The sequence below is a fragment of the Lolium rigidum genome, chromosome 2 (assembly GCF_022539505.1).
Source record: "Lolium rigidum isolate FL_2022 chromosome 2, APGP_CSIRO_Lrig_0.1, whole genome shotgun sequence".
Taxonomy (NCBI): domain Eukaryota; kingdom Viridiplantae; phylum Streptophyta; class Magnoliopsida; order Poales; family Poaceae; genus Lolium; species Lolium rigidum.
This window is the reverse complement of record NC_061509.1, coordinates 71,300,884-71,371,921: the sequence shown is the minus strand read 5'-3', so window position 1 is coordinate 71,371,921 and position 71,038 is coordinate 71,300,884. Positions and strand designations below refer to the sequence as shown.

The window sequence follows — 71,038 nt, the reverse complement described above, 5'->3', positions numbered from 1 at the left end:
TACTATCACAATTCACATCTCTCATCACAAGTAAGTACTCCTAATCAACAAATCAAATCTGGCATCCTTTAGTAATTTTTTAGCGACATTTTTATGTGTATACGAATCCAGCTCACTGTCCTATCCCTCCCGGGCTGCTCGCGCGGGCGGCTCCGGAGGGCACCCCCAAACCCTAAAAAGCCTTAGATCTCGAGCTTCGCTAGCCGCTACCACCGCCTGCGGCGGTGGTGGCGCCCGGCTGCCAAAGTCGGCGGGCAAGGTGGTCGGACTCCCCTCGTCCCCTCTTCGCGCGGAGAATCGGCATGGCGGAGGGTCGTGGTGAAGGCGGCAGGCGGCTGTCATTTCGCGTATGGTAAGGCAACGGCGTGCTGTGTGGTGCGGCGGAGGTGCCCGTGTGCTGGAGCTCCAAGGGCTCGCAACGGGTGTTGGAGGGCCCAACCTCGGCCGCCACTGTTGCTCTGCCTCACGGATGCTGCCGGCAGGAGGTCATCGCTGCCCCTTGCTTGTCCACGCGTGGATGTAGAAGTTCGGTCGCAACATATTGGGTTGTTGGGTGATGCTAGAGGCTGACCCCTACTCCCTCGCTCGCCCTACTAAGCGGCCGTCTCGGTGGCGTCCTATGATGGCTCTTGTTGGCTTCGTTCTGATTGTCACTGGGGTTGAAGATAGGGCTGGGAGAAATCATGTGCGGTTGAGGACAACGATGACGCCCGCGAGCATTGTCACCTTCTTGAAGGCGTCGTCGAGCCTCTATTCTTTCCACCCCGTCATGGGGACCAGGGGAAACCCTAGATCCATTTGTTGGATGAGGCAGTGGCAACATTTCAATGTCATCCCCTCGTCGGTGGCTCCCGAGGTTGTTCCGAAAATGCTAGGACGACAGCTAGAGTCAGAGGTGGGCACCACTTAGAGTGTGGGTCTTCGGAGCGCCATGTACACTTTGGTGTCGCCTGATCGTTGGTTCTTCCTCTAGGTCTAGTCAGGTCATGCCGCCTTCTCGCCTTCTTATGGGTGGGTTGTACGTCAAGGTGTACCTTCCTAGAGTTAGGGTCATGCTATGTAGTCCTGCAATGGATGTGACGTGATTTGAGACCTTGTGCCCTTACCTTGCGCCATTGTTTTGCCGATGGTTGGACAAGACATATGTTTGTTGTGTGCTTGCTTCGGCGTTCGTTCTAAACCGAAAGGCACCATGCTTTCAATTTTCGGTCTGGTTTCCCTTATAAACTGAACTAAAGATTTTTTTTTCTTTTGAGATTAATACGAAGATGCGCAATTCTCCCGGGGTTCTCGAAAAAAGAAGTAATTTTCGAGCAGTGCCTATGTAGTGTATTCACACAATTGGATAAGAAGCGGGGGACTGAAGTGATAAGTCTTGTGGCCTTTTTTGCCTGTCCATTTTCTGATTCTCACCACCTACCTCTACATATAATAACAGCACCACCATCCCTTTGATCTCGACATCCAAGTTCCAACGAACTGAGAAGAACATCAAACACTTTTTTTGCGGAAAAGATCTGGTGATATTAGAACAAGTCCCTTACAGAGAGAACCAGAACAAAGGCAAAAATACAAGAAGAACATCAAACACTTGCAGCAAAGATTCCATGGGAGCCAAGCTTTCCAGCTGTTTCAACCATCGAGGCAGCCTCACGCAGCAGGCGCACCAGCCGGCGCCGGTCAGGGTCATCGCCGCCGACGGCACGCTGAAGGAGCTCCCGGCCAGCCCCCGCGTCGCCGTCTCCGACCTTCTCGGCGCCGACGCCGCCTTCTTCTTCGTTTGCAACTCCGATGACCTCTACTTCAACGAGCCCCCACCGGCGCTGTCCCCCGGCGAGCTTCTCCGGTCGGGTGAGATATACTTCCTACTCCCGGCGGCACTGCTCGCGCGGCCGCTGTCAAGCGCGGACATGGCCTCGCTGGCCGTCCGCGCGAGCGCGGCGCTCGCGACCAAGAGCCCGCAACGGGTTGGCGGCAAGAATAATATGGTGCGCGTCATGCCGGTGCTCGAGGAGCTAGAAGACGGCAAGGACGTCTTGTTCAACGAGAAGCTTAACGAGCGGACGCTCGGAGAGTACGGGCTGTCGACAAGTCCGGCGAAGAAGAGCCAAGAGAAGCTCGCCGCACGGTCGCGGCTGAAGCGGGCTCTGAGCATCATTCAGGAGATGGCTGAGTGAAGCATCCCTGCGCGCACGACACATGGACAGTACTGTCGTTGACATTTTGCTTCTTTTCTAACCATTTTTTCTGAGGCTTAATAAGTCTACATATTTAATTGATTTTAGTAGATTTAGGAGAGAACAGAAAAGGAATTCTGGGAAATTAGGTTGTAAATACCAGTATACCACCCAGGGTGTATGAAACAGTAGGTACAAAATACTAAAGAACCGGAATGCAGAAAAGCGTTTCTTGAGTTGTTAATCTTTTGTGTATATTATCTTGTCGCTCCAGATAGAAACAATGTCCATGTCGTCATTTTTTTATAACACCAGTGTTTGGTGAAAAAATCTTCCGCACCCCCCAACCCTAACCTCTCCCGCACCCGCGCGGCGGCGCTGCGCCGCGCCGGGCGGCTGCCTCCCCCTTCCCTCGACGCCCCTACCTCGGCCTCCTCTCCCAGGACGTCGCCGGGCAAAGCCCCAGTGTGGCGCGGCAGCGGCGGTGGCTTTCCTCGGCCTCCTCTGTTGCGGATCGGGGAGGCTCGGCGGTGTCCGACCTCTTGTTCCACGCGAAGGCGCTGCGGGGTTGCGACCCTTGGTGAAGCTCCTGCGGCTGGCGACGAAGGCATGTGGCGGCGCTGGCCCCTTGGGTCCGGCAGGCCCTCCTTCTTCTCCGTCGATGGCGTGGAGTCTTCACCGGGTTACCTCTGCGACACTGAGGATGGCTGGGAGGTGGTGGTGTGCGTTGCCGGCGGCGGAGGGAGGGGTGGGGGTGGGCTGCAGGGGGAAACCCTACGTCCCCTTCTCCTTGCCTATCGGCGGCCGGCGGTGGAGGGCTGGCATTCGGCTACGGTGGTGCCCAGGCGTGTGCGGTGTCTTCGGATTACGGTGATCTGCTTGGTGTCTCCAGTGGCAGCTATGGCCAGCCCGGGATGGTTGCCGGCGTGGGGGTCCGACCTGAATAAAGGCGGCGGTCCTAGGGCCTCTCTTGGGTGAAGAGGAAGACCTACCGGAGGCCTGGACTCGCGATCTGGCCGGTGCGTTGAGTTCCGGAAGGCGTCGCCGGCAAGTGTAACAATGCTTTTATTGTCCGGAGTTTGCTGGATCGGTGGTATTCGATCGTGCTCACCCATGCTTTTATTCTGACCGTTTGGTATGGAGGGAGCAGCGCGAAGCTCTTTTCTGTGTTGACACCAAGTGATAGCTGATCCATGGTGAAGTCAGAAGAAGAGAATATCATGAAGACCGGATTGAAGAACTAGCTAATGGAGGTTCAAGTCTTTGCACTATTGAGGGGCTTGCTTGGTGTTCTGGACTTCGCAGCAGTGGTATGGAAGTGGGGGCGATAGCACATGTGAAGTTCGGAGTCTTACCTTTCAGGGTGAAACCAAGGTCTGGCCTTAACTGGTTATGCCTGCTAATGTCGTTGTTGATGGCATTGTTTTGAGAGCGAAGACTATCTTCAGGGTGAAAACCTAAGATCTTTGATAGGGCGACGACAGTGTTGGTGCATTGTTCCCTTCTTGAAAGCGTCACTTTTGAAGAGTCTGATTTTCAGGTGTTGTCTTGATGGTGGTTGTATTACTGTTCATAGGCTGTGATGCTGTAGCGGGACTTTTATTTCTTAGTTTTATTTTTTTTGGTTGTGTGCATCCGTAATGTTTTAGAGCATTGCGTTGTTTCAAAGGCTAGACGTAATTGGTATCCTTCGATATTAATATATTCCCTTTATACCAAAAAAACAAAGAAGCAACTCAATCGTGGAGGCTATCAAAAACAACAACCACTCCAAAGAGAGGTGTATATAAAGAGGGACAATACGAGTGTCTAAAGTTACTCCTAAATGGAAAGCATGTTGCTCGAACACTGAAATGCACCTCAATATGCTTTCATTGTCGAATTTGAGTTGAACACTACGAAGTAATAATCATAAAAACATTTTTTGTGTGAATGTGTGTGGACAACGATCAGCACGTGATGCCTTACTATATCCCAAATTAACCGTGTGTTTATCTCGAACTCGGTAATGGCAAGCCACATCCCTCCCCCCACCCTCGCGTCCCACCGGCCCTCTCTAGGGATCTCATTTCTCCTCCTTTAACTTTTGAGTGTCGCCTCCTCCCCTTGGCTCATCTCCCCTTCACCTCCTTGAGCTCGCCTGTCTGAGTGGGAACGGGAGAGTTAGTTGAGATGTCGTTGTCCGTTGTAGTACTATGTCTTGGCGACATCTATAGTTGTTATCTGCACTACCTCCTTGGAGGTGCGCGGATTTTTCGTTGACAAGGAGGATGCGGCGATGATGCGGATGGGATTTGGCCCGCATCGACCTCTCCGTGCGGGATATATACGGGCAGATGGGATTTTTGGGCTGCGTCCTAGATCCACTATCTAGGTCAGACCACGTATGTGGTGTCTGCCCATAAGAGCATCTCCACTCGCGTCCTCCAAAGCGTTCCCCAAACCGCGCCGGATTGAGCGTTTGGGGGACGTGTTTTGTTCCTGTCGCGTTTGGGGGGGCGTCGCTCCCCAGCCGCGTCCCCAAAACGCCCCCCCCCAAAACATTTTTTAAAACTTTTTTAACACACAATCATTTAACAAATGTAACGTAGGAATAAATATGTTTGCAGAGATAGTTTTCAAATTAAAATACAACAAACAATAAAAACAACTAAACAAATGTAATAAATAGGGCTAGATCAAGGTACCGCGGCATTTCCTTTGATCCTCCACAAATGCTCAACGGATCTCTGCGTGCATGGCGAGGAAATCAACAAAATCTGCAGGCAACTCATGATCAACCTCCGCAAGAGGACCCTCACACTCATAGGGACCAACATGTGTCATGTCATGATTCTTGCGGTCATCCTCGATAATCATGTTGTGCATGATCACACAAGCATGCATCACCTCCCACATTTGGTCGTGAGACCAGCTTAGAGTAGGGTACCGGACAATGGAAAATTGTGCTTGAAGCACACCAAATGCCCGCTCGACATCCTTCCTGCAAGCCTCATGTCGTGTAGCAAAATGAGAATTCTTCAGACCTAATGGATACGCGATTGTTTTGACAAAAGTGGCCCATTTTGGATATATACCATCGGCTACATAATAGCCTTCGGTATTGATACGCGTACAACACGCGTCCGTTGGGAACCCCAAGAGGAAGGTGTGATGCGTACAACGGCAAGTTTTCCCTCAGAAAGAAACCAAGGTTTATCGAACCAGTAGGAGCCAAGAAGCACGTTGAAGGTTGATGGTGGCGGAGTGTAGTGCGGCGCAACACCAGCGATTCCGGCGCCAACGTGGAACCTGCACAACACAACCAAATTACTTTGCCCCAACGTGACAGTGAGGTTGTCAATCCCACCGGCTTGCTGTAACAAAGGATTAGATGTATAGTGTGGATGATGATTGTTTGCAGAAAACAGTAGAACAAGTATTGTATTAGATTGTATTCGATTAAAAGAATGGACCGGGGTCCACAGTTCACTAGAGGCGTCTCTCCGATAAGAATAAGCATGTTGGGTGAACAAATTACAGTTGGGCAATTGACAAATAAAGAGGGCATGACCATGCACATAAATGATATGATGAGTAGTGTGAGATTTAATTGGGCATTACGACAAAGTACATAGACCGCTATCCAGCATGCATCTATGCCTAAAAAGTCCACCTTCAGGTTATCATCCGAACCCCTTTCAGTATTAAGTTGCAAACAACGAGACAATTGCATTAAGTATGGTGCGTAATGTAATCAACAACTACATCCTTAGACATAGCATCGATGTTTTATCCCTAGTGGCAACAAGCACATCCACAACCTTAGAACTTTCTCGTCACTGTCCCGCATTTAATGGAGGCATAAACCCACTATCGAGCATAAATACTCCCTCTTGGAGTTACAAGCAAAAACTTGGCCAGAGCCTCTACTAGTAACGGAGAGCATGCAAGATCATAAACAACACATAGATAATAGATTGATAATCAACATAGCATAGTATTCTCTATTCATCGGATCCCAACAAACACAACATATAGCATTACAGATAGATGATCTTGATCATGTTAGGCAGCTCACAAGATCCAACAATGAAGCACAATTAGGAGAAGACGATGCTGGCGTGTAGTTGACATGGGAGTTAGAAATCTTTGTGGTGTAACTTTTCTTCAGTTCCCCGGCAACGGCGCCAGAAAATCTGCTTGATACACGTTGATACGTGTACAGCACGCGTCCGTTGGGAACCCCAAGAGGAAGGTGTGATGTGTACAGCGGTAAGTTTTCCCTCAGTACGAAACCAAGGTTTATCGAACCAGTAGGAGCCAAGAAGCACGTTGAAGGTTGATGGCGGCGAGATGTAGAGCGGCGCAACACCAGGGATTCCGGCGCCAACGTGGAACCTGCACAACACAACCAAAGTACTTTGCCCCAACGAAACAGTGAGGTTGTCAATCTCACCGGCTTGCTCAGTAACAAAGGATTAGATGTATAGTGTGGATGGTGATTGTTTGCGAGAGAACGAGTAGAACAATTGCAGTAGATTGTATTTCAGATGTAAAGAATGGACCGGGGTCCACGAGTTCACTAGTGGTGTCTCTCCCATAAGATAAATAGCATGTTGGGTGAACAAATTACAGCTTGGGCAATTGACAAATAGAGAGGGCATGACCATGCACATACATGATATGATGAGTATAGTGAGATTTAATTGGGCATTACGACAAAGTACATAGACCGCTATCCAAAGCATGCATCTATGCCTAAAAAGTCCACCTTCGAGTTATCATCCGAACCCCTTCCAGTATTAAGTTGAAAACAACGGACAATTGCATTAAGTATGGTGCGTAATGTAATCAATAACTACATCCTCGGACATAGCATCAATGTTTTATCCCTAGTGGCAACAGTACATCCATAACCTTAGAGGTTTCTGTCACTCCCCGCATTCACGGAGACATGAACCCACTATCGAGCATAAATACCCCTCTTGGAGTTACTAGCAAAAACTTGGCCGAGCCTCTACTAATAACGGAGAGCATGCAAGATCATAAACAACACATAGATATAAATTGATAATCAACATAACATAGTATTCTCTATTCATCGGATCCCAACAAACACAACATATAGCATTACAGATAGATGATCTTGATCATGTTCGGCAGCTCACAAGATCCGACAATGAAGCACATAAGGAGAAGACAACCATCTAGCTACTGCTATGGACCCATAGTCCATGGGTAGACTACTGACTCATCACTCCGGAGGCGACCATGGCGGCGTAGAGTCCTCCGGGAGATGATTCCCCTCTCCGGCAGGGTGCCAGAGGCGATCTCCTGAATCCCCCGAGATGGGATTGGCGGCGGCGGCGTCTCTGGAAGGTTTTCCGTATCGTGGCTCTCGGTACTGGGGGTTTCGCGACGAAGGCTATTTGTAGGCGGAAGTGCAGGTCAAGGGGCGTCACGAGGGGCCCACACACTAGGTCGGCGCGGCCAGGGCTTGGGCCGCGCCGCCCTAGCGTGGCGCCGCCTCGTGGCCCCACTTCGTTAGCTCTCCGGTCTTCTGGAAGCTTCGTGTGAAAATAGGCCCCTGGGCGTTGATTTCGTCCAATTCCGAGAATATTTCCTTAATAGGATTTCTGAAACTAAAAACAGCAGAAAACAGCAACTGGCTCTTCGGCATCTCGTTAATAGGTTAGTGCCGGAAAATGCATAAATATGACATAAAGTATGCATAAAACATGTAGATATCATCAATAATGTGGCATGGAACATAAGAAATTATCGATACGTCGGAGACGTATCAGCATCCCCAAGCTTAGTTTCTGCTCGTCGCGAGCAGGTAAACGATAACAAAGATAATTTCTGGAGTGACATGTCATCATAATCTTGATCATACTATTGTAAGCATATGTAATGAATGCAGCGATCAAAGCAATGGTAAATGACATGAGTAAACAAATGAATCATAAAGCAAAGACTTTTCATGAATAGTACTTTCAAGACAAGCATCAATAAGTCTTGCATAAGAGTTAACTCATAAAGCAATAATTCAAAGTAGAGGTATCGAAGCAACACAAAAGAAGATTAAGTTTCAGCGGTTGCTTTCAACTTATAACATGTATATCTCATGGATATTGTCAATGTAAAGTAATATAACAAATGCAATATGCAAGTATGTAGGAATCAATGCACAGTTCACACAAGTGTTTGCTTCTTGAGGTGGAGAGAAATAGGTGAACTGACTCAACAATAAAAGTAAAAGAAAGGCCCTTCAAAGAGGAAAGCATCGATTGCTATATTTGTGCTAGAGCTTTGATTTTGAAAACAAGAGACAATTTTGTCAACGGTAGTAATAAAGCATATGTGTTATGTAAATTATATCTTACAAGTTGCAAGCCTCATGCATAGTATACTAATAGTGCCCGCACCTTGTCCTAATTAGCTCGGATTACCTGGATTATCATCGCAATGCACATGTTTTAACCAAGTGTCACAAAGGGGTACCTCTATGCCGCCTGCACAAAGGTCTAAGGAGAAAGCTCGCATCGGATTTCTCGCTATTGATCATTCTCAACTTAGACATCCATACCGGGACAACATAGACAACAGATAATGGACTCCTCTTTTATGCATAAGCATGTAGCAACAACTAATTTTCTCATATGAGATTGAGGATGTTTGTCCAAAACTAAAACTTCCACCATGGATCATGGCTTTAGTTAGCGGCCCAATGTTCTTCTCTAACATTATGCAATGCTCTAACCATTTTGGTGGTAAATCTCCCTTACTTCAGACAAGACGGACATGCATAGCAACTCACATGATATTCAACAAAGGGTAGTTGATGGCGTCCCCAGGAACATGGTTATCGCACAACAAGCAACTTAATAAGAGATAAAGTGCATAAGTACATATTCAATACCACAATAGTTTTTAGGCTATTTGTCCCATCAGCTATATATTGTAAAGGTAAAGGATAGAAATTTAAAGGTAGCACTCAAGCAATTTACTTTGGAATGGCGGAGAAATGCCATGTAGTAGGTAGGTATGGTGGACACAAATGGCATAGTGGTTGGCTCAAGGATTTTGGATGCATGAGAAGTATTCCCTCTCGATACAAGGTTTAGGCTAGCAAGGCTATTTGAAACAAACACAAGGATGAACCGGTGCAACAAAACTCACATAAAAGACATATTGTAAACATTATAAGACTCTACACCGTCTTCCTTGTCGTTCAAACTCAATACTAGAAATTACCTAGACCTTAGAGAGACCAAATATGCAAACCAAATTTTAGCATGCTCTATGTATTTCTTCATTAATAGGTGCAAAGTATATGATGCAAGAGCTTAAACATGAGCACAACAATTGCCAAGTATCACATTATCCAAGACATCATAGCAATTACTACATGTATCATTTTCCAATTCCAACCATATAACAATTTAACGAAGAAGAAACTTCGCCATGAATACTATGAGTAAAGCCTAAGGACATATTTGTCCATATGCAACAGCGGAGCGTGTCTCTCTCCCACACAATGAATGCTAGGATCCATTTTATTCAAACAAAAAAAAACAAACCGACGCTCCAAGCAAAGTACATAAGATGTGATGGAATAAAAATATAGTTTCGTGGGAGGAACCCGATAATGTTGTCGATGAAGAAGGGGATGCCTTGGGCATCCCCAAGCTTAGATGCTTGAGTCTTCTTGATATATGCAGGGGTGAACCACCGGGGCATCCCCAAGCTTAGAGCTTTCACTCTCCTTGATCATGTTGTATCATCTCCCTCTCTTGATCCTTAAAAACTTCCTCCACACCAAACTCAAAACAACTCATTAGAGGGTTAGTGCACAATGAAAATTTACATATTCAGAGGTGACATAATCATTCTTAACACTTCTGGACATTGCACAAAGCTACTGAAAGTTAATGGAATTAAAAATTCCATCAAGCATAGCAAAACAGACAATGTGAAATAAAAGGCAGAATCTGTCAAAACAGAAGAGTCCGTAAAGACGAATTTTATTGAGGCACCAGACTTGCTCAAATGAAAATTCTCAAATTGAATGAACGTTGCGTACATATCTGAGGATCACTCACGTAAATTGGCATAATTTTCTGAGTTACCTACAGAGAATTAGGCCCAGATTCGTGACAGCAAAGAAATCTGTTTTTGCGCAGTAATCCAAATCTAGTATGAACCTTACTATAAAAGACTTTACTTGGCACAACAATGCAACAAAACTAAGATAAGGAGAGGTTGCTACAGTAGTAACAACTTCCAAGACTCAAATATAAAATAAAGGTGCAGTAGTAAAATCATGGGTTGTCTCCCATAAGCGCTTTTCTTTAACGCCTTTCAGCTAGGCGCAGAAAGTGTGTATCAAGTATTATCAAGAGACGAGGCATCAACATCATAATTTGTTCTAATGATAGAATCAAAAGGTAACTTCATTCTCTTTCTAGGGAAGTGTTCCATACCTTTCTTGAGAGGAAATTGATATTTAATATTACCTTCCTTCATATCAATGATAGCACCAACAGTTCGAAGAAAAGGTCTTCCCAATATAATGGGACAAGATGCATTGCATTCAATATCCAAGACAACAAAATCAACGGGGACAAGATTATTGTTAACGGTAATGCAAACATTATCAACTCTCCCCAAAGGTTTATTTGTAGAATTATCAGCAAGATTAACATCCAAATAACAATTTTTCAATGGTGGCAAGTCAAGCATATTATAGATCTTTCTAGGCATAACGGAAATACTTGCACCAAGATCACATAAAGCATTACAATCAAAGTCATTGACCTTCATCTTAATGATGGGCTCCCAACCATCCTCTAACTTCCTAGGAATAGAAGTTTCGCGATTTAATTTCTCTTCTCTAGCTTTTATGAGAGCATTTGTAATATGTTTCGTGAAAGCCAAATTTATAGCACTAGCATTAGGACTCTTAGCAAGTTTTTGTAAGAACTTTATAACTTCAGAGATGTGACAATCATCAAAATCCAAACCATTATAATCTAAAGCAATGGGATCATTATCCCCAATGTTGGAAAAAAATTTAGCAGTTTTATCACAGGCAGTTTCAACAGTTTTAGCAGTTTCAGACAGTTTTTCACGCTTTGCATTAGAAGTGGAAACATTGCCAACACCAATTATTTTACCATTAATAGTAGGAGGTGCAGCAACATGTGTAGCATTAGCATTACTAGTGGTGGTAATAGTCCAAACTTTAGCCATATTATCTTCTTTAGCATTTTCTTCTTTCTCCCACCTAGCACGCAATTCGGCCATCAATCTTATATTCTCATTAATTCTAACTTGGATGGCATTTGCTGTAGTAACAATTTTATTATTATTATTTTCATTAGGCATAACTTTCGATTTCAAAAGATCAACATCAGTGAGCAAGACTATCGACTTTAGAAGCAAGTATATCAATTTTCCCAAGCTTTTCTTCAACAGATTTGTTAAAAGCAGTTTGTGTACTAATAAATTCTTTAAGCATAGCTTCAAGTCCAGGGGGTGTATTCCTATTATTGTTGTAAGAATTCCCATAATAATTACCATAGCCGTTGCCATTATTATAAGGATATGGCCTATAGTTGTTACTAGAATTGTTCCGGTAAGCATTGTTGTTAAAATTATTATTTTTAACGAAGTTTACATCAACATGTTCTTCCTGGGCAACCAATGAAGCTAACGGAACATTATTAGGATCAACATTTGTCCTACCATTCACAAGCATAGACATAATAGCATCAATCTTATCACTCAAGGAGGAGGTTTCTTCGACATAATTTACCTTCTTACCTTGTGGAGCTCTTTCCGTGTGCCATTCAGAGTAATTAATCATCATATTATCAAGAAGCTTTGTTGCGTCGCCAAGAGTGATGGACATAAAGGTACCTCCAGCAGCTGAATCCAATAGGTTCCGCGAAGACAAATTCAGTCCTGCATAAAAGGTTTGGATGATCATCCAAGTAGTCAGTCCATGGGTTGGGAAATTTTTAACCAAAGATTTCATTCTTTCCCATGCTTGTGCAACATGCTCATTATCCAATTGTTTAAAATTCATTATGCTACTTCTCAAAGATATAATTTTAGCAGGAGGATAATATCTACCAATAAAAGCATCCTTGCATTTAGTCCATGAATCAATACTATTCTTAGGCAGAGATAGCAACCAACCCTTAGCTCTTCCTCTTAATGAGAAAGGAAACAATTTTAATTTTATAATGTCACCATCTACATCCTTATACTTTTGCATATCACATAATTCAACAAAATTATTAAGATGGGCAGCAACATCATCAGAACTAACACACCAGAAAATTGCTCTCTCATAACAAGATTCAGTAAAGCAGGTTTAATTTCAAAGAATTCCGCTGTAGTAGCAGGTGGAGCAATAGGTGTGCATAAGAAATCATTATTATTTGTGGTTGTGAAGTCACACAACTTAGTATTTTCAGGAGTACCCATTTTAGCAACAGTAAATAAAGCAAACTAGATAAAGTAAATGCAAGTAACTAATTTTTTTGTGTTTTTAATATGGAGAATGCAAACAAGACAGTAAATAAAGTAAAGCTAGCAACTAATTTTTTTTGTATTTTGATATAATGCAGCAAACAAAGTAGTAAATAAAATAAAGCAAGACAAAAACAAAGTAAAGAGATTGGAGGTGGAGACTCCCCTTGCAGTGTGTCTTGATCTCCCCGGCAACGGCGCCAGAAAAAGAGCTTGATACGCGTACAACACGCGTCCGTTGGGAACCCCAAGAGGAAGGTGTGATGCGTACAGCGGCAAGTTTTCCCTCAGTAAGAAACCAAGGTTTATCGAACCAGTAGGAGCCAAGAAGCACGTTGAAGGTTGATGGCGGCGGAGTGTAGTGCCGCGCAACACCAGGGATTCCGGCGCCAACGTGGAACCTGCACAACACAACCAAATTACTTTGCCCCAACGCGACAGTGAGGTTGTCAATCTCACCGGCTTGCTGTAACAAAGGATTAGATGTATAGTGTGGATGATGATTGTTTGTGAGAAAACGATAGAACAAGTATTGCGATAGATTGTATTCGATTAAAAGAATGGACCGGGGTCCACAGTTCACTAGAGGCGTCTCTCCGATAAGAATAAGCATGTTGGGTGAATAAATTACAGTTGGGCAATTGACAAATAAAGAGGGCATGACCATGCACATACATGATATGATGAGTAGTGTGAGATTTAATTGGGCATTACGACAAAGTACATAGACCGCTATCCAGCATGCATCTATGCCTAAAAGTCCACCTTCGAGGTTATCATCCGAACCCCTTCCGGTATTAAGTTGCAAACAACGAGACAATTGCATTAAGTATGGTGCGTAATGTAATCAACAACTACATCCTTAGACATAGCATCGATATTTTATCCCTAGTGGCAACAAGCACATCCACAACCTTAGAACTTTCTATCATCGTCCCGGATTTAATGGAGGCATGAACCCACTATCGAGCATAAATACTCCCTCTTGGAGTTACAAGTAAAAACTTGGCCAGAGCCTCTACTAGTAACGGAGAGCATGCAAGATCATAAACAACACATAGATAATAGATTGATAATCAACATAGCATAGTATTCTCTATTCATCTGATCCCAACAAACACAGCATATAGCATTACAGATAGATGATCTTGATCATGTTAGGCAGCTCACAAGATCCAACAATGAAGCACAATTAGGAGAAGACGACCATCTAGCTACTGCTATGGACCCATAGTCCGGGGGTGAACTACTCACTCATCACTCCGGAGGCGACCATGGCGGTGAAGAGTCCTCCGGAAGATGATTCCCCTCTCCGGCGAGGTGCCGGAGGCGATCTCTGAATCCCCCGAGATGGGATTGGCGGCGGCGGCGTCTCTGGAAGGTTTTCCGTATCGTGGCTCTCGGTACTGGAGTTATTATCGACGAAGGCTTCTTATAGTCGGAGAGGTAGGTTTAGGGGCGACGCGAGGGGCCCACACACTAGGCCTCTAGGCCGGCGCGGCCAGGGCCTGGGCCGCGCCGCCCTAGCGTCTGGCCGCCTCGTCGCCCCACTTCGTATCTCCCACGGTGTTCTGGAAGCTTCGTGGAAAAATAAGATCCTGGGCGTTGATTTCGTCCAATTCCGAGAATATTTCCTTACTATGATTTCTGAAACCAAAAACAGAAGAAAACAACAGAATCGGCTCTTCGGCATCTCGTTAATAGGTTAGTGCTAGAAAATGCAAAAATATGACATAAAGTATGCATAAAACATGTAGATATCATCAATAAAGTAGCATGGAACATAAGAAATTATCGATACGTTGGAGACGTATCAGGTATATTGGTGGCCATTGACCTCATAGTTGCATGGTGGAGCATGCCCTTCCACTAGTCTGCTGAACACCGGAGACTGCTGCAACACGTTGGTGTCATTGTGTGATCCCGCCATGCCAAAGAAAGAATGCCAAATCCACAGGTCATAATCTACCACACCTTCAAGCACCACACTGCAATATCCATGGCGCCCTTTGTATATACCTTGTCAAGCAAACGGGCAGTTCTTCCATGACCAGTGCATGCAATCGATGCTTCCAAGCATTCCAGAAAATCCTCTGACAGTATTTTATGCCATGATCCTTGCAGTATCTTCCTCAGTTGGCCCTCTCAAGTAGTATTTGCAAAAATTTCCCACCACAGCTCGACAAAACTTGTACATGCACTGAATGGTAGTAGACTCACTCATGCGAAGGTAGTCGTCCTGTGTATCGGCAGGTGCTCCGTATGCAAGCATCCTCATGGCGGCGGTGCACTTCTGAATCGACGAGAACCCGACAACGCCTAGAACATCGAGCTTGAGCTTGAAGTAGGGGGTCAAACTCTCGAACGCCGTGGAGGATATTCATGAACAGACCCTTCCTCATCATGTACCGACGCCGAAAATTGTCTTCATGTGTTGCACCATCTGCAAAGTAGTCGTTGTGGAGCATGGTATGCCCCTCCATCCTCTGCCGGGGTTGGACTTCTTTCTCCCCGGCCTTGATCCTCCGCGGTGTGGCCTCTTCCTCTTCTCTGCCTCGGCGTCAACCATGTCCTGGAGGGACACGATGATCAGCAAATGCTCCCAGAGGTTGTCGTCAAAGGCTTGCTCGTCCTCCAGCAGTAGGGCAAGCATCTCATCGTCGCTATCCATGTCTAAAGCAAAATCAATGGTTAAAATTGCGCCGAGGCAGACGACGCAACGAACAGCGGCCAATCGCGCCTACCTGGCAAGTCGTCGAGCACCTTGTGTGCGCGGAGGTGGAGCGGATTTGATGCCGCGTACAGGGACTTGACGGGGAAGCGGCGGCGGAGGAACGACCGACGGGAGCGCTAGCCGCGACGACGGTGCCGACTCTCAGAAGATCAGACGCGAAACGGCCGGCAAATCCAGCGGCGGCGGAGGGGTGGGAGGCGCGGGAAGAAAGGAACGACGAGAAAAAAAGGCGTGAATCAATGGTTTATGCAAATACTCGCCGACATGTGGCAGCCCGCCTCGCTTTTCGTTGTGTTCGGCGTGCCCGGAGCGTCCCATGTGGGGCGGGGACGGACTCGGCGCGCCGAACACCGTATCGGACCGCTGGACAAAAAACGGGTTTAGGGAACGTGCTCGAAGCGTCTTTTTGTCCGGTGCGTCCCAAATAACTTTGGAGGACGCTTTGGACGACGCAGCGAAGATGCTCTAAAACAGCATAAACCTTCATATCAGCTCAAACTGCCATATATAGACTGATATGTGGTGTCTGCTGGAAGACGTAACATGGTTCACCGATGATGAGAAGACACCAGGACTCTCTTCTCCGCCGAGAAACCTTGCCTACTAAGGAATGTCGCCTTCGCCGGCCGAAGTTGCTGCCCACATCCCCAAGCTCCAAGTCATATCCTGTTTACTCCGCCGCCGCTTTCATGCCCGGAACATTCTTCCGTTGCGGCGGCGGAAGCGCGGGGAAGCCGCGACGCCGGCGCGTGCAGAGAATTCCGTGGCGGCTGTTCCGGGCATGCAAGGGCTCCCCAAGGCGCGTACGCACGGGTTGGAATATCCAATCCAGAATGTTGACTGTCGAGCCGGTCAGTGGTCACTAGCAGCTTTATGGGCGACCGGAGGAGTAGTCGTCGCTGTCTGGTTCCCATTCGGTGAAGTGAGTATCTGGAGTCAGTGCGCACAATGAGGCAACAGCGTGCGTCACCGCTCACGGTAGCGATTGGCCTTGCTACTTTCGCATTCCCAGCCCCGTGAGAAGGGAGTATTACGATTGACGATGATTAGTTTTTTTTTGGGAATTTCAGATTTATATAGAAGTTCACGAGAAGAGATTTGGTGAGGCATTTGCTGCACATGTGCACCAGTGCTCTCTTTCCTTTTAGATTTTTGAAAATTTTAAAACTTCACACTTCAATATTTCTAAAAATTATGACATTATAAATATAGATAGATATGAATAGGCGGAGCCTACGCAAAAGAAGTCCCAATAAAGAATACTTTGAATTCCTAGAAATACAAAAAAACAAATTTTAGACAATAAATTGTAGAAATCTATCTTTTTATATTTCTCAAAATACAACATATTTTAACGGCATTTTTTTTGCATACATCCCTACTATATGTATCTATCTATATATTTAACACTATTGTTTTTAGAGACATAGTTTTGTGTGGTGTTGAATTTTTCAAAAATCTGAAAGTGGACAGAGCATTGATGCCCATTCAGGAAGTCGGCCTAACGATGTTAATAGCATTCAGGAAGTCTTCGTGCACGTGTCCCTAAGGACCAACGCCTCACCGAACTCTTAGACTGAATGAGATCCACCACACCATTGTAGTAGTGACAAAACTATCCCCCCACCTCAACGCCACCGGCGAGATCACCACCAACGTGGTGGATGAATGTTTTTGTCCCGCACAACATCGCCACTGGTTGACCAATCTCTAACTTCAGAGAACCTTACTACAACTCCGAACGCATGTCCGAGGTCCCCATCAGCATGGAAGTTTTGTTGTTGTTGGCTGTAGTTGCTCATTACGGGATTTTACAATCGGAATGTCTGATATCCGTACTTCATGGAATATATGTTTCTCTGTTTTTAAAGATTTTGAGAACCCTCTTTTCACAAGTGTCACATCTGCTCACAAAACATACCTGAAATTCCTTCAGCAAATTTCAGTTAGTGCGTGTGCATTCACACAATTGGATAAGAAGCGGGGGGTTGAAGTGATAAGTCATGCCTCCTTTTTGTTTGTCTCTTTTTTGATTCTCACCACCTACCTCTATATATACACCACCACCCCTTTAATCTCCACATCCAAGTTCCAACGAACTGAAAAGAACATCAACACTTCCACTCACAGTATACAAAAGCAAAGATTCCATGGGAGCCAAGCTTTCCAGCTGTTTCAACCACCGAAGCAGCCTCTCGCAGCAGGCGCAACAGCCGGCGCCGGTCAGGGTCATCGCCGCCGACGGCTCGCTGAAGGAGCTCCCGGCCAGCCCCCACGTCGCCGTCTCCGACGTTCTCGGCGGCGACGCCGCCTCCTCTTTCTTCGTGTGCAACTCCGATGACCTCTACTTCAACGAGCCCCCACCGGCGCTTGCCGCCGGCGAGCTGCTCCAGCCGGGGCAGATATACTTCCTGCTCCCAGCGGCGGTGCTCGGACGACCACTGTCGAGCGCGGACATGGCCTCGCTGGCCGTGCGCGCGAGCGCGGCGCTCGCGACCAAGAGGCCGCAACGGCGTGGCGGCAAGAATCAGAAGGTGCGCGTCGTGCCGATGCAAGAGGGTGAGCTGGAAGCCGGCGAAGACGTCCTGTTCAACCAGAAGGTTAACGAACGGACGCTCGGGGAGTTGGTGCTGTCGATAAGTCCGGCGAAGAAGAGCGACGAGAAGCTCGCCGCACAGTCGCGGCTGAAGCGGGCTCTGAGCATCATTCAGGAGATGGCTGAGTGAAAGCATCCCTGCATGAGAGATAGCTAGATAGTATTGTTCATTTTTTTGGGTCCTTTTCTGAACCATTTTATATGAGGTTAATAAGCCTACATATTTAATTGGTTTTAGTAGATTTAGTAGACAAGAAAAATGAATGCCGGGAAATAGGTTGTAAATACTTCCCAGGGTGTGTATGATGCAGTAGGTACAAAACAACCGGAATGCAAAAAACTGTTTCTTGAGTTGTTAATCTATTTTGTATATTATCCTGTCTCTTCGAGATAGAAAAACTATTGATGGCAAATCTACATTTTTCCTGAAAATATGGGAACAAAGTATTATCATGTTTTTGTTGGCGTAAACTCAAAATGCAATTACAAGGATGCACTTTACTGCATATACAAGTAAGCAACTCAACCGAGGAGGCTACCAAAAACAAGCACTCTAAATAGAAGTGAAAATAAAGAGGGAAAAAACGTGTCCAAGGACTCATTTGATTCATAAGATAGGAAAAACATAGGAGTGGGAAGAGCTTAAGATTGAGATGGCGTGCCTACCTGGATCGTATAGGAAGATGATGTGTGCTTGATTGTAGCAAATGAATTTTTCATTAGGTATGACCTACTTTTTTCCGTATAAGATTTGCACTACAAGATTCATAGGATTAGTTCCAATGGGATATGTTCACATAAATCAAACAACTTGTATAGAAAAATTGTATACAAGTCCTGTACAAATCCTATGAATCAAATGAGCCCTAAAGTTACTCCCAAATGGAACAAGCTCTTGATTGTCGAATTTGAGTTGAACAGTAAGGTTTGTTAGTCTTCATCAAGCCAACCTAATCTGGCTATATGGTTGCACTCTTTGTCAATGCCCTAGGTTTCCTCAAAGGATGGAGAAGAGTGACTAGAGAACGAGAAGATCCAAGAGTATCGAACATAAGGTCTCCCCAACTTGGCTTGAAACTAGAGAGTGAGGTACTTTTGCAAACAAGCATTGGAAAGGATGACTTTCACTTGAATCTACACCACTTTTTTTTTTGCATGAAGCCGAATATAGGAAGGCGGCAGAGACTATACATTGTGGCATGACAGCAGTAAGAGAAGCAACTAATGAGGCCACATGGGGTATCAAAATTTACCATGGAAGAGCTCAACAACAAAACAAGAGATATCGGGTTGTCGTCTGTGTCAGCACGAGACATGGGGGAGACGATTACATTGGTGCGACAACGGGCGGACATGAAAATGCATGCGAGCACGAAAATGAGAGGAGGAAGCAAAGACGAAAGAGGATATACCAGCAGAAGGGTGGCTAGTGACAAGGAGGGTTGAGGGGTAGCATGCTAGAAAGTGATGGCGGGGATCCCGCGTAAGGTACTGGTCTCATCGTTCCTACTAAGATAGAAGGGGCGTGATATGGGAGCATGTATTACAAATCATTCTTAGAGCCAAGTTGACACCAACGGTTCCTGGATCCAGAGTCGTGGCATAAAACAATCTTGTGCGACAACAAAACGTGAGACCCCTTCTTGCTTATGTCCAAGACATCAACAAAGATCCCCTCCATTGCTATGATCTCGATAGATCAGAGCTCGAAAGCGAGCGTATCCAGACCATCAACAAGGCATGGACCTTGACGTGCGAAATCCTAATAGAAGGCAGCACACCACACTGGCAACCACAAAGGAGAGAGAAGCCGAGGGAGCATAGGTTAGAGACTAGAGGGAAAGATAGGGGAAGGTTCTTTTCTCAGAGGCTCCATCGCTACCCAGCCGGCCTAGAGCTAGCGACAATTAAGACGAGAGGGGCAAGGTGAAGGGAGAGGTCGGTTTCGCAGCAACACGGGTGTAGCTAGGGTTTGATCGCCTTAAAGAATTGAGAACCAACTATAACTATCTAGTTCTAAATTCCCTTTTTACTCAAGTGCAGCTACACTTGTTAGAAGAAAATCTCAGTCAACTTAGAAAATGCAAAATGAAATGTAAAATATAGAGCTATATATAGTGAACATCAGACCCATCAAAATAACCATTCTATTGTCGTGACTTTATCAAATCTGTTGTGCTCCAAGTTACTCCACTCGCATTATTCTTATGCTCTTGTCTATTTTCACAATTGATCTTTTTCAACCTATTTTCACATTTATGTTTAATCTATTTAAAAAAATATAAACATTCTTTTTATTTGTTTGAGAGTAGCTTATCACGTGTACCACGCGATAAATATAAACATTCTACTACCACTACTACTACTTACTACTTAAAAATAGGAGGAGGTTACCCATAAAAGAAGGAAATAAAAATAACAAACACTCGGCCGGCCGAAGTACACCGGTTTCCCGGTTACCTGCTGCGAGAATGAGACCCCGTCGAAGCGACCCAACGTGCCAGACCGGTAATTTGGCTCCGTTGATCGATCCAGAAGGCAACGAAGCGACTACGCGACTCCCGTCTCCGACGAGAAATCTTTACCTGCGACGGACGGTTACTGCCCGCCGGCCGCATCCGATGAGCTCCAAGTCATACCTGTTCTTGAAACAGTCACTGTTTCCTCCTCTGCCGTTTTTCACACCTGGGACATTCTCCTGTTGCGGCTGCCCATCGAAGCACGGGCGAAGCTACGTACGCTTGACGCAGAAAAAGCCGTGGCGATTGTTTGGGGCGCAAGGTCCCAGCCCCAAGTGCGAACGTGCGTGCTGAGGCGAGCAAAGAATGACGGGGACACGCGCGCGGTGCCCTTGCCCACGGGTGTGCATCTCCAGAACGTTGACTCTCGAGTCACTCTCAGTGGTCACTTCCAGAAGAGGAATAGTCGTCGCTGTCTGGTTCCTATACGGTGGGGTGGATATCTGGATTCAGATTTCAGGGCGCAGAATTCGGCAAGAGCGTGCGTCACCGCTCACGGCAGCTTTCTCCTCCTTGTCTTGTTATTGCTTTTGCGTTCCGAGCCCTGTGAGAATCGATTTTCGCATCTGAGGAAGATTACTTTATCCTTTTGGACAGTAAGGATCAAGATTAGTAGCGTATGTATTGTGTTGCGATGAATCAACAAGATTAGTTTACCAAGCTATGTTATTTTGGCATCTGCCCTCGAGTGTGCACGAACACTGTTTTAGTTGTTGTTGTAAGGATGCAGGATCTACATGCACCTGACTTTTTTGAAATGTGAGGTTTATAAGGAAATACAGTGTCACAACCATAGTGTTTGACAATGTACATGCTTTGTACCATGGAATTAACATATCTAAGGTTAACCTGTCACCTACACACAAAGAACATTGAGCAACATTTGCTTGCCCTTTTCTTCACTTATGTTGGTATGACATCGACTTCCATTACCAAGCCTCATTTCTCCTCCTTCGGTAGAGAAAAAGAAGTCGAACTAGTGACGACAGTTCGCCGCAGAACTAACACAATTGTACTACTAAACTAATGCTAGTATAAAAAAATATTGAAAATAATTTATTCTTCATATACTTTCCGAGTCCTATTGCTACCATGGGTCTTATGCAACTGATGTTACTACTGTTTTAAGCATGTAAGAAATTTGCAATCATAGCATGTGCGTTTACACAATAAGACAATAAGCAAGGGGTTGAAGTGATAAGTCATTTATCCATTTCTTTATCACCTTTGATCCTCACCACCCACCTGTATATATATGCGCAACTATCCTCTGAACCTCTACATCCAAGTTCCAACGAACCCAAAGAAGAATCTCAACACTTCCACTCGCGCACACACCGCGAGAACGCAAAGATTTCATGGGAGCCAAGCTTTCCAGCTGTTTCAACCAGCGAGGCAGCCTCTCGCAGCAGGCGCCGGTCAGGGTCATATCTGCCGACGGCTCGCTGAAGGAGCTCCCGGCCAGCCCCCGCGTCACCGTCTCCGACGTTCTCGGCGGTGAAGCTGCCTCCTTCTTCGTCTGCAACTCCGACGAGCTCTACTTCAACGAGCCCCCACCGGCGCTGGCCGCCAGCGAGCTGCTCCTGCCGGGGCAGATATACTTCCTGCTCCCGGCGACAGTGCTCGGGCGGCCGCTCTCGAGCGCCGACATGGCGGCGCTCGCCGTGCGCGCGAGCACGGCGCTCGCGGCCAAGAGGCCACAGCGGCGTGGCGGCAAGATTAAGAAGGTGCGCGTCGTACCGGTGCAACAGGAGCTAGAAGACGGAAAGGACTTCTTGTTCAACCAGAAGCTTAACGAGCGGACTCTCGGGGAGTACGGGCTGCCGATAAGTCCGGCGAAGAAGAGCGACGAGAAGCTCGCCGCTAGGTCGCGGGCCTCGCGGCTGAAGCGGGCTCTGAGCATCATTCAGGAGATGGCTGAGTGAACCATCCATGGAAGCGATAGATAGCTCCGTTGATTTTTTTGGTCCTTTTCTGAACATTTTTTTGTGAGGCTTATTATGCCTACATACTTAATTGGTTTCAGTAGATTTAGGAGAGAAAAAATGAATTATTCTGGAAAATAGGCTGTAAATACATCCGAGGTTGAGTAGATACAAAACAACAGGAATGCAGAAAACTGTTTCTTGAGCTGTTAATCTTTTGTGTATATTATCATATCTCTATAAAGAAGTACTTTTGCGATGGCCAATCAACTATTGGAGGTGAAAATCTCATTGTTTGTTTGCATATAGCTAACAATGCAATTATACAAGGGTGCACATTTGCAGAAACATAGAAAGAACTCAATCACGGAGGTAAAAAAAAAACTACAATTAATGGCTGGCCTAGGATTTGGGTATAACAACGGCTAATTCGTACGATCCAAAAACTACGAAAAAATAAATATTTTCACCTCCTTCGGTTAACATAGTATATGAGTCAACGCGTTCACGCTTTGCTCAAACATAAACTCATTTTTTAACAAAAAAAAAAAGCACAAAAAATTGTACGGTGGCATAATTGCATCTTCAGTACTCAAAAAAGTATGTTAAAAATAAGATTTACTCTGATCCTAGTCTATCACTTCATCATCAATCATAGGAGGAGAATCTGAACCTGCAATGACAAGAAAATTTAATCAAAAGGCAGTATTTCACAACCAATCCTCTTCAACCTATTTTCACCAATACATTTTCATCTACTCTCTCGGTTTTAAAATAATTGAAGTTCTTAGTTTGTCCTAAGTTAAATTACTCTTAAGTTTGATCTAAGTTAAATTACTCTAAGTTTGACCGTCTTTGTAGAAAATATGTCAACATCTAAGGCACCAATTTAGTTTTATTGAATTCATCACATAATATATAGATGTGACGTTGTAGATATTGACACATTTTTTACAAATTTGGTCAAACTTAGGGGAATTTAACCTAAAGAACTTCAATTATTTTAAAAGTAGGGAGTATGTTGGAAATAGAAGTTATACTTACAAATAGGTAGTTATTACCCGACAAATAAAGAAATCTAAATAGCGCGTGCTTTAGTACACCTCCTGGCAAGGGGTAACCTTATCAATGCCCATAATGATGAACTTAAGTTTTGAGTAAGGAGAATGCTGATGAATTTAAAGACCAATCAGCCAAACTAGATAACCGACGAAAGTAAGATCAAGGACGAGATTGTATTATCAAGACTAGGGTTACAGGTGTATCGCGGGTTGTGAATCTAGTTTCCCCTCGGTGGCTCCTCCTAGCCCTTATATAGTGGGTTAGGTCTCAGAGTCTATCTCGAGGTTGATTACATTATCTATGTAGGTTACCCGATATGGGCCTAGCCTTCCTATTTTACATAGTAACTGGACTTCAGTTTCGTGCAGTTTTCTTCATAGGCTTCGCCTATTCCTTCCTGAACTCATACCAGGATGGTAATGCTGAGTACTATGGCATACCCATGTCACCCCCCCCCCCCTCTCCGGACTAAAACCCATTAAGGACTGAGGTTGATCTGTACGTCTTCACAAGCTTAATAACTATGAAAGGATGCAAGCGATCTGGGACGAAATGCTTCGTGGTGTTGCAAATAAGCATAGATCTAAATATTCTCAAAAAAGTCAACCTTTTAAACAGTCTCATGAATCCATGAGCGGGCTAGGGACTTGACTTGTTTGGCTTTGGAGGAGGGGGTGTCTATATTCCCTCCGTTCCAACTAATAATGTCTATATTTCATCTTGAAACAGAGGCGGTAACACGTACTCCGGTCAGCCCGTAAGTAGTTTATCGGTTTCCCCGCTACCTTCTGCGACCCAACGTGCCTGACAGATAACTTCATTCTGCTGACCGATCGAGAAGGCAACGAAGCGACCATGAATCTTTTTTCCGGCGAGAAATCTTACTTGAGTCCGAAGGTTCACATCGCCGGCCGAAGCACCCCGCATCCTTGAGCTGCAAGTTCTATCTGTTGCTGAACATTCACTGTTTTCTCCTCCGCCGCTTTCACGTCCGGAACATTCTCCGATTTCCGACACCGGCGAAGCTGCGCTTGAGGCAGAAAAGTCCGTGGCGATTGTTTGGGGCGCACGTACGCGCTGATTGGGAGGAATGATGATGGGGACACCCGTGGCGATTGTTTCGGGCGTCTGGCTGACAGATTGGTCCCACGGGTGTGCATCTCCAGAATGTTGACTCTCTGTCACTCTCACTGGCCACTACTAGAAGAGGAATAGTCGTCGCTATCTGGTTTCCATATGGTGGAGTTCATATCTGGATTCAGACAGCAGAATTCGCGGCAAGAGCGTGCGTCACCGCGCACGGCAGCTTTCCCCTCTATGGCTTGTTGTCACTTTTGCGTTCAGAGCCCTGTGAGAATGGAGTTTCGCATTAGTTTGACGACCAATATTTTGCGATGAACCAACAAGATTAACTCACCAAGCTAGTATGTTACTTTGGCATCTGCCCTCGAGTGCGCACGATCATTTTCTTCGTACGGATGCATGGTCTATGTACATACACGCTGTTTTTTGAAATGTGAGATCATCCGACCTACTACTATAAAGGAGCAGGGTATGACAACCACATTGTTTTGATATGGTGCATGTTTCTCGTTTGCAAATTGCAGGATTTTTTTTTTCTTTCATAATTGTACTACTCCATCCAACCCCAAAATAATTGTTGAGTATAATATTAGCATAATTTATACTAAAACCCCGATACTTTGTATGGATCAAAGGGAGTACATGACATCCAAAGGTTAAGCTATATCTTTATTTGTGTTTGCGTGATACTGATTGTCGCAAACCCCTATTCTCCTTGGTCCACTAGTGCTGGCAGTTCATCGCAGAAGAAAGAACTCACTGAGCTAGGGTAGGTAGCTAAAGTTATGTACTACACGAACTAATGCTACCATTCAAAAAAACTTGAGAAAGAGTTATTTTTCTTTGTAATTTCCGCTATTCTATTGCTACCGTAGGTCTTATGCAACAGATCTTTGTAGGAGTACATTTTTTCCTAGAGAGGTTTTCTCGAGTCTTGGGTGCTCCTTCAACATGTGTTGCTGATGGCTTCAAAATGAGTGCCGAATTCATGAAATCGGATTCTTCCCTTCTTGGGGAAGCATCACATGATACCACACTTCACATGATACAGTGTTATCATCCTCAAAATTCGACTTTACAAGTCTCTAAAAATTTCGAGAACAATATGTTAGCATGTTAGCGTTCACAACATCTGTGTCCACAATCCTTATAATTTTCAGAATTAATCTGAAATACATTCAGAGAAACAAAAAAATATGAAAATCCAACATAAATAGCGTCGAAAAAGACAAAAGCACAAATGCCACTATGTACATATCGATTTCCCCTCCTTTCTTTTCTATGTGTGTATTTTGAATTTGGTTTTGAAAATTATAGGAATTATAGACACATATTTTGCGATCACTCGTATTTTTTTTTACTTTCGTAGACTTGAAATTTTAAGTTTTGAAATTTGGTGACATGGCTCTCTCTAACAAATTTGGTGCTCTGTTTTGTTTCATTGCCCCCCTACATGTATTATTTTCCTGCCTCCGCCATTGGATGTGTATACAACTATACACCACCATCATTATTTCCTAGTTACGGATGACATATTATCCACATATTATCCGTATGCATTCACCCCATATACTATTTGTACCTAGATATTACCTCATTCAAGGTGTTATCGTTACGGGAACTTCCAACGGAGGCTAAGCTATATGTAGCTCTTTATTTTTAAACACTCAAAATTTGTGTTTCATAGATTTAAAAAATCCGATTCAAAATTATACAGATAGCTAATGATCTATACTACAATGGTATAAAATCTCAATACAAACTACTTTATATTCTAGGCTACTCAAAAATAACAAATTCTGACGAATTTTATAGTGAATAGCACACATTTCAAGACTATAAAATTTATCAGATTTTTTCAATTTCGTATAATCTACAATACAAATTAATTTGCATTGAAAATTTACACCATTGTAGCATGCATCATTAGCTACCTGCAATTTTTTTTAAAAAAAATCTAAAACTTCAAAATGTAAATTTTCAATGTTTAAAAATAAAGAATTATATGTAGCTCTGCCTCCAAAACGCCACTCTCGTCATTCTAGGTGTTATCGTTACTGGTCCGTACATGTATTCTTCAATAATGGAATTTGAAACTTTGCAATCATTGCATTGCATGTGCGTTTACACAATTGGACAATAAGCAAGGGATTGAAGTGATAAGACATGTCTCCGTTTCGTTGTCACGTTTCTGATCCTCGGTTCCTCACCACCTACGTCTATATATACTCCATTGTCCATTTGATCTCCACATCCAAGTTCCAACGAACTGCGAACAAAAAAGATCTCAATACTTCCACACACACACTGCACAAAAGCAAATATTCCATGGGAGCCAAGCTTTCCAGCTGTTTCAACCAGCGAGGCAGCCTCTCGCAGCAGGCGCACCAGCCGGCGCCAGTCAGGGTCATCGCTGCCGACGGCTCGCTGAAGGAGTTCCCGGCCAGCCCCCGCGTCACCGTCTCCGACGTTCTCGGCGGCGAAGCTGCGTCCTTCTTCGTGTGCAACTCCGACGAGCTCTACTTCAACGAGCCCCCACCGTCCCTGGCCGCTGGCGAGCTGCTCCAGCCAGGGCAGATATACTTTGTGCTCCCGGCGGCGGCGTTCACGCGGCCGCTGTCGAGCGCCGACATGGCCTCGCTCGCCGTGCGCGCGAGCTCGGCGCTCGCAGCCAGGCCACACCGGCGTGTCGGCAAGAACAAGAAGATGCGCGTCGTGCCGGTACAAGAGGAGCCAGAAAACCGCGAGGACGTCCTGTTCAACGAGAAGCTTAACGAGCGGACGCTCGGGGAGTTCGCAGTGGCGACGAGTCCGGCCAAGAAGACCGACGAGAAGCAGAAGCTCGCCGCGCGGTCGCGGTTGAAGCTGAAGCGGGTTCTGAGTGTCATTCAGGAGATTGCTTAATGAAGCATTCCGGTTGATTTATTTGTTCCTTTTTCGATCCATTTTTTAGGCTTAAGCCTAGATATTGAATTGGCTTTAGACCTTCAGTAGATTCAGAAGAGAAAAGAACCTGAATTCTGGGAAAGAGAGGTTGTAAATATCTCCCAGTACGTAGTATGATTCAGTGGGTGCAAAACTGCAGGAATGCAAAAGGTTGCTTCTTTAGCTGTCAATTACAGTACTATATTATCCTGTCTCTCCATGAAAGATCTGGTATGATGCAATGCAAGTATAAGAGCATCCCCACTCGTTGACGCTCCTCACGCCCAAATCCGGCGAAATTTTCGTCCGGATTGGACGAAAATTTGGCCTGCGGGGCAGTATATTTCCAGTCGTGTGCTCCTCAAGCGGCGTTTCTCGGGGAAAAAGAGGATGGCCTGGGGAGTCCGGACGAAAGAGGAGACACGTGGGCGTGCGCGGTTGGTTTTGCTCCATCCGGAGTCCCCGAGCGCTCCCCGGGGGGCCGGGGATGGCGTGGGATCGCCGGATGAATTTAGGCCCAAATCCGGATGAAAACGAGAACCCGGGGGAGCGACTGGACCGTTTTTCGCCGTCCGGATGTAAAAAACGGCTCGTGGGGGCTTCTCGGGGAGACGAGTGGAGATGCTCTAACAGTCCACGGTCTTATAACCCGACACTGGTTAAGGAATTGAGAACCATCATTAAAAAAAATCGATACTGAAGTTGCTCTCCTTAGGAATAAATCATTTGGACATAAGAAAATTTTCATACAAATTATAGGATTAGCAAAAATGAATGTAACACGTATAACTTCCTGAAAATATATATAGTGTACCAAATATAGATTTGACAGTAATGCATGATAACGATGTGAGTTTATATCCATATGTTTTATTCACAGTTTCAGTGCTTTTCGTCATGACGTATTAGATATATGTGTTGCTTGATTCACGTGCATTGTGACTTATACGATTTTTTTTTTGAACCAGGAGAGCCCCGAAGGGCTTGGAAGCTTTATATTAAAACACAAACAGTGGAGGTGTACAATAATACGGGGGACCCCATATGAAAAAGAAAACAATACATAGGTCCCCATTTTATGTGGAGAAGACCCTTCTGAAAAGCAATCAGGTCCCTCCCTATCTCCGATGCCGAGCCGAAGGTCAGCTGCACCGCCGTCGAGCACTGCCGCGGGGACGGAACCACTTGCTTCAGTGTCGACGTTGGACGCGGTCGCTGATCCAGAAGAAGGCCTCCACGCGGTCGCTGATCCAGAAGAAGGCCTCCGATGGAGGTTAAAAAGACGCCGGAGCTCACCGGCTTTGACGGACGGCACGCAGCTGTCAAGATGATGCCCGCCGATGTCGCTTCCAAGCTCCGGAAGTCCCCGGCGCCAGATTCCTTGCTAGCTCCGTCGGTGTGAAGCAACCCGCACTCCAGCACGTCACTCCTGCCACGGGTGGGTGAAGGCGGGCGGAGATGGTCGGAGACACAAGGCAAACTCCAGCGGTAGGGGAAAGTCCGAAGCTCCCCAGAGTGTCCTGGCCGCACCTTGTGCTCACTGCCTCCCTCTTTCTCTCCCTCGCCGCCACGGTCGGCCAAGAGAACTAGGGGAGAACAGCGGGCGCCGAAGCGGACCTGTGCACCCAATTGAACGAGCAGATCTTCCGAGCCGCAGACGCTGCCCCACCTACAACCGGCTTCCACCGAGGAAGCGTCATGCAGGGAGCCATGCTGCGACCTCCTAGCGCTGCTCCAGCACGCTGAGGAGTAGCTCGGCGTAAATTGGCCGCACGTGCTGACATAGTCGCCGTCGTCTTCATCTTCCTCCTCGCCTCCACGGCCGGTCAGGTCGATGTCGAGGACGTCGATGATGCAACAGTGGAGCCAAAAGCGCTTATTACCAAGGGCCTTCGCGAGCGAATCAGGCCCTGTCCACCCCCACCTCAGGGGCTTCACAGGTTCCCTGCTCAACCGCTCCCAAGTGCCGCGCCAGAGCACCTGGAGGACAAGACCCTTCTCCTCCCCTGCATCACCTCCGCCAGAACTCACCGTTCCCCACTCCATACCACCATGGCCGGCCAGCGGGAGAAGGGCGAGTACAGCAGCGATGAAATACAAGGGGAGGGAACTGACCTTGGGCTTATTAACGGAGATTCGTGGAGGAGAGGAAGGTGCCGCCGTCTCCGACCGCCGGAGCACCACGCCGCGCCGCCACCGCGTCAAATCGCACCAGATCTCGCCCCGAAGAACCAGTGCTCCACTCCAACAACTCGGCATCCCTTCGAAGCTCCTAGATCTACAGCTAAAGCCTACTCCGGCGCGTCCCCCTCCTTCACAATAGCATTCCAACCTTGTGTTGACCAGATGGTTAATATCACAGCAATAACAAGTACCGTATGGAATTAGTAGTGGATGTCAAACGATACAAGAAAGAAACTTCAGTCAGGCACCTGCTGGAGTGTACAGAAATCAGAAGTGCGAGACTTAGCTTAAAGATGTTTAACGCATAACGATCCTGACAAGTACATGACAGCCATCACCATCTATGGCTAGCTTGCCGAGTCAACCAAACCGTTAAATTATTGAAAAGTTCCACGGCGATTGGCTCGCAGGCGCTTCACAACTTAGTCAGTCAGCCGGTCAGAAGGTCAGTGCCGTGTTTCGTACTCCTGAATTGTCAAATGCCCCGGTTGCAAGGCAGCGAATTTACAATCGAGCGTGGACGTCAACAGGAGAAGCAGAGAGGAAGCTGTGAAAGGTACGGCGGTCAAGAATGAATGAGCTAGAATTGCAGGGCGCATCGAGAAGCGAGAGTCCCAGCTCTGTCAGTCATCGATAGCCAGGGCAGGTAACTACGCCCCCAGATCGGCCTTCTGAAGCTGGGAATGAGACGACGGTCAAGAATGAGTAACAGTTTTTGGCCAGTACCTCACATATCACAAAATTACATAAAAAATAGGGTGTAACTATTTCTCAGTCGAGTGAGAACTAGTTTCGTTCTCAGTCAGATAATATCATCAAATCTCAGTTGCAACTCATGTTGAAACTAATAACTAACACGAATCACAAAGTAAATCAAATATTGTAGGACTTGATTGAGCACGAACTTAGTTCACTAGCAAATTACAAAAGAATAACATTCCACTAGGTATAATGGAACTAGAAAAAGATGGAGCAGGACACTTGGAGCCTAATTGGAGAAGATTTTATGGTCTGTGCATGCGCGAGTTTGGCTTCATTGTTGTGTACCGTCAGCGTGGGTGGAGCCAGCGGTCTGATAGTGGGTGTACATAGTCTCCCAGATATCAATTTTTACATGGATTTTCTAATTTATTTAGAATATATTGCTCTAAACTTAGCTAATCAAATCGTTTTGTCAAAATATTGGGTCTACATTTGTACACCCAAGTCCCCAAGTAGCTCCGCCTATGACCGCCAAGTATTCCTCACAAATTTGAACACTTCATTTACTTTCTACTCCCTCCGTTCTAAAATAGCGTTGCAACTTTAGACACATTATAGTGTATAAATATATATGTATCTAAAAAATTTGTGACACTTATTTAAAACAGAGGGAGTATCATTTGCCAATGTGTAAATAAGGATGGCTTCACTTATTAGCTTTACTCCCTACATAAATTGCTTAAATTATAAGAAACAATGTGTGGTGTAATCTAGACTGGCTGTACCACAACGTGGTCAACGCTATCCTCTCTTTTGTGTAGTATATACAATTAATACTCCCTCCGTCCTAGAGTGTAAGTCATATTTCCAAAAACTATTTGTCCCATAACTCCCACATCTAAGGCATAATTTTATTTAATGAGGGAGAGAAAGGGGTTGCATGCACCAACGAGGGAGAGAAAGAGAATGCATGCACCAATAAGAGAGAGAAAGGGGATGCATGCACCAATGAGAGAGAGAAAATGAGACCCAATCAATTAATACCTTGGGCCAAGATATTCAAAAATTGTTACTTACGAACTAGGACGGAGGGAGTAGGTTTGATAACACTATCATAGCACCTAAAAAACAGATAACACTATCATAGCAAAAATAAAAATAAATGATTTCCCCACAACTAAAGATAATCCAAAATATTGGCTTAGCACAACTTTTGGATTCCTGCAATGCACAACATTTAGATCTTCCATTAACAAATATAGGCAAGATGTTTACGTTTTATGATATTTACATGTGTAAAATGACCAGCACCAAATTATTATTAAAATATAAAAATCCTGCTCCTACTATACAAGTCTTTCTTAGCAAATTGTACAGACTAAATACTAAGATTTTGTTTACATTTTTTGGTTTCCTCGGCGGCGACACCTGTAGGACGGCGGAGGTTGATGGTGGTGGCACCCAGGGACTGGATTGTTTTTCCTTCTTTTGTTCTAGGGTCTTGTTTGCATTTCTGAAGGCCTTTTCTTCAAATAATTGGTTCTTTAGGGCGACTGATGCAAGGACCTTTCTACAAATTGTACCTACCATATGTGCTAGTTGATGAATACAATGGGGTCTCTTGACCCTGCTCCTTGTCCGAGAAAAAAATCAGTTGAAATCTCTACTGCAAAAGTATGGCAATACTGAATGTTTGTATCCTATAATATTATCTACTCATATCACTTCAAATAAGATAAAATCGACATAACATAACCACATAATTAGAATTAGGCTTTAGGTTTTATGTATGTCGTGGCCTTTAAAGATCAAACTGGAACTAGCTTTTGTAGATGTTAATTTTGTTATTCTTACCTTACTTCTATTCTGTTGAAAAACATAGAGCGTTAGTTATTGTAATATATTTCGCTATTTTCTTGATTGTATGTTTCTTATGATTGATTTCATATGTTTAATTCTAATTTTATCCTATTGACTTCTAATTTATAAACCGTATTCTCACTTACATGCTGATCAGTTCAAGGTTCACGGAATCGTGCACCAAGACAGACCAACGTAATACTAAATCTACTTCCTCCGTCACATGCAACCTTCTTGAGATTTGTATAACCATACATCTCAACTTAGAGCATCTCCACCGAGACCCAAATCATAATTGACAGCGATTCAGGGTTTCATCTCAACCCGAGCTCAATACAAGCGCCGACAAATCTCAAAGAAACCCTGTAGGAAAGAAGGCTATGGAGCACGCCGATATGTATGAGCTACAAACTCCACGTAGGAAAATTCTCGCCGACCCACACATCAACCCCTCTATCTCTCTCATCTACCCCTTTCTTCTTTTTAATTTTCCCCTACCACTCAAACACACTCTCTCCACTATTCTTTGCTGCTGACACATGCTATTGGGTTAACTGGTATGGGCATTTTAATTTCTGGCCGGCGTTTGCTGCCGGCAATATCAATACGTGTTGCTGGCTAGTGGAGATGGCCGGTGGATATGCTCTTAGATAAATTTTAATCTTAGACATGTTTTATGCCACGGAGCGAGCAAGTCGATTCTCTTAATTTCTAGTACTAGTCAACCTAGTCAAGCACATGACTCCCCCTATTCCTGCCCAAATTCCTGGTCATCCCAAAGGCCCAAACTCGACTGAGAAACAACTCAAGAACAGGAAAAGCAAAGAAGGGCTGAAAAGCCCTAACCCGCTTCCATGGCGAAGCAGCAGTCCTCCCCCTCCGCCTCCTCGCCGGCGCGGAAGAGCCCGCAGCCTAGGCCGGCGGGGGACGCGATAGACCTCTCCGCCGCCGCCGCCACTGCCGCGTCCGGCCCTAACGCCTCCTCCTCTTCGTCGCCGCCGGCGGGGTTCATCTTCATGTGCAGCGGCGCGACGAAGCCCGAATGCTTCAGGTACAGGGTTCTGGGCCTGCCACGGGGCAGGCTGGACGACGTCTCCCGGATCAGGCGCGGCGCGGGGCTCTTCCTCTACGACTTCGACTCCAAGTACCTCTACGGACCCTACCGCGCCGACTCCGACGGCGGCCTCGCCCTCGAACCCGCCGCATTCAAAGGACGCTACCCAGCTCAGGTACCGCCCCTTCCACGCCCTCTTAAAAAATGGCAGGAGCAAAGATTGGAGCTTGATGATTTGCCATTCGATGCGTCACTGAGATGTGGGTCCTGGTGGTGGCACATTTCAGTGGCACGATAGTGGGGCAAATCATCACCAAGTCCCAATCTTTATGGTAGCAAATCCTAAAATTTACCTCAGTGTTAGGCACAATTTTATGGCTTGCCAGAAGCCAAATGGTGTATTTTTTACTGCACTGATAGAAGGAAGAGACAGGGGAAAAAAGAGTTTTCGTCAAATATGGATCATGTGGTGTCGGAAATTTGTGATATGATGATTGATGGGAAGTTGGTAACTTTAGGACTAGTTGTATATAAACCTATTGGTCTGAGAATGGTGATATTTCATTCACAAGCCGTGCAAGGAATTTGGTAGCCCCTGTCCCTCTCAATCCAATTGTTAACTGATTAAGTAATTTACTACTGGCTAGGGGATGAACATTGCCACACGTACATTCTTTGATAATATTATTATTTCGTTTTGTCTGAAATGCCACACTATCAATTATTTTCTTTTTTGCTTTTGGGGTTGTAGACTTCTTTTGTTTGCGTAAGCCCTTTTGATTACTCAAGCCACATCTATCCAAGGGGAGAAAAGCTTGTATTGCTTCTGTGCTCGGGATGATTGTAATGCTATCAGGTTGGCTGTTCAATAAAGCACTCTCCTCTCTAAATTTTTTTTTGGGGGTGTTGGACCACAAGATCCAAGTTAAGGATGAAAGTAATATTAGTTCCTCTTGGCACATATGATGCCCTTCAGTTTCCATTAACATCCAGCCATAAACTTCATAGATTAGCTGTACATTATTATTCTACCTTGAATGTTCACTGTCTTATTATATGTGCAGGTTAAATTTACGATTGATGGTGATTTCATGCCTATCCCAGAGAGTAGCGTAAGAAGTGCTATAAAGGAGAATTATTCCCGTGGGAAATTCTGGCCAGAACTTACCGTTATCCAAGTAAGTAGGAATCAGGATTTACTGATGTTGTGTACAGTACTTGGGGAGAGGTGAAACAATTGTGTCAAATCTTTCTTTTTATATGTTATTCTTCTACAAAGTTGTTCCAACATCAGGCAGTCTGTCAGATGAACACTGATTCTTTCTTATGTATGGTCTTCTGTATACATTAAACCAGTTAATTCACATCATGTAGTGCCTAGTTTGAACTTTGAACAGTAGTTTCTCACTCTGGACGAGAAGGATACGTGTAGGAAAAAAGATAATCAGAAGAACCCTGAAACACGGAATCCATTAATTCATAACTTGCTGTTGTGGTGTAAGCATATGCAGGGCCATAGAGGCAAGTCGTGATTGAGAGAGACTGCAATATATTTTTATCACTATGATTGAACTTTGAGGGATAAAATTTATCTTTTTAATGTTTTTTAATTCATCTCAGCTCTTTATTTTGTAGAAGTAGGCTCTAGTATAACTGCACCCACAAGGTTTCTAGTTGTATTTAAGATGTTTGGTAATTAAATTATTTCCTTGTCTTGAGAAAGGAAAACATTATATAGAGGTGACAAAAGTGGATATAATGGAAACAAGTTCTTTCTCTTCTAAATTTATGCACTCCAGTTTCTAGTTGGAATTACTGGTATATATTGACCTTTCATATCAGTGTATCAGCCAGTTGGAATGGGGGTGGGAATAGCTGCTTTATCCTCCATCTTTACGTTATGTCTTAATCTTAGCGGTGTGTAGCTATGAATTATATCATGCATTTACCAGCGTTGTATTTTCATTATTATTGGTATTGTGTTGTAGGTTGAGAAGCTGAGAGCATTGTTCCAGCCAATTAATGTACTGCCAGAGTCTGCATCATCTGCTGATAACAGGCATTATGTTGATAGCAGGCATCCTGTTCCATCTGCTGATAACATTCATTCTGCTCCATCTGCTGCTTACGTGCCTGCTTCAGGTTATCACCCAACATATCCAGCTATCAACAGGCATCCTGATCCCTCTACTGCTTACTTGCCTCCTTCAGCTTCTCACCCAACACAGCCAGCTATCAACAGGCATCCTGATCCCTGTACTGCTTACTTGTCTCCTTCAGCTTCTCACCCAACACAGCCAGTGCATTACCCAAGTGCTTATGTTCCTGCACAGGCTGCTCATCTGGTGCCACACGAGCCTTATGCACATCCATATTCTCACCTACCTCCTCCGACTGCTCAATTCACTGCGCCTGCTTACTATGCGACCCCAGCTGGGCATCCATATCAAGCAGGATATGAATCATATGATCCATTGCCGGCTGCCTACCACTATGCCCAAGCACCTCCTTCCTATTCCTATGTGCAAACCCAACACCTTGTGCCACAACATGTCCCACGCCCTGTCTATTCCACTGATCCCTATTTCGCTGCTAATCGGGATGATCCATATCGATTTGATGCTCTGAAATCTCATTACCAGGAAACTACTTCTGAGAGGTATGTATGGTAGCCACCAATTTGTCGTAGTACTTCCCATTCCATAATTTCTTCTACATTCATGCTAATTTTTGGATACCAATTTGTGTACATGTCAATGCCGGCTCATTGATGTCTCAAAGCTGTATTGTTCATCTAATTTAGATATTCCTGAAAAGGAATTACCTTCAGGGACAATGTAGATACATACTTTATGTGTTGGAAGTCAACCATTCATTGTGCTTTTGCCTTATGTATTTTTGTATTTCAGAACTGCCTATGGTTCAGCACATGAGAACTTGCAACTTGTCAGGCATTATGGGCATACCCCAAGCAGCGAGACTGCAGCACCTGAAGCAGCTGCAACGAACTTAGGGCTTGTTAGGAGTTATGGATCTGTTTCAGGCAGTACAACCGAAGGAACTACACAGACCAATGCTGATGGAGCTGCATCGGCGATCTACTCATATGCAGGTGCCCCAGCAACTACTCGGGCCGGGAATGCTGCTGCACCATCGGTATATGCCGTTGCAGCTGCAGCAGCCTACTTGTGATTGCTCTGTGACCATCTTATGTTTTCTGCTGACATGATCTTGTTGAGACGAGATGTCACTGCTTTGTCCGTTTGAGTCTTTGCCATTTTGCCAAGGGACTAGGATTTCAGATCATTAAAATGGCCTGTCCTTACTGCTGATATGGTAGGTATCGATGTATAAATGAATTCAGTTGCCGCCCTTTACTTTGTTAGACTGGTGGAGTGGTGGTAGTGTGGTACTATCTGGTAGTGGTACCTGTTGGTGCTAAGACTCTTGTGGTATACTGGTATATAAGCTTTACATAACTACAAAAAAAAAATCACATAGGATCCTGGGCTACTGATAGCCCGGTATTTTCCAGAAAAAATTGGCAACATTTTGAAGTTTCAAAAATTCTAAAAACAATTCTGGATGTAGATAATGGTGTACTCTACAACCATACGCAATCTAGACTTCAAAATACCTCATATTCTAGGATTAACAAAAATGACAAAATCTGACAAAATTTGGAGGTTTGAAAGTTTGCACTATTAACTACATCAAATGTCAGATTTGTCTTTTTTGAACAGCCCAAAATACTGGGTATTTACTGTGATTTTTTTGGGTTAGTAGTTACATAATTTCCTACATGCAGAATTTGTTCTTTGATTTTTTGAAACTTCAAAACGCTGTTTTTAACAATTCACAAAACGGGAGCCTAGGAACCATCCGGGACTGTTTTTTGAACGGCTCAAAGCCACGAGCAGGGAGAGATACTGATTGGTCTCTAAGCCACGGGCAGGGGGAGATACTGGTTAGTCTCTAACATAATTCATTTGAACAAGAGTCTTCGCCATAAGAATATGAATAGTTGCAGTTTTCTTTTGCAAAATACGAGGTTACATGTAGCCTGGGACCTGCAGTGATTTTCTTTTTTTGCAAGGATGAAACGGGGAGATATCTCCATTTGTCATTGGGTCATCGTCATCGTTCACCACGTTGAAGCTCGAACACTCTAGTTATGATACCGCTTCTCCTAAAAGATTAGATGCCACTCGTTGCAGCGCCGACACTTTCCCTTTTGCAAATATTGCTGAAAAGATCTGAAAATATAGTATAAAATATTCTTCAATATGAGAATTGTGAACACATATAGAAAAGATTAGATGAAATTGAAATAACTAGCAACTCATCTGCCGATGCCGTAGGAGAAGGCAAAAAGAAAGTTGTGAGCCTCCTTTTTTTTACAGCCAAGGTGTTTCTTTCCATGCGGGCATGACCGCAGAACTATTGGTATGGAAGTATCGATAAAAATCGTAAAAGTGGCACTGTAGTGATTCAATCCTTTGTATCGTTGGAAAAGGTAGAGAGATTTACTCGAAAAAAGCACGAGAAAGATATTTTTTAACAAAGATCTCAATTGCGGAAAGAAAAGACAGAAGTGGAAGGGTCAAACTCTTTTGTTGGGGAAAGATTAAAAGGACAAAAGATAAAATCCCCTGTTTAAAACATCTTAAAAATAGTTTTCGCTACTAAAGTCGTATTTTTGGTGGCCAAAGGAAAGAAAATCAGAAAAGAGGAAAGCTTTAATTATGAAGCGATGAAAAAAGAGTATAGTATGGACAAAAAACCCTGGATGATCGTAGGACGATGGAAAAAAAGAGAGGATAGTTTTCCAATAGCACTACACAAAAGCTGCAGCACCCGGAGCAAGGACAACGCTCACCGGTTGAAAGATGTGATGTATGATGGGGCAAGTTTTTTCAGAGATACAAGAAAGAAGGCAGAAGTATTTTCGTCGACTAAAAGAGGCGATGGATTATGGAGTATTTTTGTTTCTGAAGTTGCTATAGAACAAAATGGTAGTATTTTCTTCGGCTGCAAGAGGCAGTGGCTGATCGAGTAAGTATGTATTTTTAAAGGTACCATAGAAGAAGGTAATACTATTCTTCCCAGGTGAAAGAGGCGACGGATGGTGGAATAATTTTCTTTATGGTGCCGTAGGAAAACATAACATTATTTTTCCCGGGTAAAAGAGGTGGCGAATGATGGATTTTTTTTTCTTTCAAAATTACCGCTAAAGAAATGTGCACCCGTGAAGAATTACTAGCGGGCAATTACTGTCTAAAACTATGTTTGAGGTTGAAGATTGGTGTAAAAAGTATCACACTTGTGCGCCGTTGAGAAATTAGTTGCAAAAATATGCTCCTCGAAGGAATTACTATTAGGGCATTCAAGACTTCTAATCAGAGATCGCTTTCAGGAAAATACCACCTCGCGAAAATCAGTTAACGCAGAAACAGTGCCCCGATCTTTGGGGTGCCTATATGTAGTTACTGTCTCGTGAAAAATTAGTGCTAAATAGTTAACGCGAAAAATTACTGCGAAAGTTGAATTTTTGTACCGGCGAATTACTGCAAAAAAATCATTGTTAGAATCTGTAAAAAATTACTATCGGAAATTTATAAAAATGTCTACATGAATATGAAGAAAAAATGCAGACTAGGGCATTGTTCATGTATTATGAATGCCTGACCACTAAGGAGCGAGCAAAGGCCTCCGGCCTTTATATATAGTAGTAGGAAGGTTGTCGCGGCCGCACACCATGGTCTTAGTTGTTAGACTGCTTGCTATATTATTTTAGAAGATTTTCAATATATGGGTAATCTGAAGTATCGCAGAAGTGCTAGTGTGAAAGCAATGATCAAGAAATGTAAAAGTGTAAAATCACTTCTTTGAAATATCTTTAAAATAGCCTTTGCTATTACAAGTTCTATTTTAAATGGTCGAAGGGTAGGAATCAGAAAAGAGAAAATATATCCGTGGAGCGATGAAAAACACACGATGGTCGTAGGATGCTGAAAAAAAAGAGGGTGGTATGCGAGTAGCACTACAACAATAGTTGCAGTGCTAGGGGACGAGGACACACCTATTGAAAGATGTGATATACAATAGAGCATGTCTTTTTTTTCAGAGGTACCGGAAGGATGGTAATAGTATTTTTGACGACTAAAAGAGGCGGTGGATGGTTAGTACTTTTGTTTCCGATGTTGCTACATAAGGAAATGGTAGTATTTTTTCCAGCTGAAAGAGGTAGGAGGTGATGAAGTATGTATATCTTTCTAAAGGTATCGTAGAAGGTAATAGTAGTATTCTTCATAAGTGGAGAATTCCATGGACATTACATTTTTTCGATGGTGCCATAGAAGAACACAACATTATTTTTTCCGGATAAAAAGACGGGCGAATGTTGGATTTTTTTGAATTACATTGACGAATTATGCACCAGGGAATATTGAATAATTATTGATGGGTAATTATTGTCTAGAACCACGGTTGAAGAATCATGTGAAAATTACCACACGTATACGCCATTAAAAAATGACCGTCGCATAAATATGCAAACCTCAAATAATTACTATTAGGTAGTTTAACTTATAGTTGACATCGCAAAAGTTGACATTAAAGATTTCCACATAGAAATAGCTTTCGGAAAAATGTAGGTAATTACCGCCTCACGAAAAATTATTGTCGAAACTATTGAGGTTAAAATTACCAGGCTAGTGCGCTGTTGAAAAATTACCATCGTAGAAATATGCACCTTCGAATAATTAATATTAGGTAGTTAACAACCTGTTTCATAGTTGACCTCGGCAAATTACCTTTGACGTCCAAGATTTGTACCAAAAAATTGCTTTCAGAAAAATACAGGCAGTTACCGCCTCACGAAAAATTACTGCTAAATAGTTAACGCGACAGATTACTGCGGAGATTGAATATTTTTACCGGCAATTTACTGCAAAAAAATACCATCACACTTTAAAAGGTTATTATTGGGAATTTAAAAAAAATCCCAAAAAGTAAAAAAAAAAAGAGAACCGTTCACACGCACTGCTGGTACATGTGAAGAGTGAACACATCGTTATGCGAGCAGCAAAAGGCCCGAGAGTGATATTTTGGCGGTGAGAGCATATGATCTCTTTATTTTTAAATACATGTTAGACACATTTAAAATGTTAAAAAATTGAAATAAATAATTCACACATATATTTTCATGTGCTACACGCTCATAAAGTCGATTCATGAAAAATAGAGTTGTCTTGTGGCGTGTGTAAAGAAGACAAAATTCGGTTCTAAATATAAGGCCTTTCATAAGAAATTTTTCTCTCTTTTACATAATTAGTTTTTTGCGAAACATGATGAACACACACATATATATCATGGAGACGTACATGTAGATTTTTTTGTTAAAAAATTTCGACACTTCAAAATATGTTTTTTGAGGTAGAGGGAGCAAACACACCCAGGAACTGAATTGAGTTTCCACAAAAGGCTCCAGCTTTTATACAGGATATTATTACTATATTATACAGTACTATGAAGAGAGGGAAGGCGATGTCTTCCCCAAACTTAAAATTTTCGCTCTTTGATTATTTTCTCCAAAAGCCTCGATGATCACTTAAAACTTTCTAAAACTTCACTTATCCAATATTCGTTTGCATAAATAATATTGGCCATTTGCAACTAATAATAATGGCCTTTGAATAATGAAGAGAAAAATTACTAAAAGTGCTACCTATTATTTTCCTACAATAGGTGCATTTTTTCAAATCTGATGGGATCTATAGATTGTCTATTTATCAAGGGAAATTTACAACCCGCTTTAATTAAACAATGACAAAGCCAATGTAAATCTAACAAAGTAGTTTTACTGAAAAACAGAGATGTTTAAAACCGCCTGGGTCAAAAAAATCCACAAAGTTTCAATACAACTATAAATTACATGCAGATTCTGTATTTTTAATGTGGAAGAATAAAATAGCATGAATATGCTAAAATTTCAGAGTAAACATTTTATATTGCAGCAACTAAATAAACCTCCAAATAATATTTTGGTCAATTTCAATGGTAGCACTAAGGCTTCTAGTGACTGGGGTTGGCTTTATGAATGGCGAACAAAACAAATCAAGAATGTATAAAAGCTAAAACTAACCAATGTGTTATGTTCTACTATTTCCATTTTGAGACCAAATATGCTGGAGGTATTGGTCAGTTTGTGGCGTCAATCATTTTGACCATTATAACAGGACAATGTTGTCCAGAAAATCTCAAATTTATACTATAGGCTTTTGAACAAATATGAGCATTGAAAATTAACTAGTACGATAAAAGTGATTTGTATTGCTTGGAAGGGGCTGAGCGAAATAAGGAGAGGTATAGTGAGATATTTACTTGCAAAAGGAGAGAATTACATATGGGGTAACTTGGGTGCACCCTGTTTCAGATACTAGGTTACATAATAAAGATCATAGACGAATGGGGGGAAAGGGGGAGAACATATTGGGTTGCTGGCAAGGAAAATAATAGTTAATTGGAGTCAGATTGTTATCATTTTTCTTAACTTCCAACTGGAGTGAGGACGAGGCTTCATTAGAGGTTCCTTTGGCGGGAAGGGCACCGGAAAATACCATCTGGTGGCCTGCGAAAAACTGCAACCTTAGAGACCATGGGGTAGGGGGGGGGGGTCTCATTTGCTATACTTGGATGTGCGAATCATGTCTTGTTAGGCAAGTGGTTATGGAAGCTGCATTATCTTTTACGAGGACATTGTGGAGGTCAAATAATTGTGCTTGGGGAACACTGTTAATCTGATGTTTACTACTCCCTCCGCCCCGAAAAAGATTCCACAGACTTGTCTAAATTTGGATGTATCTGTACACTAAATAGTGTCTATATACATCTGAATTTAGACAAATCAGCGACATCCTTTTCAGGACGAGTATTCTATGTTTTTACAATTGCCTAAAGCTCTTTAATACAATGTACTAGCATAAGAGTATGTTCAAGCTTTAAATGATTTTGAAAATTAGTGTTTTATGTGGTCAGTTTCTAAGAGAAGTATTCTCAGTGAGGATACTTGCATAGCGGCTGGAAAGGATCTTCAGATTGCCAATTTTGCGGACAACACATGAGGACGTGAATCATTTATTCATTTAATACCCCCTTGCAAAATCACCATTTGGAATACCCTGAGTTGTAACTTTAATTTACCACAACTACCGAGCACAGTAGATAATGTGTGGATTAACCAACTTCGATTAAATGAAAAAGGAATGATTATGACTGGTATACATGCTCTGTTCTGGGTTATATTGAAGTTTTTGGAACAAATCATGCTTTGAACATAAACTGGTGCTGGTTTCAGTTGTTGTGGTTCATCAGATGAATCATTGGCTTACGTTTTGGTCGGCATTGCATAGAAAGGAGGAAATGCAAAATCATATCAGGTGGGGGTTCACTGATCAAAGAAGCAACAAGTGAAATTTCCAAGCTGACAAAGTGCGGAGACCCCTGCAATTACATTTGACGAAGCTAGCTAGTGTTTGTTTTCTAGATGGTGCTCCTGCTACTTTTAAGGGTGTGACAATTTGCTCCTAATGGTTAACATCAATGATCTGTCCTTTCCTTTTTGTCCAACATTCCACCAAGGAAACATCAGTAACATTTTCCAGACTTAAGAGCAAAGAAGAAAAGGGGAAAACAGTACAGCATAGAGAAAACTAACTTAATTATCCAGTTATTTTCAGAACAATGAGATTACATAGTGAATTATTCATGCAAATACTAAAGACCATAGGTCACTATAAATATCAACAACTAATAAAGATGACAGGTTACTATTAATATCAACAGTCACCCTCTACTTTCAGAAAACAATTGTATCTGGGACTTAGCCCTGCAGCAGGGTTGATGTCATCAAATGGATAAAGAAGCACAACCTTAAGAAAAGACTTTCAACTTACCTGTACTTGGGTGTAACACTATGGCAACCCTGAGAGCATTATAAAACCTTTTAAATTCCCCACTCTTGGTCCTCTGATCTTTCTAATGCCATATGTGAAATCGAATGGTTGGACTCCCATCTCATCCAGATATTCAACTGGAGGCTGCAAGTTGAACCACTTATAAGAAATGCTAGTGCTAATAAGTTCAAGGGGGGAAAGTTCAATTTTTTTTTCAAGAAAGTAAAAAGTGTTCTGAAATAACCTGAGGCGGTGAGTTCCTCTGCTGTTGTTTTTGTGATAATGACGGTTTCTCACCTTTATAAAGTAATGTGCACCTTGAAACTAGCACTTCACAGTATATTGGAATGACAAAGGTGGAGTTTTATAGTGACCCGTAGATGAGGCTTTTGGGGACTTGACTTGAGTACATTCCTTCCAGAGCTACATAAGCTGCTTAGTCAATAAGTATGATATACATGTTGACGCAACTTTGGATGCCAGTGTGGCAATGTTGCTGGAAAGAATGTTAATTTCTCTACTGTGAAATATGTTCTTTCAAAAGAATGGAGCGGGCAGGCGGATGCTTCTTAGGTGAGAAAAATTGCATCACACCGCTTGTCACATGCTTGTCTCTCCAAGCCATTGTGCGAAGCTGCAAGCTTTGCATTAGTTGATAGAGCAAAGAGTGATCTTCTTCGATACAATTTTGATGCAGATATAGACTTGTCACAGTTTAGCCTTTAGGACATGAAAACTACCTTGGGTAATTTGATTGGATTTGAAGTTCATCGCTCTGGTCTGTAGTAAATGCAGATCTGCTACTTTTGGCACCTGCCTGAATGCTGAAGCTCCAACAAGCAAACTCTTGCCTCATACATGTATTTTGCAGAGAATGAGCCATCTAACGATGAGGGTACCAAGATCAAAGCCCGCATTACGTATCAAAAAACTATTCAATCAGTACTTCAACACAGCAGCCAGACTACTGAGCCACATTACTGCCTTAGTGCTCAACGTGCCGGACTTCTGTATTTTTTTTCCTTTCAACTCTTTCACCTTCTGATATTAGTGCGTTAACTGTTAAGTATTAACCATCAGCTCCACCTCAGATGCTAAATTCATCTGATCGGGTACATAGCGAGCCATTCCAACTCCATAATAAATCAAGCCAAGCATCTCACAGATCACATCGTCTTGGGGATGTGTTCGGTCACCTGCAACAAACACCCCGACTCCCCTCTCCTCCCCTCCAACTGTGATTGATGACCACCCTACCCCTTTCACAACCCCTTTCTGCTTCATCATATGCCTCTCCTGTGCAGCCTCACACCATTGTCCCTTGCTGGCATACAGATTTGCCATTGCCACATGTGCTCCTGATCTCCATGGCTCTGCCTCCATTGTCATCTTTGCAGCTTTCTTTCCGATTTCCTCTTCCCCTCGAGCTGCACATGCCCTAAGCAAAGATGTCCAAACAACACCATCTCTCTCATTAGCTGCCATCCTACCAATCAACTCCTCAGCCTCATTTATTCTACCAGCTCTGCCCAGCAAATCCACAACACAGCCATAGTGCTCCTTTGCAGGCTCCAGTCCGTAGCTTTTGCTCATTGCATCGAGGTATCTTAATCCAAGCTCGACTTGGCCAGCATGACAGCAAGCACTGAGCACGCCAATGAACGCAACATGGTCCGGCTTTAACCCAGCATGGCACATTTGCTCAAACATTTCAAGTGCTCTTTTGCTGTAACCATGCTCAGCATTCCCAACGATCATCGCAGTCCACGAAACCACATCATCTTTCGTACGATTGGAAAATACGGCATCAGCATCTGACATGCTGCCACTCTTTCCATACATGCCAATGAGCGCACTCGTGATCATTGCATGGTGTTCAAGTCCAGCAGCTAAAGCAAGTGCATGGAGTTGGCGACCAGCGTCCAGCGCCGCAGAAGTTGCGCACACACTCAGGAGACTGGCAAGAGTAAACTCATTTGGATTAGAACACTGGTTCCGTCGCATTTCAGAAAACAGCGCGAAAGCCTCCCCAACAAGCCCTTCCTGCGCATAGCCTGATATAATTGCACTCCAGGAGACAACATCCTTGGTAGCACTTTCCCGGAACACGGCATCAGCTGCCGAGAGACGACCCGCGGAGCGTGCGTAGAGTGTGACCAGCGAATTGGCCACTGAGCGGGCACTGGCGTACCCTCTTTGTGCAGCTTGCGCATGCAACTGCTCTCCAAGACAGACGTGTGAAATATCTGCACAGGCAGCAATAACCGCAGCGTATGTGTAGTTGTTGGGCGTCGCCGCGTTCGATGCCTCGTCACGAAGCATTGCGACGAACGCCTGGATGGCCTCCCTGGCACGACCGGACTGCACATAGGAGGATATCACAGTCGTCCAGGCAGCAACGTCGCGCGAGCCCATGCAGCCGATCGCGGCCACCACGCGGTCGACGTCGCCGCAGCGCGCGTACAGCGTGGCGAGGGTGTTGGCAACGTAGGGCGTGGCGTCGATGCCGAGCTTGGCGCAGAGCGCGTGCACCTCGCGGCCGCGCAGCAGCAGCCTGGCCTCGGCGCACGCGGTGAGCACAGCCGCGCATGCGTGCGAGTCGCAGGGCACCCCAGAGGCGCGCATCTCGGCGAAGCGGCGGAGCGCGTCGTGGCGGCGGCCGGCCCGCGTCAGCGCGCCCACGAGCGTGGTCCATGAGACCACGTTCTTGCTTGGCATTTCGTCGAACACCCTGAGCGCCAGCGCGAGGCGGCCGGCCTTGGCGTAGGCGTCGGCAAGCGCGGTGGCGACGAAGACGGAGGAGACGGCCGAGGACCTGACGGCGAAGGCGTGCAGCGAGGCGGCGTGGCCGGCGTCGGCGGCCGCGGCGCAGGCCTTGAGCGCGAGGCTGACCACGAAAGGGTCGGCGGCCGGGAGCGGGGAGGCGTGGATGCGGGAGAAGAGCGCCATGGCGCCGGTGGAGTCCCCCGCGGCGGCATGGCCCGCGAGCAGGGCGGCGTAGGACGCCTCGTCGCGGTGCGGCGCTCCGTCGAACAGGGCCTGCGCGTCCTTGAGGCGGCCTGACTGCACCAGGCGCTTCAGCCGGGCGTTGAGGTCTTGCAGTGGCGGCACGGAGAAGGGCGGCCGGTGCGTGTCGGGACGAAGGGGAACGGCGTCGGACCAGATGGAGCGACGGAGACGGAGACGGAGGGATTTTACGCGCGCCAGCGCCACCATTGGGGTTTGGATTGGAGAGAGCATTGCAAATTATCATATCGCCATTAATTCAGAAGCAGGGTTTCAAGACTGAAGAAACCCAACGACCGATCCCCTTTGCCACCGATGTAGGCAACATCATTCCCATGAAACATACGACAATGCTTGGGACATCATTCCCATGAAACAACCAAATTTTCCCTTTACAAGAATTCTCGATTGATTCTATGTATAAAGTACTAATCCTGTCAGACCTACAGCTCGGCATGGGCAGCCCGGCCCGACCCGACCAGACTTGCACTTCGGGCTATTTGATCTCGACGGCCGAGCTGAGCTTGGGCTTTCAATTTTTCCCGTCGCTCATTCTCACCCTCCGGACCCTCGTGCTTGTTCTCGAGGACGCATGTGCCAATTGCATATGGAGCAACTCTCCGTCCTCACAGCCTTGTCATCCCTTGGTGTCCCGGAGTTGGGTTGAGGTTGTGTGCCGCTCGTTGTCGCCTGTAACATCGCCGTCAAGGGACTCTCCAAGGTGTTGCAAGGAGTTCAATGTCAACGCGAGTTTTAACTCTCGCCATTAGTGCAAGTTTGCTTTGATGTGCATGGAGTTCACTCAGTTAGTTGTTAACCGCGTCAAGGAGGCGTCTCGCCCCACCCACCGCGTGAAGAGGTGGCAAGTCTCAATCTATTTTTTGGCACGCGTTGGTATGTCTTTAGAGTCAACGGAGGTGTGTTCTCGCCACAGTGCGGGCTTCACTTTCGCTTGGCTACAATTGAGATCACACCAGAGCTACATGAATTGTGTGGGAATTCTTCTGCGGTGCCTCAGCTCCTAGAGTTCAGTGGTGGTGTGGTGATGCCTCCTTCCGTCGAGGAACTGAGGTCCGACTCGTACGAGATATTGGCCGTGACTTCTCCGCCGAGTCAGGCACTTGGCTTTGAGAAGAGTGATGTTGTTGACGATGTTGTCTCTATCTTGCTTGAGTCCGACATGTCCATGGTTCCTTTGGTGATGGGGTTGCTAAGTCTGGACTGTTGGCAACAATACCCGGCGGTCGTCGCTAAAGAGGTTTGCGATTTTTCCCGCCACCATATGGTTGTTGCCTAACCTGGATCCATGATTGGTTGATGGGTACGCACCTCACCCCAATGCCATGGCATGTCTTTATCGACGCGGTGTTGGAGTGTTGTGTTTGGAGTTTGTGTCGCGTTGTGGTTTCTTGTGTTGGCTAGTGAGTGTGACCCTCTTATCCGGGTTTTTGTTAGACTTTATTTGTGTGGACTTGGCTTTCTTGTTGTAGGTTTGCGCTCGGTTTTCTAAAAAAAAAAGAACTGAGCACTGCTCTCTTCTTAATAGATGACGTAAAGTTTTTGCCTCCGTTTAAAAAAACAGTCATCTTATTCACATACAATGGACATCTGGATTATCCGTCTCCAAATGACAGTGCCAATGTTTTTCCCTAACCCCTTGGTGACGTAGTTCTGCTACCTCTGCTATGAGGTTGAAGAAAGCGACTCCGGCGCTAACCATAATTCCGTTAGTCAGAAATTTGAAGCTTCGGTCAACACCTGCCAGTTCCTGCTCTAGGAACCTGCAGGTTAATAACATACATAAACGCGGTAAGGGAATTAGCGGATTCTGGTATGATCCGCGACTGCAAGACAAATCGTCTGCTAATTACTTACTTGGCGTAGGAGTCGTAGCCTAGACGCCTTGCTGCTTCGCGAGCTTCAATCGTCGCCTTGCTGTCGAAACCAAAGTAGAACCGCGGGGGCGATGGAACCCGACCCTGCAGCCACAGATCGCGTAGCGCCGAGGGTCAGATTTTCAAAGAACCCAGCAAAACTGAAAGAGATTGAGACGATCGATGGGGATGAGATGTGGGGATATATTGAACTGACTTGAGGTTGAGGGAGGTTGGCGGCGGCCTTGCTCATGGTCATGGGGCTGGTGACCGTCCAGCGAGAGAGGAGGTGTCGGAACGCGTTCGCCGCCATGGCTCGTCGAAGCTTTCTGTTTTCCTTGAGGATGAGCGCTCCGTAGTCGAAACAGATGCCACGATTGACACGGGCTTTCTTTCTCGAAACCTAATTAGTGAGTCGCTGCTGAAATCGAATATATAGGGCCGGAAAGCGGCTCCGGCTCTAGAATCCTATACCGGATCGGAAACCACGTATGGCCGTGTCTTTGTCAGAATACAGCAAACTAATCGGACGGGATAGTTTTAGAATTTAGATTGATGACCTATATGACTAACTTTTTTCTTTTACACAGACACTCTATGTTTGGACTGATGATCTACCAAGATTTATTGTTGCTTTGTTAATCGATGATGTTTCTGTTATTCACTTAATAACATGAAGGTCCGTTGTCCAAATAACATGGTTTGTGCAACCTTTCCGAACACCTCAAGCCGCTTGCTCATATGTTGGCTTGTTAGAGCATCTTTAGGCGATGCCAAAAAAATTAGAGGAGCAAACGGCGAGGTAAAATAGAGGAGAATAATTTTGCTCCTTTAAAAAGTGGCCACCAGATTGAAACTCGCAAATTTTAAATGACTAAATTTATTTGACAACATTTTGCAAACATCTCAAACATACAAAGTTTAAAAATGCATACATATTATCCAAAAAAAAAACAGCAAATTGATCAAGTGTGATCAAAAAGCACAACATAACATGAATATGTTGTCGAGGCCACCACCACCTCGGCCCCTCAAACACCACCACCACTACCACCACTCTCTCAGGCCAAGATCTTTGCCCGGATCATCACCCAATATGCCCTAGCTTTCAATGAGCTAGGGTTCATGAACATGATGGTGCAGTCGACATCCTCCCTCTCCGTGACCAACTTCTCGTCCTCAAGAGCTTTGAGCTCCCTTCACCTCGCCTCCTTGTTCTCTTTGCGTACGGAGTCAATGCTTTCTTGGTCTCAATGATAGCATTGAACTCATCCTTGCAGGTGGCTGGACCTCCCCTGTCTTTCTTCTCTTTTGCTAGCTTGACACCTTTCGGCGTCTTGTTCAGGTCTTCATCATCATCATCGACGTCATTGGCCATGCTAATTCTTGCCCTCTTTGTGTGGTCACATAGTTTCTTCTAAGCCACTTCGCATTGCCCTCTAGTTCCTTGTAGCAATGGAACATAACAAAGGGTTTGTGGCCACCTTTCTTGTTGCGGTGCTTGTATATGTCTTGTTGGATAGGTCCACATTGGGTAATTTGCACACCACTTGGTGGTGCATTGGTCACCGACTCAACGGCGCCAACCCATCGGTTGCAACACTCAAGAGCCTTGGGTTCGGTATGACAGAAACGAGACCAAGTTGAGGTATTTCTCCTCAATTCTTTGCCAAAACGTGTCCTTGCTTTGATCCATGCCAAACGATGCATCAAGCGACACATTCATCCAAGCATGGCACAATGCATCTTCTTCTTCGCTATAGTTGGCGGACCTCTTGCAGTCGGCCTTGACCTTGTTTTTTTGGCGGCACCACCTCGATCACCACGTCCTCGGCCTCATCTTCCTCGGCCATCACTTCCGCGGCCTCCTCTTCATCACCGAAGTTGAGGTCGTCAATCCCTTGAGAGGGTGAATAATCCAATTGGGACATGAATTCAACAACTTTGATCTCGGTCGCACTTGCTTGAGACTTGGCCATTTCGTCGATCGCATCGCAGGCGGAGACTCGGGGACGAGCTGCGCCAGGCGCCACAGCCACGGGAGAAGATGTGGTCGTTGAGGACGTCGACGATGCCTTGGCCTTGCGTGTAGGTGTCGAGGTCGATGCCGCCGCTGCCTTCCTCTCACTAGTAACATATGGGGCTTCAATGACGGTCTTGGGATATGTCGTTCCTCTACGGCGTCGACGAATTTAGCGAATATGCTCATAGCAGATCCAATCGATGTGATGGTGTGCACACTTTGATAGCGGGAGTTCTTTTGACACCTCCACCGTAGGGGAAACCCCTACGGTGTAATTTTCTATAAATTTAAGATATGTACAATTTTATAGCGGGAGTTTTGCTCCGACTATGTGTGTCATATGTGTTTCCCTTACCGACGTCTTGTATGTTGTGTGGTGTTTTTGTGTGGCTTGTCGTTATTCAGGTTTTCACCTTGTTTTTCTATAATTAACAGAGCAGTGTGGGTCTTCGAACCATTTTCTATATGTCCAACAGATCAGTATATCTTTTAAAAATGAGAAAGTTTCACTTTGGCTAGTAGGAGTAGATGGAGCCATTGCCTAAAAACTATATTTTAAAATGTTGAAAATCTAAAAATATGTCATGGTTTACATCCAGACAATTTATGTTCGCATATTGAGTTTTGCGAAAAAGTTATTTTTAATGGCCTATGCTCCAAAAATAGCTTGTCACGAGATATTTTTCTTGTCCTTTTTCATAGGTCACACAAAATGTTTTTTATGCAAAACTTTTATGAGCTAACATAGAATTTTGGGATGTAGACTTAGAAATTTGTTCAAATTTTTGAACATTTTAAAATAGATTTAAAATACATTTTTGTTATAAGTTCATCGTGTCCTTAGAAGTTAGAAATGCAGTCATCTTCAATAATAACTGAATCACGTACTCAGTTCTGATGTTTACTTTATCACTCTCGCTGTAGTGAAGTGATTGTACCCAAAATAATCTGTACATGAGCGGAAAATGCATCTTAATTTGCAGCCTAAATACAAATGCTACTAGTACAAATCTGATATCTATCTCCCGGCGATGGAAGATCGCGAGTTGCCGTAGTCCGAGGGATCCCAATCCAGCATGGAGTTGTACACCGCCGACAGCTTGACGAACACCTCGTCCATGGACGGCCGCCCCCGGGGCTCCCTGGCCACGCACCTTAGCGCCAGCGACGCCACGGCCACGGCGAGGTCCAGCGGGTAGTCGCCGTGCAGCCGCGGGTCCATGAACTCCCGCACCTTGCCGCGCGCGTCCTCGCCCTCCACGACCAGCCCCTCCGCCGACTCCCACAGCAGCGCCTCCCCTCTCTTGTCGCCGGTGTCGAACGTCGCCTCCTTCCCGGAGAGCAGCTCCAGCAGGATGACGCCGAAGGCGAACACGTCGAGCTTGGGCGTGATGAGGCCGTGCTCCAGGTACTCCGGCGCCAGGTACCCCTGCGTGCCCACGACGTGGCGCGTGAGCTGCGCGCCGTCGGCGCCCTCGGGGACCGACCGCGCCAGCGCGAAGCTCGACACCTTGGCGCGGAGGCCGGCGTCGAGGAGCACGTTGCTGCTCTTGAGGTTCTTGTGCACGCACGGCGGGTTGGTGTAGTGGTGGAGGTAGTTGAGGCCGTCGGCGATGTCGAACGCCGCCTGCACGCGCTGCTTCCACACGAGCGTGGCTCCGCCGACGCCCGCGCCGTGGAGCCAGTCGCTGAGCGCGCCGTTCTCGGCGAACTCGAAGACGAGGTAGGTGTCGCCGCGGTGGACGCAGAGGCCCGAGAGGCGGACGAGGCTGGAGTGGTTGACGCGCTTCAGGATGCCCACCTCGCCGCTCACGTCGCCGGCCACCCGCTTCACGGCCGCCGCGTCGCCGTTGATCACCGCGCGGTACACGGACGAGTTGGCGATCCTCCGCTCCTCCGCGAACCCCGCCGTCGCCTTGTCGAGATCCGGGTATTTGTACAGGGTCATCGCCTCCGCCGCCGCGCGCGCGTCGCCGGACACCAGCGCCGAGGAGGACGAGGAGGAGGTCGTCGCCGTGCCCGTGGTGTGCTTCCCGGACGCCAGCGGGTCGTAATCGGAGGAGGAGGGTGCGTCCATAGCCATGACCTTCCCCGGACGGCCGCTGTTTTCCCCAACACTGGGCCGTGTACGACGGCGCCGCCGCCGGACACAGAAGAAAATCAGGCCAAGAAGGACCGCCAACGCAAGGGCGCCGACGCCGACACCGACCCCGACGGCAACCCCGCTAGACGACCCGCCGGACTGCGGCGGAGGCTGGGCCTGCGGCGGGGTAGGCGCGGGCGGCGGCGCCGGCGAGACGAGCATGTCCGGCGTGGGCGCGTTCTTGAGCGGGATGAGCAGCGTGGTGAAGGGGAATATGGTGTCCGTTTCGCTGATGCTGTTGGCGTCGAGCACGGCCTGGGCGTCGACGCGGAAGCGGTCGGCGATGGCTGCGACGCTGTCGCCCCAGTTGACGAGGTAGGTGAGCAGGTGCCTGACCCCGGCGGCGGCCTGCGCCGCCGAGGGGCAGGCGCAGCGGATCGGGACGGTGAGGTTGTTCCCTTTGAGGAGGTGGCGGCTGTCGAGCGTGGGGTTCTGGGCCATGAGCGCCTGGCAGGTGGAGAGGCCCTGGTAGGTGATGTTGGCGATGATGAAGTAGGTCTCGTTGCTGGAGATGATGGTGTAGGAGGTGTTGTGCTGGTAGTAGCCTCGCGGCGCGCAGCGGCAGGGCACCGGCGCGAGCACGAGCTGGGAGGCGGCGACGGGGGAGACGGTGGGCACGGCGTTGGCGTCGGCGACGGCGGACGGGGAGAGGTTGAGGAGGAAGGAGATGGAGACCGGCGACTGGTAGAAGGGCGGGGAGGAGCGGAAGACGAGGTAGGAGGCGCAGGGGGCGGCGGCGGCGGCGGCCGTGGCGTTGCAGGTGTAGCCGAGCACGGTGCTGTCGTTCCTGCCGTAGCAGTCGTCCTGCGCGTTGGCCTCGTACCCCTGCTGCGCCCGAGCGACGCGGCACCGCGGGGCCGCGACGGCGAGGAGGACGAGGAGCGCGAGCGCCGCCGTGCCGGAGGCCACCCCGCGCGGGCGTGGCGGAGCGGCGGCCATTGTCTGGGTTGCGGTGGAAGGGGACGGGTCGGGAGGCGGTGGGGAAGTGAATGGCGTGCCGGCGGCCGGGTGTGTGTATGTGAGGAGCGCACGGCGGTGCGACTGGATGGACGGAGTCAAAGGTCACTTCTTTTTCTTCTTTCTTTCCCCTGGGTGGCTGCTGCTGCAGGGCCAAGGATGCAGCTGGAGCCTAGAAGACAAGTCAACTCAGTTAAGGAGTCTCTTCTACGAATCTGTCTACATTTTAGTTTTTTCTTTGAAAATTCATTTCTCTTTGTTGACAAGTTAATGGAAGCAAATTTGGTGTACATGGACACCAGTGCTCTCGATTTTTAAATCATCAATCCTTCGATTTTTTATTTTTTTTGAAACGAGGCAAAAGCTTTGCCTTTCATTGATATAGGAGAAGAAGAGTTGGCCCGTTTATGAGGAAAACTGGCCCAAAAACCGTACAACACGACACTACACGCCAGCCCCGAGGCTGCGCTCCACACGGGTCGACGACCAACTAGGTCGACACCACACCTCAACGCAACAGGCGGAGGCGAAAGAACCGGAGCCACCGCTCCAACTACCACACCGACCCCGAGGCCGCGTCCCACTCCGGCCGAAGACTAACCCGCCTCCACCGAAACCGCCAAAACACTCCACAAACCCCTCCGTCCGGTGGACGTCCAAAGCGAGGCCCCAAGAGGCAAAGCGACACCGGAGCGCCGCCCTCGCCCGATCCCGTGAGGGATCTAGGGTTTCCCGGAGAGCCGGGCGGAGATCAAGAGACATCCGCTTCGACGACGCCTTCAAGAAGGAAGCGGCGCCCACGGGCGTCACCGTCGTCGGTCCCGGCCGACCGCCAAGATAGAGCTTTCGCCCGGCGAAGAGTCCCAAGAAACTCGCGCCCGCCCAAAGAGGACCGGCACGGATCACCGCCCGCATCCGCCGAACGCGAACCCCGAGCAACGCGCCTGTAGCCAAGGGAGCGTCGCCGAAGAACACCGTGGGCGCCGCCGGAACGCCACATAGAGGGGACGCCGACCAACACCAACACGGGGCCCGAAGACGACGCCGAAGACCGCGGCTGCCGCACCGCCGAGGATTCGGGCCGGCCGTCCCGTCGCGCCCTCACCCGGCTCCTCCTCCCGGGGGCTCGCCGCGCCCACCGATGCATCTAGCACCTCGCGTCAACCGCCGGCGCAGCACCACGCCGGGCGTACCACCGCTTCCCGGCGCAGAAACGCGGGCCAGGCCAAGCCCGTGGCACCGCCATCGCCCGCGGACACCGCGCGCCGCCGCGGGCGTCACCGCCACCGCCGCACCTCCGAGGCCGCACCACCGAAGCAACACCGGGCCGCGCCACCGCCTCTCCGGCTCGCACCGCCGCGCGCGCGCCGGCCCCCGAGACCCGGATGGGCGGCCACCCTCCGAGCCGGCACAAAGGGACGCGAGGGCGCTAGGGCCCCGCCACCCCTTCGTCGGCGCGCGCCGGCGCCGCCGGCGGCAGCCTCAGGGGGCGACGAGGAGAGGGGCACGGAAGGGGGAGGGGTGGTGGCGGCGGCTAGGGTTTCGCCCCGCCCGTCGCTTGGAGGGAGCGACCCTTCGATTTTTTATTAGTGAAATATATGGTTGCTTAAAAGAACTACCGTAGAGCAATCAGTTTGAATCATCAATCCTTCGAGCCCCAAATTAACCTCTTCCAGGAAGGCAGACCTTAGATGATCTCTAGCTGATTTCTTAAAAGTTCGTACTCCTTCTCTTCCATAAAGACAACTTTGTCTAAGTTTGAATATATTTATCTACATAGATATTCCTCTGTTCCCATTTAATCTACATATTAAAAAAAAATTAGTATTGCATTTGTTAGTACTACTTGAATATGTAAACAAGCAATCCAAGCTACATATAAACAAGAATGTCCAATAAAAAAATAAAACCACTTTGTTTTCGGTATTGTTACTGACTCAAAGCTAGAATATACGATATTTTATAAGAAAATTTAAGGCTACAATCTAGACTATTTCAGATGGTGGGAATACATCTAAATTTAGATAAAGGTAAGACATATTTTAAGGATGGAGCAGTTTAAAAGTGGTTTAAAGTATACTTTGAAATGCTTTTACAATATAGAGAGTGCTTTGGTAGAACAGATCCCCTATGACTGTTACTACGTTTGTAAATCTGCTCCTTTAAATATATTTAGTATTGATTGTAAAAAAAAATTATATATGGTCCACTTGTGGCTGAATTTTTCTCTTTCCCCATCGCCTCCTGATCCCACCCCGCCCGTCCCGGCCAGCTCCACCCCTGTAACACCCCGAGCACGCCCCCCCCCTCCCGGTCGGGCATGTTACCCCTGGCAGCTCCCTAGGATCTCTAGACTATCCCCCATATCAACACATGTGTTTCTTGCACACTTTGTCCTCACTCGTGCGCATCCGAGAAGGACTTCCCTCGGGGCCAAGCACGCTTAACCTCAGAGTTCTTTGGGAATGAGCTTCCGGAAAAGAAGTTGCAACTTGTTGGTATGAGTATCCTATCAATCCTATTGAACCCTGGGCCAGGATGTCAAACTCATCCCCCCTTAGAAGATCGACGCCCTCGTCGAACAGCCCCAAGCCAGGAACTTCCCGTCTTGGCACATGTCTGTGCGTCCAGTGTCGGCACACATGTCATGCAGTGTGCCACGACGGGCCACACCAGCCATGCGCAACATGTCCGCACCCCTGAACCGCACACGCCCGTGTAACCGCTAAGGTCGGCTCTTATACCAAATGTAACACCCCGAACCCCCCCCCGGTCGGGCATGTCACCCCTGGCAGCTCCCTAGGATCTCTAGACTATCCCCACAGACCAAAACATGTCTTTCCTGCGCACTTTATCCTCACTCGTGCGCACCCGGGAAGGACTTCCCGATCGGTCAACCATCCTCAAATCGTTCTAGGCCAAGCACGCTTAACCTCAGAGTTCTTTGGAAATGAGCTTTCGGAAAAAAAAAAGTTGCAACTTGTTGGTATAAGTATCCTATCAGTCCTATTGAGCCCTGGGCCAGGATGTCACAACCCCCTACCAAGCTTCTAGCGCCACGACGCCCGCACACTCAGCTCTGTCCCGCAGCACTGTCGGGGGACAACCTCTACTAATGTTGCGGGATCGGAAAGCTCGTGCCCGATGTGGGACGACACCGAAGACGGCAAGCGGAAGCTAGGCCGGAGAAGCTGTCAACTAGGAGGAAGCACGCGAGCATCGGGGGAGCTTGTGGGCGTGTGGCCGTGATGTAGTGTGGAGCTAGGGGAGAAGAGCCGTGAAGAGGTGGGGGCGGCGAAATTTGTTGCGGCGCGGCAGAAGTTGGCTAGATTTGAGTGGGTCCAGCGTCGGAAGGGTGTTGACGCGTCGTGAAACTTCTCTCCCACTAATTGTTTTCTAATACATGGGAGGCCGTAAAATCTGCCTCAAATAAGGGATCTGAGATTTTTAGGCGTCGATATTTCGTGCCCTTAACAATTTGACGGGACGGCCTAGTTTTATGGGATCTAGAATGGATTATTTTTTTCACCAAAATCTAAAAAGATCATTTTAAGGTTTTGTCATCCTTTTTAGGATCTTCAAAAGCTTAAAGAGGCTATTTTAAGATTTTGTGTTCTTTTATTAGATCTACTAGAGATGCTCTTGTAAGCAAAGTGGCTAAACTTCTTCTGAGATTTTGAAAATGTAAAAAATATACTTATTTCTCAGGCAGGCTCTCGCTTTCATATTCCCTTCCAGGTGGATGAAGCTGCAGGGAGCGTATGACGACCTGCTTGGTTCGCCGCGTTTATTATTCAAAACCGAGACTCTCTGTAGAGGACGACGACCGCTCAACCTGCACCTCCAAACACGGGAGGAGAAGGATCAGTGACAAGGACGGACGTGGTCGACCAGATGCAACGTGTGTGGGGTTTCGAGCGATGGGAGTGGGACCAGATGACCAGTCGTGTCACCATCTCTCCTTCGTGGAAACTGACGGGGATGCCCCCGTCGCCGACGTCAAATCTCTCCTGCAGACCCGGGCAACCGACCTGACCATCAAAATCAGTTGCTGCGTGTGCGTCACTCGGTGGCTGGTGCTAAACTATCATTGAACTGATGTGGATTAGCCGGTCAGTAGTTGGCTAACGTATATACGTGTCAAGATGGGGGTGAATAACTGTACTTTTTCTAGAATAAACATTTTTAAATTTGAGTAAATTTTTATACGCAAAATACCAACATATGTGACGGAGCACCCCCATGGTAAAACCTCATTAAGCAATACATCTAGCAGGATATAGGTCTTTTACTTTTTTGGAGAAGCTGAAACTAGGTGTTATTTGCACTTTAGTTCGTTAACTGTCATAAATGTCAAGATGCAGGTGGTGGGTCGTCCCGGTGACCCGCTGGACCGGACCTCATATTTGTTCCCAAGAGGGTCAAGGGTCGGCCCATAAAAAATAAGGTCCAAATTGACCCTGATCTGTTCGAACCTAGGGTAGAACCGCACGTGCAGATTTCCTCCACAAGCCGACCCCGCGCCGCCGCAGGAGCGGCACGATGCCGACAACAACTCGCCTCTGTTGCTGCACCGGTGCAGCTGCGTGAACGTCCTCGGGTTCCTCCGCTTCCTCCCCGTCTCCTCCTCCTCCTCGCACGTGCGTCTCCCCGGCGGCCTCTTTAACAAGCGCCAGCCGAGCCGCTCACCGGAGTGCCTGTCTCTTTTTTCGCTGCTCTTTCCTCCGGGGGGCCTGTTTCAGGTTTCTTTGGTTTCGCCGGCCGGCTCCGGTGGCCACCGCGGAGAGTTGCATGTGGTCATTCCCGGGTGATCCCGGCGAGAGCCTCTGCCTCTTTCGCCGTCGAATCACCGGCCCGTAGCGGTGGTGTCTGCATCCCGACCTCGATCTCGGCGACTTGGACGCCGAGATTTGCAGCTCACATGGCTTCCATGGCGCACGCCGAGGTAAAGCCGATGTCCTCCTGCCTGCCACGAGCATTCTCCTCTGCTTCTTCCAGCCTGCTCCAATTTCTCATCCCCGCGGTAACTCTTAATTTGTCGGGGGCGATTAACCATCCAGATTCTGTTTTACTTCTAGGTGCTTTTTTTCCTATGGATAACTTGTCGTCAATATATGCATGTATCGGAGTAGGGCCAAACCAACAGGTTACCCTTACCCTATCCAAAGTGGTGCGGGCCGACCCTAGAACCTGGAATTCTGTGATAGGTGCGGAGGTCCAATAACCGGTCCGAACGGACCGCACCCCTTGCATCAGGACATAAATGTGACTAAGCGATTGAAGACCCGTGAAGCGGCACGTCACCGTTGATGTTGCATCACTGATGGTGGCGTCCACGACCTGTAGGAAACCTTGTTAATTCCAACACTATGCAACTCTTATTTATCTTTTCATTGGTGTGTTCCGAACTCATAACCATCATGCATGGACGTAAGACAACCATGTGAATTCTTGTATGAGAACCGTTCATCATATATGCCTTACAAATGAACACACATTTGTACCCATGTTACATGGCGCACTCTACAAGGTCAATTGCCGTGGTGGCGCTGCTGCACATGGACAAACACTAGTACCTGATATTTCGTCTGAGGTTCATCCTAATAAACATCAGGGTGCTAAGAAAATGCTTAAAATCATAGATAATTCATAAAAGTATAATATGGTATAGTACTTGTTCTTCAGTTCTTCATCACCATTACAAACTTGATCCTCCATCTTCATGGCGCCATGAACAGCACCATGCGGCAACACCTCGATGTTTTGGCAACCGTCGGGGAAGAAGATTAACAATTTTGATGTCTAGGTCATATTTCAAAGCACTACGGGAGACACGGGGTGCGCCGACGGCCCCGCACCGTCGGCACAGGATAAACCACCGTCGGCACTGTCTCTGCCGACGGTCACCGTCGGCGTCTTCACGTCGGCACAGATCGCGTCGGGGTTGAAAGTGCATGGAGCCCCCATGTGTGGTTTTGGTAATTAATGACAATCCCTATGGACTAATGTTTGCATTGAGTTATATTTGTAGGAGTTATCCATAGGCAATTCTTGAACCATTTGTTGACTTCAAGGTTGCAATAAGAAGAAATTGATGAAGGATATCAAGTGTCAAGTATGTCTTGAAGATGAAGATGAAGTGAGCCCTCAAGTTACTTTAAGACATCAATATGATAAAGAATGAAGAATGAAGTGCAAGTTCAAGATGAGCCAACTCGAAGAGTTCATAAGCTTGAAGCTTGCCATGGAGAAATGAAGTGCAAGTTCAAGATGAGCCATCTCGAAGAGATCCTTTGCTTGAGTCTTGCCATCCATATGGTGATCATGGATATGTGAAGATGCGCCGAAGAAGAAGCTCTCCCATGGTGGATTATGGGGGAGCAATCCACATGGTGGTCATGGTTATGTGAAGATGCGCCGAAGAAGAAGCTCTCCCATGGTGGATTATGGGGGAGCATCCACAAGACTTCGTCAAGCAAACACAAGCAAGAAAGGCGTTCCATCTTGTTGAGGTCAAGATCGTCGTCATCGAGCTCAAGTGGAATGCGCAAGTATAAGGTTTGCTCTTGATAGGGTTTCTTTCTCACCGGTCTCATAGTGTAGTTGGAGACCGGTTTATAGTATAGTTGCCGTACTATCAAGAGGGCTCTCGAGTGAGTAACTCGATCGTATCGTTCGGAGAGAGCTCAAACCTTTGCATCCTTGCATCACCTTTCTTGGTTGTTATTTGGACCTTATCCATGTGATGTTTTAGAGCTTGTGCTTATTCTCATGACAAGCTCTAGTTCATCGAAAACGGATTTCGCATAGATCACTTGTTGTGTTTTCGAGTTTGGTTCATCATCTTTCTTGGTTGTTATTTGGATCTTATCCATGTGATGATTTAGAGCTTGTGCTTATTCTCATGACAAGCTCTAGTTCATTAAGAATGGTTTTTGCACGGGCAACTTGTTGCATTTTCGAGATTGGAGGTTTTACCGGTATGTCTTTTTTAGATAGGTCAAACCTTTCATCATTTGTTTCTATCCTCCCTTGTTGGACTATGATGGTTTCCTGCATGATCTTGTAGAGCTTGTTCCTAGCTTCAAAACAAGCCCAAGATCATCAAAATCGGAGTCCGGATGCTAAAGTTATGCCCGTTTTAGTTTTGGTGTTTCTGCTGTTTGCCAGGCCGGATTATCCGGGCCGGATTATCCGGGCCGGATATTTCGGAAATATCCGGCCCCCTCGAAATCGGCTAAGGACCTGAGAAATTGCTGCTCAGTATAGGGGCCGGACATTTGCCCGGATATTGTCCCGGTTTTGTCCCAGGGCCGGATTATCCGGGCCGGACATTTCGGAAATATCCGGCCCCTCGAAAAATGGCTAAGGACCTAAAGAAAAGCAAGTCTGATGTGAGGCCGGACTTTTGGCTGGATTTTGACCAGGTTTTGTCCCTGAGGCCGGATTATCCGGGGGGGCGGATTATCCGGCCTTTACTTAGGCCGGATTATCCGGCCCTGGTTTTGCCCAACGGTTCGATTTTCTTGGGGGGTATAAATACCCCCCTTCTTCCTCCTTGGGCTGTGGCTTCTCTCACTCTCTCTCTCCTCCATTGTTGAACTAGAGAAGCTTGCACTATCTCTCAATCCCTCCATGATTCTTGCCCCCATTTGAGGGAAAAGAGAGAGGAGATCTAGATCTACATTTCTACCAATCAAATCCATCTCTTTGTGAGTGGAACTCTCTAGATCTTGATCTTGGTGTTCTTTGTGAATTCCTTTGTTCTTCCTCTCTTATTCCCCCAATAGCTTTTGTAGCTTTGTTGGAATTTGAGAGAGAAGGACTTGAGCATCTTTGTGGTGTTCTTGCCATTGCATTTGGTGCATTGGTTTGAGTTCTCCACGGTGATTCGTGGAGGTGAAAGCAAGAAAGTTGTTACTCTTGGGTTCTTGGAACCCTAGACGGATTCTAGGTCTTTGTGGCGGTTTGTTGGGAGCCTCCAATTAAGTTGTGGATGTGTGCCCCAATCTTTGTGTAAGGCCCGGTTTCCGCCTCGAAGGAAATCCCTTAGTGGAACCGTGACCTAGGCCTTTGTGGCGAGGGTCACCGGAGATTTAGGTGAGGCGCCTTCGTGGCGTTCGGTGTGTGGTGTGAGTACCGCATCTTGGGGTGAGGCCTTTGTGGCGTTGGTGTGCATCGAGCAACCACACCTCAAGGTGAGCCTCTTGTGGCGTTCGGGAGCACTAAGCAACCGCACCTCTCCACCGGAGATTAGCACTCGCAAGAGTGTGAACTCCGGGATAAATCATCGTCTCCCACGTGCCTCGGTTATCTCTATACCCGAGCTCTTTACTTATGCACTTTACCTTGTGATAGCCATCGTGCTTGAAGTTATATATATCTTTCTATCACATACTTGCTTGTATTGCTTAGCTTAAGTTGTTGGTGCACATAGGTGAACCTTTGCTTAGAATAAGTTGTTGGTGCACATAGGTGAACCATAGTATATAGGCTTTGGGCTTGACAAAGTAAACGCTAGTTTTATTCCGCATTTGTTAAGCCCATCTCGTAAAAGTTTTAAACCGCCTATTCACCCCCCCCTCTAGGCGACATCCGTGTCCTTTCAATTGGTATCAGAGCAAGGTCTCTCATTCTTAGGCTTCACCGCCTTGAGAGTAAAGATGTCGGTTAGGGGATTAGCGCACAATAACTTGTTTATATTTGATGGCACAAATTATGATCTATGGAAAATTTATGTGCTTAAAATCTTACGGAGTATGTCCCCGGACATGGAGCGATTTCTTGGCATGGGTTTTTATTCTCCTGAGGATCCTGAAAATTTATCTCTTGAGGAGGAGAAAAACTCTTGCCTCGATGCTCTTGCTTCTCATGTGTTTTCCATTGTTGTGAGCAATGTAGTTACTTCGTCAATCATGCCTTTTGGGAGCGCTCATGAATTATGGACAAAGCTTCAAGATAAATATGATGTGTCCAATATCATTGAGGATGATTGTTTTGCTTCCACTTCCGGCCGTGATGAGTTCTCATCTTCATCCACTTCACCAAAGTGTGGTAAGACACAAGGTAATGATATGGTGAGTGGTGATGAAAATTGCAATGTTGATATTGAGCTTACTATTGATGATTCTTCATCTCTATCTCATTGCAATGCTTCATCTTTGGACTTAAACACATCTAGCACTAGAAATGATTTACATGCTTGTGTTGATAGTCCTTGCATATCATGTGTAAGTTGCTTGAATAAATCTCATGATGATATGCTTGATTTGTCTTGTGGCCATGATAAAAATGCTTCTATTTCCTCTAGTTGTTTTGTGGCTAACAATGTAGAGGAAACCAAAGATTCTATTGGTCAAGACAAGATCTTGAAAGGAGCCTCAAGTAACTCCTCATCTTTATCTCACGGTCCTCATATATGCCTTATGGCCAAGGGTTCCACGGTACCTCCTACCATGGAACCTAATATTTCTCGTGGTGATAAGGATGAGGATGAATATGAAGAAGAGGATTGGGTTGTCTCTCTACGCGATAAAGGTGAGAGTGTATTCAAGGTTCTTTACAAAGATAAAATTGCTAGTTCTCACTTCTTTGAAATCTTGACTACCGCTATTGAGAGCCAAAAACTTATTTGGATGCATGAGAACACCATTGATAAAAAGGGTGCTCTTGAACGAGAGTATGCCGATGATGTAGCATCATTAAAGAATGACCTTGAAGAAGAACAAGAGACCGTAGCCTCTCTTGAGGAGCAACTTGAAACCCTTGAGGTGTCTCAAAATGAAATATTTGCTAAACTCACTAAAGAAAGAGACCATGCTAAAGCTAAATTAAAATTGCTTAAAAATGAAAAGTCCAAAGTTGGTGTTGGTCATGATAAACTTGTTAAGGATCTAGATGATCTAGACAAGGCCCACAAGGCCTTGGAGAGCGAACACTCTATCCTCACCAAGTCATATGAGCAACTACAAGCTTCATATTTAAAAGAGCATGCTATGTTACCCTCTCTTCTTAATATGTCTTGTGATGATGCTTGTGCTACTAACTCTACTTCTTGTGAAGCATCTATCTTGAAGGAGAATGTTGAGCTAAGGGCTCAACTTGAGTTGCTAACTAGAAATTATGGGAAATTGGAAGAAAATCATGGAAAGCTTTCTAGCTCCCATGAGGATCTTCTAGCTTCTCATGATAGGCTAAAGTTAGCTCATGAGGCTATCATATCAAAGGCAACACCTTGTGAGCCTCATGTGGATACTAGCACTACTACCCAAAATGCTATATTGCCATGTGCTAGTCCTAGTAATTCATCCACTCATAATATTGCTAAATCTTGTGATGAATTATATTCCTTGCCTTGTTGCTCTAACAATGAAGGTTCTACTTCCTCTAGTACTTGTGTTGTTACTAACCATGTAGAGGAAATCAAAGAGCTCAAGGCCCAAGTCTCTTCTTTGAAGAACGACTTGGTAAAGGGTCATGAAGGGAAATGCAAACTTGATAAGATGTTAAGTGTGCAACAATCCCCCAATGACAAGAGTGGACTTGGATTCAACTCCAACAACAAGATCAAGTCCAAGAACAACAAGATTAAGAAGGGCCAATTATAAGTCAAAGACCCGGCCAAGATTGTTTGCTTCAAGTGCAAAATTGAAGGGCATCATGTTAGATCTTGCCCTTTGAAGAAGAAGCAAAAAGGGGAGCGGCCTCAAGCTCAAACTCATATTCAACCTCAAGTTGAAGAAATGTCACTTCCCAAGAAGAATCAAGCCAATGCTCCCATTGTGGAGATATCTAGTGAGAAGAAGGAGAAGAAAAGAACTTGCTACATATGCCGCGAGAAGGGCCACATCTCCTCCTTTTGCACTATTGGTACCTCATCCAACTCTATCATCGTTGATGATGTTTATTCTCTTCGTAAGGATGAGGGTGGCAATGTGTTTGGCAAATTTGTTGGTGCTCAAAGTGGTGTCAAGAAAAGAACCATTTGGGTTGCTAAGCCTATTGTGACTAACCTCTTAGGACCCAACTTAGTTTGGGACCAACAATCCAAAACTTGATCAATAGGTGCTTGTTGGAGGGCATTGGAGACTTGGCTACATCATGAAGAATTAAGGGATCTTCATCATTTATATTATCTCAAGCCAAGTCTTGGTTATCTTGCTTCTATCATATATCCAATGTTCCTCCTTGCGGTAACATGTGCTCAACTCATTTATATTGAAAGTTACTCGCCCCTTTGCATGTGTTAGTTTTTGTTCCTAACATGTGTTTGTATATGTTGTGTTTCCTATTTGATTTTCTTAAGAAATCAAGTCTATGCATGTTGGGTTGTGATACGTCCAATTTGCATCACTATTTTATATCATAATTTGTTGTTATTCATTGATATATTTCATATTGGGACACAATACTTATATTATTTCATCTATTTTGCATGTTTCATGATTATTTGGAGATTGCGCACCGGAGCCAGGATTCTGCTGGAAAAAGCACCGTCAGGATGCAATATTTCGGAAGATCAACTGTGGAAGGAAATTTTACCAAAAATCCTATTTTTCCAGATGACGAAGGAAGCCAGAAGGGGGAGCCAGGTGGACCCAAGATGGGCCCACACCATAGGGCGGCGCGGCCCATGGCCTGGCCGCGCCACCATGTGGTGTGGGGGCCCCACAGCCCCTTTCGCCTCCTTTTCTTCGCGAAACCCTTCGTCCCGAAGACCTAAGCCACAGAGGGATCCTCACGAAAGGTTACAGCCGCCTCTGCGGGGCGGAGAACTCCAGAGAGAAAAGAGCTTTCCGGCGGGCGAGGAATCCGCCGGGGAAATTCCCTCCCGGAGGGGAAATCGACGCCATCGTCACCGCCATCGAGCTGGACATCATCTCCATCACCATCACCATCATCTTCATCATCATCACCGCCATCTCCACCGCAGCACCCCGTCACCGCTGTAACAATTTGGGTTTGATCTTGATTGTTTGATAGGGGAAACTCTCCCAGTGTTGATTTCTACTTGTTATTGATGCTATTGAGTGAAACCATTGAACCAAGGTTTATGTTCAGATTGTTATTCATCATCATATCACCTCTGATCATGTTCCATATGATGTCTCGTGAGTAGTTCGTTTAGTTCTTGAGGACATGGGTGAAGTCTAAATGCTAGTAGTGAATTATGGTTGAGTAATATTCAATGTTATGATATTTAAGTTGTGGTGTTATTCTTCTAGTGGTGTCGTGTGAACGTCGACTACACGATACTTCACCATTTATGGGCCTAGGGGAACGCATCTTGTACTCGTTTGCCAATTGCGGGGTTGCGGAGTGACGGAAACCTAAGCCCCGTTGGTATATCGATGCGGGAGGGATCGCGAGGATCTCGAGTTTAAGGCCGTGGTTAGATTTATCTTAATTACTTTCTTGTAGTTGCGGATGCTTGCAAGGGGTATAATCACAAGTATGTATTAGTCCTAGGAAGGGCGGTACATCAGCATAGGTTCACCCACACAACACTTATCAAAACAATGAAGATTAATCAGTCGTATGTAGCGAAAGCACTAGACTAAAATCCCGTGTGTCCTCGAGAACGTTTGGTCATTATAAGTAAACAAACCGGCTTGTCCTTTGTGCTAAAAAGGATTGGGCCACTCGCTGCAATTATTTCTCTCGCATTTTACTTACTTGTACTTTATTCATCCGTTACATCAAAACCCCCGAATATTTGTCCGTGAGCATTTACGGTGAATCCTTCATCGAAACTGCTTGTCAACACCTTCTGCTCCTCGTTGGGATCGACATTCTTACTTATCGAAGATACTACGATACACCCCCTATACTTGTGGGTCATCAAGACTATTTTCCGGCGCCGTTGCTCGGGGAGTGAAGCGCTATTGGTAAGTGGAATTGGTAAGGAAAACCTTTACTCGTTTGTGCAGATTTTATTTACGCTCGCTGCTATAAGTCATTATGGAGAGATCTTCTCTTCAATTTCTATTTGGGAAATCTACTACTACTGCAACGGTAGTGGATGAGGCGCCAGGTGAGGAAGTGATACCATATAAAATACCTATGAAAATTATTGAACGTGTTATGGATAACCGCTATGAAGGGGATGGAACTGTCCATCCTGGTGATCATTTACTGTTTTTGCATGAATTATGCGGGTTATTCAAATGTGCGGGTATTGCTATGAATGAAGTAAGGAAGAAACTATTCTCTATATCGCTGTCTGGTAAAGCGGCGCATTGGTATAAATTACTGGATAATGGGGATTCTCTTGAATGGAATGATATTGTGCCCCGGTTTTATTCTAAGTTCTATCCTCCAAGTGAAATTCACAAGGATCGGAACCGCATATATAATTTCTGGCCTCATGATGGAGAAAGTATTGCCCAAGCTTGGGGGAGATTGAAGTCTTTAATGCTCAAATGCCCCATTCATGAGCTTCCTGGTAATGTTATTATTGATAATTTCTATGCAAGACTTTCTTTTCAAGACAAGACCTTGCTGGATACTTCTTGTTCTGGATCATTTACACGCAACAAAGAAGAGTTAAAAAGGGACCTTCTTGATCGGATCCAAGAAAATACTGAAGGTTGGGAGAACGACAAGGATAGAGAATCAGGTATAATTTATGATTATAAATGCATTGAAGCTTTTATGGATACTGATAAATTTCGTAATATGAGTGCTACATATGGTCTTGATTCTCAAGTTGCTGCAAACCTTTATAAAGCTTTTGCCTCTCCTTATGAATTGCCTAAGAAGAATTTTGACAAGTATCATGAACCGTATAAGGATAAAATTGATTCATCAATTAATAAATGTGTTGTAGTTGAAACTGCTGATCATGTTATTCCTGAAGCTTATATTGAAAAAACTCCTTTCCCTGCTAAAATGAAGGAGTACTCTGTTATAAATAGTGCGGTTCATAAAAGTGAAAAGAAACCTATGGAACCTGAAGAACAAATAAAAGTTGAACCTGCTGTTGCAATAGTTAAAGATCTTGTAACTGAAAATGTGGAGGATGGTCATATTATTTTCTGTGAAGATGCTTCTAATATTGTTTCACATCCTAATAAACCCAAACAAGTTAGTGTTCCTATGCTATCTGTTAGAATTGGTGATCATTGCTATTATGGTTTATGTGATATTGGTGCAAGTGTTAGTGCTATTCCTTATGAGCTTTACACGGAGATATTGCACGAAATTGGTTCTTGTGAACTTGAAGATATTGATGTGGTTATTCAGCTGGCTAATAGAGAAACTATTTCTCCAATTGGTATTGTTCGAGATGTGGAAGTTCTATGTGGTAAGATTAAATATCCTGCTGACTTTTTGGTACTTGGTTACTCGCTGCTATTGATTATTGTCCTATCATTTTTGGTAGACCTTTTCTAAATACTTGTGGAGCTATTATAGATTGCAAGAAAGAGAAAATTTTAACTAAATTTGCTGGTGAATCTTATGAGTTTACCTTCTCTAAATTTACCAAAACTCCTTATAAAGCTGACTTGCCTAGTAATGATTTTAAAATGGAGCAGTGTGCATCTATTGTTCTTGTTCCTAATAATCCTTTGCAGCAACACTTGGAGAATAGCGAGAGTGAAGTTTTTAGGAAAGAAAGAGATGAGCTTGAGGAGATTTTTCTTCGTCAACCTATTCTCAAGCATGATTTACCGGTGGAAGATTTGGGTACGACACCGCCACCAAAGGAAGATCCTGTTTTTGATTTAAAGCCTTTGCCCGATAATCTTAAATATGCTCATATTGATGATAAGAAAATATATCCTGTTATTATTAGTTCTAAGCTTACAGAGTTTGAAGAAGAAAGATTATTGCAAATATTGAAGAAACACCGAGGTGCTATTGGCTATACTCTTGATGACTTGAAGGGGATTTCTCCCTCTATTTGCCAACACACCATTAATATGGAAGATGATGCGAAGCCTGTTGTTGAACCTCAGCGTCGTCTAATTCCTAAGATGAAGGATGTGGTAAGAAATGAGGTATTACGACTTCTTGAAGCTGGTATTATATATCCTATTGCTGATAGTAGATGGGTTAGTCCTGTTCATTGCGTTCCTAAGAAAGGAGGAATGACTCGTTGTGCCTAATGATAATGATGAGCTCATCCCTCAAAGAGTAGTTGTAGGGTATAGAATGTGCATTGATTTTCGAAAAGTTAATAAAGTTACTAAGAAAGATCATTACCCTTTACCATTTATTGATCAAATGCTAGAAAGATTGGCTAAAAATACTCATTTTTGCTTTCTTGATGGTTATTCTGGGTTTCACAAATTGCTCGTTAAAGCTAAAGATCAAGAGAAAACCACTTTTACTTGTCCCTATGGAACTTATGCTTATAGGCGTATGCCTTTTGGTTTATGTAATGCTCCTGCTACTTTTCAAAGATGCATGTCTGCTATTTTTCATGGTTTTTGTGAGAGTATTGTGGAAGTATTCATGGATGATTTTTCCAGTCTATGGGAATTCTTTTGATAGTTGCTTGCGAAACCTTGATAAAGTTTTGCAGAGATGTGAAGAAACTAACCTTGTCCTTAATTGGGAGAAATGCCACTTTATGGTTAATGAAGGAATTGTATTGGTGTTATCACCAGAATTTGACCGGATCAGAGGTGGGCCGCAATTGGAGATGGGCTTGAAGAATATATATAGAAGAAATACCTGAATCGGCCTTCTATACCAAGTTGGGCTAGTTTGCCCATATATCTGTAATATAGTAGATCGCATCTTAGATTAACAGATAGAGTTTAGCCCGTGCACGGTTAGGTGCACGCCGCAATTAGAAAGTCCCCTGGACTATAAATATGTATCTAGGGTTTATGAAATAAACAACAACCAACGTTCACCACAAACCAATCTCGGCGCATCGCCAACTCCCCCGTCTCGAGGGTTTCTTCCGGGTAAGCACCATGCTGCCTAGATCGCATCTTGCGATCTAGGCAGCAAACGTTTATTCGTCGTCCATGCGCTGCTCGTACTGAAGCCTTTTTGATGGCGAGCAGCGTAGTTATCATAGATGTTTTAGGGTTAGCATTGTTCTTCGTATCATATGATATCGTCGTGCAACCCTTAGGCATCTAGCCGCCCTTACGCCTGTCACGGGTGTAAGGGCGGCACCCCGCTTGATCATTGTTTAGTAGATCTGATCCGTTATGATTGCTCCTTGTTCTTCAAGGATTAGTTTAATATCTGCATTGTTAGGCCTTACAAAGGGTTGGAGGATCCAACGGCGTGTAGGGTGTCGTTTGCTAGCCCTAGACAGGACGTTCCGAGGATCAACCTCGTGTTGGTTTTTAGGCCCTGTCTAGGATCGGCTTACGATCACCGTGCGCGGTCGCGAGGCCCAATCACGAGTAGGACGTTCCGATTGTGCGGTGAAAACCCCAAATCGTAGTAGGTCGCTTCAGCTTTATCTTGATCAAGCAGGACCACCATCTGATCGTACACCTCGTACGCATCATGGGTGGATCGGCTCTTTGAGCCGATTCACGAGACAACTTCGAGAGCCGATCGAGGCTCGTATTTAATGTTTACGTGTATGCCATGTAGGAAACTAAGCGAGGCATTCTCCAACACCTTCCGACCGGGTATAGGTCAGGTGGCACGCCCTGCATCGGCATCGGACGTGCGTGCCGAAGGCTTTGCGGGCCGTCGCTCGGAGGGACCGGGGCCAGCCGCGATCTCGGGAGATTCCCGGCTCTACGGTGTTGCCCGTCGCTGCCCGCCGGTGGGTTTCGACCGCAACACATTCTCGGCACGCCCGGTGGGACCATCTTCGACATCAACCGCATCGCCATCTACATCTGAGATGGCGGAAGGCACTCCGGTCAAGTACGAGGATCCGGCCGACGAGCTCAAGAAGAAGCATGACGAGATCAAGGCGAGTCCTCGAAGCCGACCTCATCGGCTCTTTTCACAGAACCCGCTCACATGGCATCGGATGGAAAGGGTTCTCACCCGAAGGCGCGCTCGATGGAGTGGACCTGTCCACCCCGTCGAGAAGAACGCACCAGGTCGCTGCGTCAGGAGATCAACTTCATGGTGGCTCATTCGCTGCACCGACATTCTGAGAGCCTGGTGAACATTTTGGAGCGTGTCGCTCTGCGCGTGATCCAGGAAATCATGAGCCATCGGTACTCTCCGTCAGGACCAGCTCTGGGGACTTACCAAGGAGAGATGCCACTCCAGTCCCGTCCACCGCTGCCGTTCGCGTTGGCAGCACCAGAAGTGCCGAATTCATCGGCATCCGCCGTTAACATGGTGGAGCGCACTTACCCTGGAGGGTGCCAGCCAAGATGCTCGTTCAACATCAACATGATAGGGCTCGGGCACCACCCTGGTAAGGGCAGAGACGAGGGCAGCTGCTCTCACAGCGAAGACACGGAGGAAGCTGTTCCACACGATCGGCCCCGACACCTCCAAAAGGTCCTGGTTACGATCAAGGTGAAGGCCGATCCCAGCGATCGGCCCACATTAGCCGTACCACACGCTCTCCCTGTGTTTGGTGTCGACCTCACAGGTGACGGGAAGCTAGGGTATGGGTTTACATCGGCTGATGAGCTAGAAGAAGTCGACATCGGTCCTGGGGATAAGCCGCGGCCAACTTTTATCAGCAAGAAGTTAGATCCCCATCTTAGGGGTTAGATGATAGCTCTGCTAAAGGAATACCCAGATTGCTTTGCATGGGATTACACAGAGATGCCTGGGTTGGACA

The 71,038-nt window shown here is 45.9% G+C and overlaps 7 protein-coding genes across 7 annotated transcripts; 5 read left to right on the top strand and 2 right to left on the bottom strand.

The window, feature by feature from the left end:
* Nucleotides 1-1,603: 1,603 nt before the first annotated feature.
* Nucleotides 1,604-2,421, top strand: LOC124686691. The gene has a single exon (XM_047220595.1). It carries the CDS (start codon nt 1,608-1,610, stop codon nt 2,175-2,177), a length of 570 nt encoding a protein of 189 aa, XP_047076551.1. The 5' UTR covers nt 1,604-1,607; the 3' UTR covers nt 2,178-2,421.
* Nucleotides 2,422-17,534: 15,113 nt separating this feature from the next.
* LOC124686689 lies at nt 17,535-22,468 on the top strand. Its single transcript, XM_047220593.1, has 2 exons — nt 17,535-18,163; nt 22,440-22,468. The coding sequence occupies exon 1, from the start codon at nt 17,586-17,588 to the stop codon at nt 18,159-18,161; it is 576 nt and encodes a 191-aa protein (XP_047076549.1). The 5' UTR covers nt 17,535-17,585; the 3' UTR covers nt 18,162-18,163; nt 22,440-22,468.
* Nucleotides 21,850-22,671, top strand: LOC124686690. Its single transcript, XM_047220594.1, has one exon. The coding sequence runs from the start codon at nt 21,909-21,911 to the stop codon at nt 22,473-22,475; it is 567 nt and encodes a 188-aa protein (XP_047076550.1). The 5' UTR covers nt 21,850-21,908; the 3' UTR covers nt 22,476-22,671.
* Nucleotides 22,672-26,889: 4,218 nt separating this feature from the next.
* Nucleotides 26,890-27,752, top strand: LOC124686688. Its single transcript, XM_047220592.1, has one exon. It carries the CDS (start codon nt 26,949-26,951, stop codon nt 27,522-27,524), a length of 576 nt encoding a protein of 191 aa, XP_047076548.1. The 5' UTR covers nt 26,890-26,948; the 3' UTR covers nt 27,525-27,752.
* A 5,338-nt stretch (nt 27,753-33,090) lies between these two features.
* On the top strand, nt 33,091-36,722 carry LOC124686687. The gene is made up of 4 exons (XM_047220590.1): nt 33,091-33,520; nt 34,410-34,523; nt 35,334-36,004; nt 36,255-36,722. The coding sequence occupies exons 1-4, from the start codon at nt 33,146-33,148 to the stop codon at nt 36,535-36,537; spliced, it is 1,443 nt and encodes a 480-aa protein (XP_047076546.1). The 5' UTR covers nt 33,091-33,145; the 3' UTR covers nt 36,538-36,722.
* Nucleotides 36,723-44,522: 7,800 nt separating this feature from the next.
* On the bottom strand, nt 44,523-46,517 carry LOC124689866 (putative pentatricopeptide repeat-containing protein At3g47840; the record flags this gene model as incomplete). Its single annotated transcript, XM_047223326.1, has 1 exon — nt 44,523-46,517. A coding segment is annotated over exon 1 (1,995 nt), but the record flags the coding sequence as incomplete, so codon positions are not given.
* A 4,561-nt stretch (nt 46,518-51,078) lies between these two features.
* On the bottom strand, nt 51,079-53,286 carry LOC124689865 (protein LYK5-like). The gene has a single exon (XM_047223325.1). The coding sequence runs from the start codon at nt 53,284-53,286 to the stop codon at nt 51,223-51,225; it is 2,064 nt and encodes a 687-aa protein (XP_047079281.1). The 3' UTR covers nt 51,079-51,222.
* Between the last annotated feature and the right edge of the window lie 17,752 nt (nt 53,287-71,038).

Excerpts from the sequence above, each read along its gene's own strand:
- LOC124686691 (XM_047220595.1), top strand. The coding sequence starts at position 1,608 with ATGGGAGCCAAGCTTTCCAGCTGTTTCAACCATCGAGGCAGCCTCACG.
- LOC124686689 (XM_047220593.1), top strand. The coding sequence starts at position 17,586 with ATGGGAGCCAAGCTTTCCAGCTGTTTCAACCACCGAAGCAGCCTCTCG.
- LOC124686690 (XM_047220594.1), top strand. The coding sequence starts at position 21,909 with ATGGGAGCCAAGCTTTCCAGCTGTTTCAACCAGCGAGGCAGCCTCTCG.
- LOC124686688 (XM_047220592.1), top strand. The coding sequence starts at position 26,949 with ATGGGAGCCAAGCTTTCCAGCTGTTTCAACCAGCGAGGCAGCCTCTCG.
- LOC124686687 (XM_047220590.1), top strand. The coding sequence starts at position 33,146 with ATGGCGAAGCAGCAGTCCTCCCCCTCCGCCTCCTCGCCGGCGCGGAAG. Across the intron at positions 33,521-34,409 it reads AAGGACGCTACCCAGCTCAG|GTTAAATTTACGATTGATGG; the intron begins GTACCGCCCCTT and ends TTATATGTGCAG. Across the intron at positions 34,524-35,333 it reads CAGAACTTACCGTTATCCAA|GTTGAGAAGCTGAGAGCATT; the intron begins GTAAGTAGGAAT and ends ATTGTGTTGTAG.
- LOC124689865 (XM_047223325.1), bottom strand. The coding sequence starts at position 53,286 with ATGGCCGCCGCTCCGCCACGCCCGCGCGGGGTGGCCTCCGGCACGGCG.